The sequence below is a fragment of the Scomber japonicus genome, chromosome 12 (genome assembly GCF_027409825.1).
Source record: "Scomber japonicus isolate fScoJap1 chromosome 12, fScoJap1.pri, whole genome shotgun sequence".
NCBI lineage: Eukaryota > Metazoa > Chordata > Actinopteri > Scombriformes > Scombridae > Scomber > Scomber japonicus.
Window position 1 is genome coordinate 22,845,152 of NC_070589.1, and position 72,089 is coordinate 22,917,240.

The 72,089-nt window shown below is 38.2% G+C and overlaps 3 protein-coding genes across 5 annotated transcripts in view; 2 read left to right on the top strand and 1 right to left on the bottom strand.

Annotated features, from left to right (window-relative positions):
• The window catches only part of LOC128369161 (chemokine XC receptor 1-like), a 2,483-nt gene extending 2,223 nt beyond the window's left edge, over nt 1-260 (bottom strand). Inside the window, exon 1 of the mRNA XM_053330152.1 lies at nt 241-260. The gene's annotated coding sequence lies outside the window, so the exon portion shown is untranslated. The remainder of the gene's footprint in view (nt 1-240) is intronic.
• A 1,964-nt stretch (nt 261-2,224) lies between these two features.
• Nucleotides 2,225-19,166, top strand: LOC128369130 (FYVE and coiled-coil domain-containing protein 1-like). Of its 3 annotated transcripts, none has more exons than XM_053330101.1 (17): nt 2,225-2,302; nt 2,521-2,627; nt 4,615-4,740; nt 6,384-6,490; nt 7,933-8,076; nt 9,381-9,477; nt 9,575-12,022; nt 12,602-12,694; nt 13,071-13,189; nt 13,435-13,602; nt 13,836-13,976; nt 15,084-15,289; nt 15,439-15,580; nt 16,194-16,298; nt 17,016-17,226; nt 17,376-17,485; nt 17,637-19,166. In XM_053330101.1, the coding sequence occupies exons 1-17, from the start codon at nt 2,242-2,244 to the stop codon at nt 17,710-17,712; spliced, it is 4,461 nt and encodes a 1,486-aa protein (XP_053186076.1). In that variant the 5' UTR covers nt 2,225-2,241; the 3' UTR covers nt 17,713-19,166. The 3 variants fall into 3 exon arrangements, with proteins under 3 accessions (XP_053186076.1, XP_053186077.1, XP_053186078.1); XM_053330102.1 differs by having other exon boundaries at nt 15,445-15,580; XM_053330103.1 differs by having other exon boundaries at nt 15,120-15,289.
• Nucleotides 19,167-57,434: 38,268 nt separating this feature from the next.
• adcyap1r1a (adenylate cyclase activating polypeptide 1a (pituitary) receptor type I) overlaps nt 57,435-72,089 on the top strand; it is a 20,479-nt gene continuing 5,824 nt past the window's right edge. The window contains exons 1-10 of the mRNA XM_053329354.1: nt 57,435-57,530; nt 61,775-61,871; nt 64,928-65,038; nt 65,149-65,255; nt 65,348-65,445; nt 67,522-67,654; nt 69,377-69,530; nt 70,418-70,478; nt 71,100-71,169; nt 71,285-71,376. Coding sequence (XP_053185329.1) covers nt 57,489-57,530; nt 61,775-61,871; nt 64,928-65,038; nt 65,149-65,255; nt 65,348-65,445; nt 67,522-67,654; nt 69,377-69,530; nt 70,418-70,478; nt 71,100-71,169; nt 71,285-71,376 — 965 coding nt within the window. The 5' untranslated portion in view covers nt 57,435-57,488. The remainder of the gene's footprint in view (nt 57,531-61,774; nt 61,872-64,927; nt 65,039-65,148; nt 65,256-65,347; nt 65,446-67,521; nt 67,655-69,376; nt 69,531-70,417; nt 70,479-71,099; nt 71,170-71,284; nt 71,377-72,089) is intronic.

Below are 72,089 nucleotides of genomic sequence, written 5' to 3' on the forward strand. Positions count from 1 at the left end.
TACTCTGAATAATCCACAGGGATCACTGTGAAATGTTTATAGACTGTTTCTTTGGTAGAAAGTAATATTTCCCCCACTTTGTACTTTCATGACCAAATTTAATAAAATTTCAAATTTTCATGTTTAGAAAACATCTCTAAAATGTAATAAAAAATCAAGACAATACTAAATAATAAGTATATTTATAATGCAAGACCTCCACCATAATATATGACTTAGAAATATGGAAACATACTGTACCTGCACAAAGGTTGTGAACACACCAGTCCTTCCTGCAAATATTTGCAAAAACTCACTGGGAATACTTCCTTAAGTATTGACCACCAAGGTATACAGAAATGAAACATGATTTGGTTTCAACCATGCAGGTGACATGGAAATGAAATTTCTCACCTCAGTCTATATCACTTATTACTTTTATCTAACTGCACAGAAAATAACAATGAGCACACGACATCAGGGATACAACTAACAATCATTTTCATTAATATTGTATTATATTTTAATATTATAATTAGATATATAATATTATATATTATAATATTTATAAAATACAGATTATGATCCTAATACTAATCGATTAATTTTCTTCCAATAGAGTGATTAATTGGTGGAGAATCTTAAATATTCACTGACTCATAGCTTAATATAGACATATTTTAAAGAACTGACTTTGTTAAATTGTTCATGGTTGGTTTTTGTTTCTATCTTTTTCAATGAACTCATTTATCCATTTTCTTATCTGAATATTCACTGATTCTGTTGATGAAATTAATTTTTAAAAACTAAAACTAAATAGCCTAATAAATAAGATAAATATACAACAAAATAAAAATCAAAGATCAAATAAGGGGAACATTACATACATACATATATTCTTCTACAAAAAATAGTAAAATATGTTTTTATTTGTCGTGTATTGTTTTCTTGCATTTTGATGCTGTTGTAGCTATTCCTTTATTAGTCCCATGGTGGGGAAATGTACAGTATTAGCAAAGCAAAGTGGACAGTAAAGATAGAAGAGCATTAATAAAAAAGAGTAAAGAACAGCACTCGTAATAGTAACATTATGCACAAGAGTAATATTGATGTTGAGTGATAATATTCCTGGGTTTGACATTGTTACTGCACAGATTTAAAATGGGAAAAAAAATATAGTATATTGCGCAGTTGAACTGCTACAGTGTATAACCGCATCTAACATTGTACTCCTTTTTAAATTTGATTTAAAAGAAATATATCGTAAATAATAAATTTGTATACAATAAAATGTTAAAAATAATGAAAAATACATGTAGAATAATTCGTTTTTTATGCGTTTCACCTTTATTTATTTATTTAGTGTCTCTCAACCAAACTTGACTGTCCATTCGGCCTGTCAATCAACCTCTGCGTCCCACCCCTCAACAGTAGCACGTTTCTGCTGAATCGCCTCCAAACTGCACACTCTGGACAATTTTTACACATCAAGTACGTCTTTTATTTAACAAGTTCTATAATGTAGAGGTATTTCGCGTTATTTACGACCAGGCTGCTTTGTCTTGAAGCGTAAATTCACGTTTAATAGTGAAATAACACCAGGGAATAAGGAGCTGAGAGCAGGTGCATGTCCATGTTATTAATGTTATATCGGTGTTTATGCTGCGGTGTGTTGCTTGTTAAAGCTGTTTTTACGTGATGTAAGTCAACTTTGTCGGCTCTGTAATGCTGACAGCAGATAGATATGGTGTCCGTAAGGTTTGATAACGACACAGTGGCTCCTAACGCTGATATCTTTCCACCTGTCGTCGCCATGCAAATGTTGTAACCTCCTCTGTTTACAGGGGAGATTTTGCTAACTTTTCCTTTAGCTGCTGTGGTTTCGTCATCTTGTGTGTGTCATCTTAACTAAGTCATAAACACCTCTGTGTGGGATTATGTTTTAGTTGCCTCATCAGGGTTTTTAGGAAGCAGGATTTGGCGTTGTTTGTATTATTATTATTACAGTAATAGATAGATAAAAGAGATACATATAAGACCACATGATTTGTTTTTGTTTACTTCTCAGTTGCATCAGTTTAAGCATATTTTACAGTCATCTGTTAATTTTGGGGGGGTATTTTTCTTGGCAAGTCAGGGAATTTAGTAAGAGTGATCACATTTCTGAAATACCCCCAAATAATGTCAATCTCTGTATTTCTAATCCTTAATGCAGAATTTTGCTTCCTGACTACATTGCCCCCCTCCCCTCCCACACACACAATGGCCTCCTCCTCATCAGTTGGAGATAATCAACTGCAGAGGATAATCAGAGATCTGCATGGTAATTAAGCTGTCTACACAAACAGTGAACACCATCTCTTACTTACAGTCTCTTTGTAATGTGTGCACAAGTGGAGTAGAAAATATATCTCATCAAAACAACTCTCATGTGACTGTAAATGACTGCTATTACTATATATCCTTTGTCTTGTGTATGTGCACAAGAGCATATGTTTGGTATTTGTGTGTGTGTAAGTGTTAATTGCTGTCTTGTTTTAGATGCTGTGTTAGAGTTAAGTAAAGAACACAAGGAGTGTGGTGAACCCATAACTGATGACAGCGGCAACCTGCACAAGTTTTTCTATAAACTAGAATACCTGCTACAGGTATGGCACCTAAATCTACTTATTTACAATTTTGTAAGGAAAATTAAGTGGAGTTTTTGAAAAGACAACACTCAAATGTTTGCTTTTTTCTTGTGAAGTTGTGGCAAGTATTATGTTTTCAAGTGTCTTAATACCTCTAGTACAAGTACAACCCTAATATATGAAACCAGTAAAACATGCTTGTGAGTACACATTGCTCGGTTTCAAAAAGTCTCAAGCTGAAAAGCATTGGTTCCCCAGTGCTTTAGACAAGTGGTTCCCAGGATTACACTAATAGTAATAGGTTTACAGTAATATCAAGTCTGTTTAAAATCAGCTGTAAAGTGCCTGTATGAAAAGTGAAAAAAGTTTTCCTTGCTGTAATTATTCCTCCTCTTCATAATGGCTATTAACCTCAATTGTGGCAGGGTCTGGCGTTAGCCAGGCTAGGTGACAGTGTCATTTGTACATACATTTAAAAGTTCGTCTGAAGCTGAGATGAGGCTTCAGCAGTCTGAATTAGTAATATCAAGTAGTTATAGCATAAATCTCCCACTCACACTTTAAGTACATTATGAAGGGATGTTCTAATGGCCAGTATGAACAGGAGGAATGATTATGGCAAGAAAAACATATTTAAATGTTCATTTGAGCCGCAGACTAGGTTTTGGCTGGAGCATAATCCTGAATGTCTTTCATTAATGGACACACTCAGTGATGAAATTACACCATTGGTTGGCCAGCCCAATGTTGGACTTTCCATTGGCCATTGCTCTTTCAAAATGAATCCGTGTGAACAGTTTCTTTTACATCCTTAAGGGGTGTGTACAGCAAAGCCCCTGAGCACAGTCCTGAAATAAGATTTAAAAACACTGGTGACCGACTGAAGTGTCTCACACAGACGTTCCAACACTGACAGGAGCTCTAACCTGCAGATACAAAGAGACACAACAGATCCATTTTACCAGCCAAACAGCAGCTTGCAGCTAGTTAAAATGCCTAGCAGCATTAGCACAACTTTGACGTGCTGTGTGTTGCCCATTAACTGTATAATAATAAGGTATAGCCACAGTGTGTCCGGTTTAACAGCACCATACTGGGCAGGTGACAGGTGTGTTTACAGTGTGTGCTCTGAAAGACGTCACAGTACGGATACGTAGTCACACAGCTGATGGACTCTTAGCATAGCATGCTAATCCTACATAAACAATTGGATGAGGCCATATGTTTACAGACAACCACAGATAGAAACAGACAAAAGAGCAGGAGAAGTTAATAGATAATTAAATTCAAAATAGATTATCTTTCAAATCAAACATCCCAAGATATGATATGAAGATATGGTGAAGACGAGTGAAAAGTAGGCCATTGTTTTCTCAACTACATTCATAATATTTATTTTAAGAACAGTCATTACTAGGACTACTACAGACAATTGCAGATGAATATTTAATATCCAGGAATTCACAGTATAGACATTATACACTACCACTGACTGTCCCTGTAATAAATTGGACACAATTTTGCATATTGACTGTACACAATCCAGCCAGATATTAGGTTTTGACCTAGTCTTGTTCAAAACAGACTTGAAAAATGTTGAACCCGTCCTTTCAAGCACTTATGATCTCTCATCACAAGTTTCAGGTGTCTATGAGTTGTGAGCAATTCCACCAAAGAGGAATTTATTTTTCTCTAAACTTTTCTGATAGAAACGTAGCAAATTTCAATGGAAAAGTACCAAATACAAGAAAAAAATATGAATCTGAGTAGCTGAAGTACTTTTCTGTCTCTCCTGTCCAATTAAGCCTTTTGTGACCCTTGGAGGGGTTTCAACCTCCAGTTTAGGCACCACAGCTCTAGACAGCTGAGATTAAAGGGTGAGGGTTCACAGGAAGTAGATTAATTACAAACCAAATTCCTCAAACACAGCAGTTTCAGACAAAGAAACATTGTTGAGGAGGTTGTTCATTAATGCAATAATAAGATAATGTTTGTTTTTTTTTAGTTTGACCAGAAAGAAAAGACAACCTTTCTTGGCCAGAGGAAAGACTACTGGGATTATTTCTGCGAGTGCCTGATTAAGATCAAGGGAGCTAACGATGGCATCCGTTTTGTTAAATCCATCCCTGAGGTAATCCTCCTCTGTAACACACAAACACACAAACACACACACACACACACACACATAGCCCTCAGTGCATCAGTGTTGCCATGGCATTCAACACATATGCACACATGCACAAATACACAGCGACAGTATAACCACGTGACTAATCCTCTGGTCGGTCAGGTAAGACTCAGTTCTGCTAATTTACTTTCTATTTGTACCCACTGTGCTGTGTTTTCCTCATCTTCTGCCCTGGAAATCTACAGTGGTGAGCTCTGTAGAGGAATAACTGTAGTCACATTTATTAGACATTTATATTCCCTGTTTGTACAACATGTAATTTGTAGCTTGTTTACCTCGTCTGTGGGCTTGATGTTTATGTTTTTCATCTTTGAAAATATGAAACAAATACTCTGGACTTAAAAGTTGTTTACAAATGACATGATTTCTCTTGTTGGAATACATGCCGGTCTCAATAAGAAGTGCTAATAATCTGATCTATACAATAAATATGGGGTGTCTAGACTGTAATGAATTTCCTTTAGTGTCTGTTAGCCCATTGTTCGTTGTAGTTATTACATATTCTGTGAGTTTAATGGTACTATAAGCTTTTATGTATTACCAACATATTTTATACTCTTGTGTATGCCAAATTCTTCAGATTGCTTGTTTTGTCTGACAAATACTCCAAAATTAAAAGATATCCAGCTTAGTATCAAGTATGACAAAAAAAGCAGCAAACTTCACATTTGAGAAGCTGGAAACAACAAATGTTAATAGTTGCTGATAGTAGTTGATAGTTAATTCGACCCATCATCTCAACTGATGTTTGTATTTCTCTGTTCTTCAGGGATAAGCGTGTTTAATGGTTAGCTGTAGTCTAGCGTGAGAGCTAATTTAAGTCTTGCTTAACATGCATAATAAGACCCCATGTCTAATTTTATGCTAGGTTTATTTGTTAGCAAAACCTATCCGTCGTTTAAAGTTTCTTCAGGGATTTTCATAGGTCAGTATGTTTTTTTCTTTAGAAGTTGCATAGTTCAATCAATAACAGCTGATTGCTAATTATTTTTTGGAAACCTTTGGTGCTTTTTGTATAAAAATTTTACTTTAACTCCTGTCCTCTCTTGCTGGTCAGTCACAGACATGACAGGACTCCCCAGCTGGTGTCCTTATGGTAGATCTGTGAGTCTGTTGTCTTACCTAAATCCCTCCATCTGCTAATGTGTCAGATAATTTGGGCTTCCAGACAGATATAGTAGATGACCTGACATTACTCAGTGCTGGGACGGATTTTAACCAAACATAATTTGAATTTGGGGTCATTTAAAACCGGAACTGATTCGATTAGTTGATTTGGGTTTTGGGCAGTTTGTCAGACAAAACAAGCCAGTTGAAGATGTCATCTTGGACTATGTTTATTGGTTTTTTCTATTTTCTGGGTTTTTCTTTTTTTTTGGAAAATAATGGGCATATTACTCAAGAATAGCAATAATGTTTAGTTACAGCCCCATTTACATGTCCTGCAACTGTTGTTACATTTAAACAGTTCATTTAGAAAGTGGAAGCTACTCTGTATTAAACAGTCTCAGTCCACGTTGCAGTAAGGTAATGTGTGCTTATGAGTGTGAATGTACACTAAAGTCTATTTTTTTTTGTGTATTCAGCTAAAAACATCACTGGGGAAAGGAAGGGCTTTCATCCGCTACTCACTCGTCCACCAGCGTCTTGCTGACACACTGCAGCAGTGTCTTATAAATCAGAAGGTCACAAGGTCAGAGGACACAGACACACACATGCATGCATACATTTGTATGATTTTAAACATGTTATCTTGAGGTAAACTAGATGTGTCATGTGTTAGGCCTCTGTTACTAACATGCCTTTCTCAGGAAGTGTGACTTGCTGTTCCTGATTCTTGTATTATTTCCGTTTTCAGAGAACACAACCAGCCACATAGCTGACCATAGACACCTACACACACTTCTTACTTCCTCAGTCTTTCAGACCAAATGTCAATGTCATTTTATTTCACCTTTATTTAGCCAGGGCAGTATTTTATGATCTAAATGACTATTTTGATAGAGTTGACCAGTATGGTATAGTAGATAGAGTGGAAAGGGCTGTTTTTCATCTGTTTTTCAATAGAATAGTGTGTGAGTGTGTGGAGGTTTTTTTTTTTTGCGCTCACGCATTCTATATGTCAGATTTATAAAGCTATGCGTACGCATAGTTATGTTTTATAGTCACTGAGGAACTGGGAAAACAAACACACGCCTCATTTTCACTTCCACAATTAGCCATTATTGGAGGATGACACACCCTGAACCTGCCGTTCTCATATCAGTTCTCTTCCTGCTCCACCAGTCTGTGCACCTGTCAGTTAAACCGATGGGAAAGATGAAGTGCCATTTTATCAACTGTGTTGCACCAGCAAGCGTTTCCAACAGCAAGACCATTACAGTGTACAACTCTTTATACCATCTATGTCATGAATTCATCACATTGACCTGTAAAGCATTGTCGGTACTATATCTCAGAATTATAATCAATAAATAGTTTGTAGCACTCATATCTAAACCGACTTTACAGGGTTTGTCACAACTAAGCATAAAATAAAAAGAATATCAAGAGCAAAAAATAAAAGTCAGTGTAGCTGGTAATTAGCCTCAATCTCATCTCCACCTCATCACATGACCCTCTGTACGTGCAATAAAAGCTTTGCAAGTAAAAACCCAAGTAGAAGAATTTATCAATGTAATGAATGAGCGCAAAAGATGGACAGACTCCAAATGCCGAAAAAATATTACAGTGAAGAGTGTGATTTGCATCACAGCGAAATAAACTATAGAGCAAAATATGAAACCATAGGCATTTTTCTCTGTTCATGTGATGTTTAACATCATGTCACACAGCCCTTATTTTCACCACAGTCTGTGAGGGAAGTCATGTATGCATGCTTTTTTGTGCATACGCATTGTTTATGCATCCTGAATCTTCAACAGTCTCAACTGTGTGTTATTAGCAATTTTTCATGCTTACTTGCGTCTCATATTTAATTTTATTGTTGTGACATTTTAAATTCTTATATCTAAACTAAACATCAATAACACAATATAAAAATCGTATGAACAATATTTTGTGTCAAATACAAACTGTTTGTGTTTGTGTGATTAATGTGTTTATGTTTTTTCGTTTATATTCCTCCTTATTCAGTGACTGGTATTATGCCCGAAGCCCCTTCCTCAAGTCTCACCTCACTGCTGACATAATAAACCATCTTTATGAGCTCAACCAGATCCAATTTGATGTTGCAGCCAGAGGTTACGACCTTGATGCTGACTGGCCAAACTTTGCAAGGTAAAAAATGCTGACAATTCTCTTCACATTTTTCCAATCAGCAGTTGAAGATTTCCTTAATTTTGCTCAAGAAAACATAAACTTTAGTCTGGTGTTGCAATCATTGTTGGTGTCGAGTTGGTGAAAACAGACAATTAAATAAGAAATAAAATATTTAATTCTTCCACCTTGGGGTTGGAAATCATTTGTAAATTGATCGGAGACACCTAAACCAATTGGTATTAACACACAACTTTGGAGCAGCTAATATAAAATTGTGGTGAAGCAGTATTGGGTACTTCACAGCCTAAGTAACACTTAATTATCTGATCACTCTGAACATTCACAGCTCTTTTTTTTTCCTTGAGTGTGTGTGTCTGTGTGTCAAGTGTGTGAAGAGAGCACGTTATCCTCATGTCAGCACCTTTGTCAAACCCTTCACTTACTTGTCATCAATTTGCAGTCACTCTACAGGCAGTAGACAATTTAAGTATAATTTGTAGTGTTTCATTATAATGATTATTATGTCAATTTTACACTACAGTGCAGTGCAACAACACAAACTATGGCTTTAAAAGTTACTCAACATGTTTTCATAAACAAAAAATATATATTCTATATAATTCACAAGTGTAGTGCTTTTTGAAGGGCTGTTGTACGTTATATATGAGTGGTATAATCTTCTGATGTAATCTATGGTGACATGAGCTGAACATGTTGTGCAGTTGTAAAATCATGCAAGCATATTTAACAAATGTGAAGATTTGACAAAATGATATAGATAACTAACAAATGAATTACTATTTAGTGAAAAATAAGTTTTATTTCTAACAGTGTGTTTGAAATGGATTTGTCATTAAGTTAACAATTCCTCTCAACATGCACTTGGACCCCAGGAAGAGTAGCTGTTGCCTGGGTAACAGCTAATGTTGATCCAAATAAACGAAACTAAATTTGTAAATGTCACACAGTAACCTTACATACTTGCACAACATAACCAAAACATTACATACAGAGACATTACATCATGTCTTGGATATTTCTTAAAAGAAAAAACTGAGAGTTACATATTCCTTTCAAGTGAACTTAGGGGACCTTTAAACTAAAGTGTTGCCATAGAGCATATATATATATATATATATATATATATATGTATAATATGCTGTCTTCTGTAAATTCAAGTCCCTTTTTTGTATAATGATATATGTGAATTTTTTTCCCATCACTTAGATGACATGCAGCTGTCCCTGAATGCTTGTCCTACTTGGAGTGCTATTTTTCTTGGTTTATATGACAGTAACATTTTGTGTCTTATCATGTCAAAGGCGAACAATAGGTGGTGCCTCATCAGCTTTCCTGTGGAGGGCTCCCAGTCGCTGCTCCAGCATCAACAGCTTGGTTAGCAGCTATTCGCACTCACAGGTATACACTTGTACTAATATAAAGTAAAAGTATTTGCCTAAGTGCAACTAAAGTTTAAAGCACCTAACCAGAACTCTCTTTTCTGTCTATTGTCCAGGCACAGGAGTTTCTCCCAATCCCAGACTTGAGTCACAGTCTCCTCGGTGATCTGGGAGAACTGGGGGAGCCCTCTGCGTGCAGCATTGCAGACAATCTCCGTGTTGAGCTCGACCAGTCAGAACTGAGACAGCAAGAGCTTTTGGTACGAGTTGAGGAGTTAGGGAAGGAGTCTGCTCAGCTGAAAGATGTAGTGAAAGACCTTCAAGGCCAGCTATCAGCAGCTCAGAAGACCTCTGGCCAATCTCTATCTTCAGAGCCCAAAACTAACACAGATATAACTAACCAGGACGGAGCCAGTAATCATCAAACTTGTAGGGAAGCAATAAACAGTGAACTTAAAGACAGACTCACAGCCGCTGAGAACAAAAATATGGAACTTTTGTCTAAATTGGACGAGGCTCTAAAAGAAAAGGGCCAGCAAACAGCTAGCTACTGTGATTCAGCCTGGAAAATCCAGGATCTCCTGGATAAACTCAAGACTGCAGAGGAGGAGAGGTTGGAGGCCAAGAGAGAGGCTGAGGACAGGGCCAGGCATTCTGAGCGTCTGTCTCAGGAACTAAAACTCAGGGAACAAGAGCTGAGAAGCTGTGAGGAGAAGCTGGCTGAAGTAAAAGCCGGGGCCCATGATGAGCAGGAGGAGGCCCTCAAACGGTTGGAGGAGCTCCAAGGTGCAGTTGGTCGAATTCAGGGGGCACTGACATTGAAAGAGAAAGAGACAGGAAACTTGAGAGCCCAGCTTCAGGATCTGCAAGCCTCACTGGAGTGCAGAGAACGACAAGCAGATGATCTAAGGAAAAGACTGCAGGAAGAGAGGCAGGAGGTCGAGCAAAGGTGTAGCACAAGTAGCAGCCAGAGTGAAACGCTAGAGAGCCAGCTCCTGGATTTAAGAAAAACTCTCAAAAACAGAGAGAAAGAGCTCTCTGTTGGCTCAGAGAGAATCAAGCATTTAGAGGAGCAGTTGGAAAAGCTTAATGTTGAGAAGGAAAGTCTGATCTCAAGGCTTTCTGATAATGAAGTAAATTCCTGCGATCAAGCAGAGAACCTTGAGGACTACAAAACCCAATGCAGCAATCTCATGGAAATAAACACTAAGTTACTCCAAACAATTAAGAAGAGTGAGGAGAGCACTACAGAGCTGGCTGCGAACAGGGCAGCCTTGTTAGACCAGCTAGCTGCCTTGAGGGCCTCTGAGACCCACTTAAAGGGGAGGGTTGAAACTGCCAAGCTGTGTGTTGAAGACAGAGAGAAGAAGCTTTTAGATGAAAACCTGCAATTGGAGGAGATTGTGCAGAAGACACTCGTCCAGAAGGAAGCGTTAGATGCTCAGTTGAAGAGGTTTGAGCATGAAAATGAGGAGCTTCTTGAGGTTCAGTCCTCATTGAAAAAACAGTTAGCCAAAACTCAAGAGGAACTTGACTCGCTTACTGCCAAAGCTTCAAGGTTGGAGAAAAACCTCACAGCATCCCAAAGAAGCCAAGCAGACTTACTTGAAAAACTCCAGGAAACTGAGTCTAAACTCAGAGACCAGACTGTTAAATGTGGTCTTCTGCAGGTGAGAGCCGAGGAGCTGGAGAGCAGGAATGGGGAAGTGCACGATGAAAAAGGAGCTGCGGAGAGCAATGAAAAAATGCAGAAGCTTCACGATCAGCATCAGACATCCTCAGTGGAAACCAAAGAGGCCCCTTTTAGATTGGTGATAGCTGAAGCCCAACTGGAACTCAACCTGCGGGAGGTGCACCGGCTCCGGGAAGAGGTGGTGGAGCTCAGGGCTCAGCTGCTGGCAGGGACTGAGGAGAGGATGAAAGCTCAGGCCCTTCAGGAAGTGACAGACTCCTCCAGAGAAGACCTCCGTGTCTTAGCAGAACAACTTAAGGTCCAGGTAGAGGAGCTAAATCGCCGACATGTTGAGGAGATTCTACATTCCCGGGAGCGAGAGGAGGCTCTTGTTCGTGAGCGAGACGGTGAAGCTCAGGCTCGGGCAGGTCTGGCTACAGAGGTGACATCCACCAGAGAGGAGCTGAATAAGCTTAAGCTGCGTTATGAAGCCTTATGTATGGAGAACAGTGAATCCAGAGAAGCACTGCATAGAGCCAACACAGAAACAGCTGAACTTGGTGTGCATGTGTGTATGTTAACTGCTGAGAACGAAGAGGCTCGTCTTCGCTGGGAAGGCCTGTCAACAAAGCTGCATGAGCTGGAGAAGGAGGCAGCTCAGGAGTCAGAGAGATTGAATACCTGTGTGGTGGAGTTGCATCAAGAGAACCAGCAGCTCCTCAGTAAGCTCAATAAGGAAGAAGGTTTGTTTGCAACCAAGCAGGAGCTGCAGGAAGAGCTGAACAAGGCCCAGCAGGAGGCTGAAGCTGTGCAGGAGACGAGCCAGGAGGAGATTCATGCACTCCGGTTCCAAATCAGCAGCCAAGCCATGAGCCATGGCAGCCAACTTGAGGTCAGCCACAAACAGATTAGCTAAAGAACATGCAGTATGCTTCAAAGCGTTTACATGCACTCAAGGAACCGGGTTACTGTCGGCTTTCTGCTGTGAGCTGATGTCTTAAACATCACAAACAGTTTCTGTAACTGAGTTAGAGGATTAGAGAAGCCTAATTTCCCTAGCTAGATTTCTCCTGGAGAGTGCCAATTTCTCTGCCAGATATAGAAAGACATCACAGTGACAGGATGAAAGGGAAGATCTTAATATGTAGCAATACATTCTGGTATTTAATGCAATTATAAAACAGAAACTAACAGAAAGTAGCCTCTAGAAATCTAAATAAGTTGGTTTCCACCACTGAATATGTCACTGTTCAGACACATTTGCACTGTATACAGGGATTTATAACGATGTTACTACAGTGCATGTTAACACATTTTCCAATTACCTGCATGACCTGGTTACTTAAGTGCATGTAAATGTACTGCTGGATTGTTTTATGTTAGGTATTATCTGCTATGATACTGTAGATGTTCATTAACAAACTACTGTGATATCTGGATTTTAACCATGTGCTCACATTTTCTCATCCAGAGTGTGAATCGGGAGTTACAGGAGGTGAGATTACAGCTGGCGACTGAGCAGGAGAAGGTTGTCGACCTGGAGAACAAACTAAAACAGCTAGAGGTGAGATGATACTCTGCTACTTTAAGATTTGGGTATATTACGATTTCCAGGTGGCTACAATCTAATCACTCTAACACTCTGAGGTAGCTTTTTAAATTGTGGTTGAAACTTAAGTGTACTGTAAGTGGTTTCAAGCAAGGAAATGAAAATAAAACTGTAATATGGCCAACCCTGCAGACAACACTTTAATTTTCTGTGCATATACAGTATGTGAAACGGCGTGTGTGTGTATGTGTGTGTGTCTGGGATTGATCAATGAAAATACAAATTGCAGTTAGATTGTGTTTTGGCATGTGAAATAATCATGATGTTATGGTCACGAGCATATCTCACGTAGAAGCAGAAATAATGTCTCGCTTTGCTGTACTGATTGCAGGCTGAGAATCAAAGACATTGCCAACAGATTGAGGAGAAAAACATCCAGATGGCCCAGTGTGAAAATCTCATCCAGCAGAAAGAAGACGAGATAATCCATCTGAAAGGGAATTTATCAAGGTGAGATACTGTATTCATAATCACACATTCTGGACCAAATTAAAGCTGTTAAGAAAACGTTTCTAATCTTGTGTGTTTAGATTAGGATGTTTGTTTTTTCATAATGCCTAAAGGGTTTCGGCGTGCGTCTTGCTGCTGCTTTTACAATTTAAGCCTACAAATAATATCTACATGGAGAAAATCACATGAGAATCCCTGTGGTATTTGACCATACTATGAATCAACCTCTGTGTGTGTGTGTGCAGATCTCAGGAGGACCTAGCAAGAACTCAGCGGGCCTGTCAGGAGTTGACTGAAAATCTACGGAGAATCACACAGGACAAGCAGAACTTTGATTTTAAGACAGCTGCTGAACTTGATGATCTCTACCGCACCAAAATAAATTTGGAGGAAAGGCTTGTAGAACTCATCAGGTATAAACACCCCCCCCCCCCCCCCCCCTTCTTTCTCAGATTTACTTTGCACACTATGTTTTTGTGTTCCTTTCTTCTTGGTTGATTTTAAATATGCACAACAGAGACATGATGCCAAAATGCATTGCCCGTTGTCCTTTTAAAATTGCCATGGCATCCAAACCACCCATATTGTGTCATCTTTAATGATTTTTTATTGCACATACAAACGTGTTTGACGGCTCTCTCTGCAGGGAGAAAGATGCACTGTGGCAGAAGACGGATGCTCTGGAGTTTGAGCAGAAACTGCGGGATGAGGAGACAGAGAGGGACGTCAACTACTGTTTGGACTGTCACAGTCAGTTTAGCTGGTGGATCCGCAAGTATAACTGCAGGTCAGGTGGATTTTTACATATAATAATAATAATAGAAAAACCTACAGCACATATCACTACGTCAGCCATTAAAACTGGTGTCAGTACTGCTTGAATTTGTTGTGACATGAAAACAGTTTTTCTCAGTTCCTTAGCCACGGTTCTCAAAACACAGTAATAACCACAACATATACGGTGCAACACAACACGTAGTATGTTTTACCAAAGGAAGTCACTAATGCGTCAAATGCAAATAATTCCTCGGTTGGTACATCACTGCCAACATACTGACATTTCTATTAATCATTGCAAAATAAATGTAAAGAGGAACTGTGTCACTGAGATCCGGTGACATTGTTGTAACTTGTAACTTTATGAATGAAGTCTGCTGAAGTGTATACATCAACAATCAATACACATTTTGTTTGCAGCTCCATGTGCAGGAATGATCATACCTACAGTACATAAAACTCAGTGTTGATGTTTCTGAGTAATCATAGTACATACAGTAATAAGATGCACCTGTAAAGTAATGATAAATTAGACAAAATTGGATTAAAGCAACAAGAAGAGCATGTTCTATTGAAATAAAATGAACTGCAGATTTGAGAACTGCATGCAGTATTTTAAGAATCATGATTTTCAGTTGAAAATTGTGTCAAAGCAACAAAGAAAAGCTGTATTTAAAAAAGAAAAGGGGAAAAAAAAGAGATTCCACATCCGCACTGGGCTCTTATTGCATATACGATTTATCTCATAATTTTACTTTTGGCTTGAGGCCCATCTATGTTTACAGTAAGATATTTTTTGTCCCTCAGCACCATTGCAAGGACTCTCAGGTCATCAGATCAGAGACTGCAAGGCTGAAAACTAAAAATGACCTTTTTTTTGACCGATTAACTTTGGAGCAAAATCTCATACAAACCAAACCAAAAACACTTTACACTTATTATGAATTTATGTTCCTTTTATATGTCGTCTTTCTTAAAAGATGAAAAACTTGAATTGTGCTCTATTAAAAAAATAGACGTTTTCCTTGCATACTAATTATTCCTCTCGACACTATAATTATCTACATTTCAAAATAACAAGCCATTTTTACATCAATTATATTATGTCTATTCACAGACTGTGTGGGCGTCCCTTCTGCTACTACTGCTGCAGCAACACAGTGAGCACCCAGCAGGGCAGCCGAGAACGCTGCTGCAGGGACTGTTATAACCAGCACAGCGCAGTAGTCGAGCGCCACCCACAGGAGAACCTGACCGCCAACACGCTAGGCACACCTTTCAGCCATCTGCTGCAGGCTGGGAGAGCTGCGATGAGTGTTTCAGGTGACAGCACACACATACACATAGGACTGTAATCTGTCAGATAGTATGGTATTAGAACATAGTATGTGTGTATGTTATGATATTTACAGCACAGTAAAATCAGAATAGAGAATGTCACAGTGAACAAGTAGGTAATGTGTGTTTTCTAGGGGCAGATGAAGGTGACAAGCTGGAGGATGGTGTTTTTGACATTATCACAGAGGAGGAAGTGAGTGGGGTCTACGACAGCGACTCCCTCTCTTTTTCCACCGCCTGCTCTCCTGGACACGGACAGCAGGGGGCAGCACAACTGTAAGCATCTCATGCATTCACTTACAGGGAATTAAGATTACTGATAGCAGAGACACATTAATATCAACCACAGAAACAAATTAATATTTACAGCTGCCTCCTTTACAAAAGTGGCACTTCTGAAACACTCTGTTTAAATCGTGTCAGTTTAATTTTACAGACTTCCAAACTTCAAGTGTGTCAGCAGTGGGGAAAAAAGTCAAGAGCATGATATTTAAAGATGAATGAGAACTGCAGCATTGTAACTCTAAGTTTGAATATATTTTCAAGCTTTCTCAGTTTTCTACTTGGTGTGTATTAAAAAAGTATTGAACTCCACTCAGACTTGAAGTTACAGTTACAGTGGATATAATTAGATTAGACACTGATCATCAGAAACCACTTTTAATGACATGTATGAATATTAAAATTAGATTAGACTAAATGTTATTTTCATCGTGTATAGTTCAAGTACAGTGCAGTTTTACATCCAACCAGGAATTGCAAATAGTAGAATATGGTGTTGTAGAAAACACAGACCAAACATACTTTTACAGTTATGTTAGTGTTAACCCTGAAAATGTTTGTTTTTCCCTTTTCCCTTTTGAGTTTTGTTTTATTTGTCTCTCTCCAGAAAAAGCAGTGCCAGTGCAGGAGACATTGCATCAGAAGACACTGAGGACCTCAGTGCTGCAGTACAGGATGCAGAGATCTGCCTGCTAAAGTCTGGAGAACTTACGTGAGTTTCACATGAAAGTTACTCCAGCAAAACACGAGTTAACGTGTGTTTACCGTAGTTGCGGTCACAAGCTTGGGCTTTGGATTTCCACAGAAAGTTTCTAATGTACTTCTACTCAAAACTAGAAGCTAAATCCCACAGCGAGAAGTGAGACTTGAAACAAATCCACATGTGGCGTGGACAGCTTCCTTAAATTTGTTCCTCTGCTATAGTGACTGTGAATATATATTTTGTTTAATATATTTAGTTTAATATATTAACAAAGGCATCTGTTTTAGTGAAGAGCCAATGAGTAGAGCGCTGACCCCTGGCTCAAAACAAAATATACCATGAATTTTTAATTTGATACAGTGCTTCAATCAGACTGTGTTTTCTTCCTTTGTTATTGCTATTGCTATATTGCTATTTGTTTAAAAATGAAGCTTCAGCGTTTTCATAATTGATGTTTTTGCACATTTCTTTAAAAGCAAAATCCTACATTAGAGAAGCTGAATGCATCACATTTGCTATTTCTGCTTGAAAAATTACATAGCATAAAATATTTACCGATTAATATTGCAATGATTGACTAATTAATTCATTAACTAATGGTTGCAGCTATCTTGGGAGATGAAATTGGATACAAAATTTGCAACTTTTTTGCAGCTGTTCCTTTTCTTGCTGCCCTGAATCTTCTGAACAATATTCTTGTATCCTGTTTCATGTTCTGTGCTGTAGGCTCAGAACAGGCTTCACAGTGGATGACATCTCCGGGTTTGGGGACAGCTCTCGAGAGCTTTTCATTAAGTCCAGCTGTTACAGCACCATCCCCATCACCATGAGCAGTCCTGGCTCCACCGTCACCTGGACATTTACCTCTGAACCTAAGAGCATCTCCTTCAGTGTGGTCTACAGGGAGAGCACAGAGACTCCATTGGAGCAGGCTAAGGTGAAACACTGGTATATGGATAAAGGGATCATGTTGACACAATACCTTTCACCCTTTCAGATCTGTCCCTAATGTATACAGAAATATGAAGTATGTCTTTGCTGTAATTATAAATGTCAGCCAAGACTCCTGCACTTTGTTCTCCTCAGGTCTTGATCCCACTGACCCGCTGCAACTCCCACAAGGAGACAATCCAAGGGGAAATGAAAGTCAGAAACCCTGGAGAATACACACTCATCTTTGACAACTCCTTTTCCAGGTCAGTCATCTTGTGCTTTAATAACACATCTCATCTTTTAAGGGCTGTTTTGTTGTTTTTATCGTTAAAAAGGCCATTATTACTGCATAGGCCTCAAAACTAAACAGGAAGCACTAATAGCAAATGCTCTTCTGTCTTTCCTGCTAATCAGGTTCATCTCAAAGAAAGTGCTGTACCATCTGAGTCTAGACAAGCCTGTGGTCTATGATGGAAGCGACCTCCTGTGAGCGTGACAGGACACAGGACAAAGCAGGTGTAAAACTGACTCTTGACACATTATTCAAGGTGTTCAAGCTCATACACATGATTGTGCCCAAGTCTGCTGATGTGCAGCAACCTCAGTGAAAGGTTATGGCATATTAAAAACGTCTCTGACAGTTAGCTCCTGCTTATGAGGTGTTCAGATCATGGCAAGGCTGAACAAAAGCTGAAAGAAATGAAGTAAATCAGTGTTACTCTACTGAATGTGAGCATGCACTACCTTTTGTAACAGCGTGAAGTTTAAATGTAGGATGAAGCATATCGAACTACACTGGAACTGACTGGAGGTTTGTTACTCATTTGAATGTGAGGGACTTGTGTGTGCACACATACAGGTTTGCTGGCACCTACAGATGTAAAATCTGTAGGCAACTTTTGTTTTTACTGCATTACTGCAGAAATTAAGCTGCTTTTGTGCTTTATCTTGCGGTGGAATTCTTTGATAAATTAAGTTTTGTTCCTATTCCCTATTATACTGGTCTCATGAAATAAAACTGCTGGTATTAAAATGGGAACGCGTGCTCTCTGCATAGCAACTAAAACATTTCCTCCTTGTAGCGGACGATCTATCACAGTAAATGCAAATTTATTTTGTGGTATTGATATATATTAATATATGAATGTCAGTTGCTTTTAGTGAATCCAGAACATTAAATACCTGTCAAATTTTGTGGTTTGGAGATGAAATCCTACACCACACACAGCTTTGTTTAAACCAGGCAAATTTGCCTAAACTTTTGCAAGTAGAAAAGCTTAACCCTTATTTAACTTGGACTTTAACGGAATTTGCTTTACTAAGTTATAGTAACCATTAACTAACCATTTCAAGTAAGTGAGTCTTAAAACTGGTGTGTGGATGTGATGACGGTGTAGAATAAGCCTTTAGTGATGGAGAAACTGTTCTCGCACTATGTGTGTCCATATGATGACCCATAATCTGTTTTAAAGTTCACACTCATGACTCATATTTTTAAGATTGTTGCCTTTTCAGTTGTCAGAGATGATAAGATATCGGTTTGTTGTGATGCAATCATGATGAAGCATAACTGGAAGAAGCAGGACTTCTGCAAAAGCTACAGTATTACCACTTTATGCGGTTATATTTGTCTCTTTAGAAAAGTGGCTTTAATAAGTGCAGGGTTTCTGATAATAGCAGTTGAACAAAGAGGAAATTGCGGATACTGTTTGCTGTTCCTCTACAATTTCTATGCATGCAAACACTAAGAATGTGTAAATGTTTCCCCAACTTAACCCTTGAAGGGTAAACCGAGGGAGCACATATCAAGATGTTAAATATCAAAGTTACAGTGCTTTAAATATTTAGTTATCACTTTGAGCTTAACTTGAAATATAACAGGGAGGATTTTTCATTCATTTTAACGAGTATATGATCTTATCTCATGACGTACGTAAAGCCTTTAGATGATGAAACAATGTTTGTTTTAGAAAAAAAAAAACTTTCTAGTGTTTTTCTAGTTAGAAGATGTTTTTCATGCTATTTATTGTTGCTGTGTAATGTTATTTTGGGGTGGTAGCATCATTCTGTCACCTGAAATGTGCAAACCTGCAGTGTGTCAAACAGAAAAAGTATACATTTAACCTTCAAATAAGTCAAACAAATCACTTTTATACATGAAGTTGTCCTTTATTTGAAGGGTCTAATGTTGAAATTGATCTTTTTTTTCAAATCATAATAGTGTCTTCATTTAATTATACTGACTTGAATATACTGAAATACTGCTTTGCTGTTCACAAAATTTACAAAATGTCTTCCAACATTTGAAAATCATTTTGTGACTTATTTATATTTTGAACATTACTGACATATGGAAAATCATTAGAAAAATTACAAATAACACTTTTTATACATATCTAAATAAAAAGAGTAATATATTGCCAAATATATTAGGAAACACACATTTGTTAATTCTACTGTTGTCATGTAATGCAGATGTGAATTTCCAGTGAAAGGCATTGGGACAACACTGTTGTATGATGCACTTTTGAAAGGGCTTTTTGTCAGTCTCTAGCTCATGAGCCTCTGTGCCAGATGATGAACGGTTTTTCTTTCTATCACTTTTCTAGTGAACGTGTGATTGTAGACTCTTACAGCTGGATTTGCCAGAGGGACATTTTAACTCTATGACTTCAGCTGTAAATGATTGTTGACATTGTTGTTTTATTGAAATATTGTTTACATACTAAAGATTTATATTAGAATGGATTTATGGATAAATAAATTAAAAATTGTGTGATAACTCTTGTGATTGTTGGTCTGTTTAATATAATTGCTTTTTTTACACATCCAGCAGTTACAGAGCAACATTATCATTATTTTGGAGTTGTGTTTCTGTCCACCTGGTGAATGTAAGTCCAGTACTCTTATTTCTTCTCTGACATTATACATTGTCAATATTAAAAATATAAATGATTGCAGCTTTAACCACTTAACACACGCCCCTGTTTTTTATGTTGTTAGCCTAAACGACATGCCCAAGTTGTGAGCAGCACAGATCCCACATAGTTTGAGACTCAGAGATGTGTCTGGTATCATTGGAAAGGAAACACTCTCAGGATTCTTGTAAAAGTGTCTGTGTGATTCTGTGACTCACTGACAAAGAGTGGCAGAGGTTACAATGATGGGGTTTGTTTACTTGCCCATAGGTTTGCCTTTACAATGACATGTGTACAGACATTCAGGGACCTCTCAGCAGGATATAGACACAATGAGGCCACAGCCACATGTCTTGGCTTCATGCAGTCCAAATTTGGAGTCAAAAGACCAAAAGATGAATTTTTCAGAATTATTTTTCAACAGGTATGTCCATGCGTTTTCCTCAGGTCCTTTTTGGAGACTCCAAATGGACACTTGGTTACCAAAGCTGTATAACCGCAATCAAACACCTATAACTTCACAACCCCTTTGCCTACAATCAAAATCTTGGTCTCTAATGAAAGCTGACGCCATATTATTATTATTATTAATATTATTATTATTATTATTATTATTATTACATATAACCATATTTTTTTTGTTTGGCCATATCTATCTATCTATCTATCTGTTTATTTTGGTATAAGTCATATGTCAAGTCGAAGAAGAACCAACCGTGTACCAAAATGCCGTGTGCGTAATGATATATGGTTCAACTCTTTTATGCACAGGGCTCACGCCGGTTACGCTTGGAGTTTGTTTATGGACAGCCAAACCTAATAGCTTAGTGTCATACACCGTTGGAAACCTCTGACTATTGGCTAAAAGGTTATCATTCACTTCATTTCACCGAATATTTCCATAGGCTAGAACAGCAGTCAATCAAAGCCATGTCGTCATTGTTGTCGGTCACATGTCCTCATTGGCTTTGGAGACATGTACTGCCTAATCCTAAACACCGATTGGCTTGTGTGTGGTGTCGTCAGAAGCAGAAGAGGCACGGTCGTAAACATCTAGTCACGTGTACTCTGAGATGTACGCGCAGGTCAGGAAATGACGTAAACGGACCGTATATGGTTTGTTATTTGTGTTATTACGTTACGTGTTGGACTAAATACATGGACATATTGAGGAAAGTATTTCGGTTTTATGGAAACGGATTTCATATTTCACAAGAATGGATACTTGGCGAGCTGTACAGAAAGTGCTGAGTCATAAGATGATTGTTGTGGATAAAGGGAAGACTTTGAAGGTATGTAGGCATTATAGCTTTTCTTACTTAGCTCAGGGGCTAGCCGAGCTAATCGCTAATACTATTACGGCTGTGAGCAACCATATAAGTCGTGAGTGGTCTTGAATGAATCAGGACAATCTAAGCTTTCCAACGATGTACGGCATGAATATATATGTTTAAGGGTTGGTGTTTAAAACATTCAGAAGAACTTGTGGCTACCTCCTAACATCCGTCCCGTTCCGTAGACGGAACAGCGTGCGTTAAGTGGTTAAATGTTGAATTCTAACAGAAAATTACACAATACGTCCACTAAAGTAAGACCATACTGGGTATGCATCTGCTAGCCAGCCAGGACCTTTCTGTGAGTTTCCTCCCGTTGATATGCTTTCCTCCCACTCTCTGCCAACATGTACTTGAAGTTAATTGGTAAGTAAATTAATTTCTAAATGTATTTTATGTACTATATGGACTGCCAACCTTTCCAAACCAACCCTGCCTCTCGCCCAGCGTAAGCAGGTATAGCTATGGATGGATGGGTATGGTTAAATGGCACTACTTAATGCAAAATGTACATTTTCCATTGGATTGTCATCCAGCTGCCAGAAAGTTACTGTAAAATTCCCAGCATGCTTTTTATAGTGTATGTTGTATGAATTTGGGACACGGCTAACATCCTGTTATTTTAAAGCTAAAATGAGCTGTGAACATTGTGAGTTTGGGTAGGTGTCTGTCTGAGAGATAGTGTTTATGTCGCACAGGCCATTCTGTTCCTCAAGGTTAATGATCTCATTGTAAATCATGTCACATCCTCTCTCTCCTTCCCTCCTCTTCCTCCAAGACTCCCCTGTCTCCCCCTGCCACCTTCACAGAAGCTGTGCCTGTGTATGCACATATATGAAGCTGTGTGTGTGCATTGGCATTCAGCACACACACACACACATTCTTCATTCACAGATGGGGACATTCAAACACGCAAGTATGCAGATATAAATGCCTTCACGCGCACGCAGGCACATAATATTTTTATATTCTAACAGACGCACCACTCTCCACCTCAAGCAATATTAATATATCCCACTTGCATGATGCTCTTCATATTGGAAAAAATCCGTTGCATGTACACAAACGCGAGGATAATAAGATGAAAAACATGCCTTATCCTCTCTCCCCTCCTCAGTTCTGGATATCGTGTATCTGACAGCTAAATGGGAACTTGCAGCACTTCTGAAAGTGTGTGATACAACTTGGTTACGCTCTACTTCCTTTTTTCAATAAAGAATAGGGAAACACTAATTATCTGTGTCTTGCAGCTTGTCAAAGTCCTCTGCTGTTCAAACAAAGGATGTAAGACATTTCGCAATGTATTTCCACAGAGAATCGGGGACCGCAAAGTGCCAGCCACACTACGTTTGCCTGCGAATGTGACATAAATCATTTGTCTAAAGTGCTCTCATGTGAAATGATGCGCTCTTCACAGTTTAACCCCTCTAGCAGGTAAAAATGTCTGGCAGTCGAGTTGAATAGGACCAAATGAAATAATTAGACACCCAGAGAAGGACAAGTTAACAAGGAAAACACATCAATCAGACAAATTAGTGCTTTGTTTGCGTATGAAGTGTCATAAACAGAAAAGCAGACTTGTTAAAGACAATTCTACTATGATTTCATATGAACAAAAGATGCTTTTGTAGACTTGTGTTTGGGAAGGTGTTGAGCTGTTTTATGCACTAAAAGTAAGCTTCTTTATCATCAGTTTTCAAACTCCTGGAAAATAGTGGGTGACCTGAAAGATCATAAAAGTTCATTCAGCTTTATTTATTCAGGAAGTCCAAAAGGATTAAACATCACATTCAGACAATTCAGTTTTACAAAGCAGTCATCACACCCTCTGACACACTGAAACAATTGCAAATGAACATAATCCATATCTTCTCTAAGGATGTTAAATATCTTGACAATGTGAATAGCAATACTTTGTAAATTATACCAACGTTTCTTGGGTTTGTTTTTTTTTTACAACCAACTTTTTCTTACAAGTCAAAGTGGTGAGTGTGATGGCTGTCCTGAGTAATGAATCAAATAGCATGGTAGGAAATGACATCTAGTGGCAGCAGCACGAGCATGCAGGCTCCATAATCCAGTGAAGATACTTATAGATTATTGAATGGGTTATTTTCTGTTTTGAAGGGAAACACAAGTCCTGTTTGGTTGGGAAGGAACTTATTTACTGATTCTTTTTGTGTTCTAGTTTTGTTACTGCAGTAAACAGTGTAGCTACAGGTTGTCTTATTTATGATTATTAGTAACCCTACAGTATACCACCTGATTCCAGTGGATTACAGGTGAAGCTGCTGAGAACTAGAAAAATCTTCAACTAGTAGCAACTGTTTTATATCTATTTGGTAAAACTTACCCTTATTACAAGCAGAAGAAAAGTGTTGCTGTTTCCTTTAACTTATAGTACTGTACTGTGAGATTGAAGTATCTCCAAATCAGAGCAGCTTTAGTCTCACTCTTCACAGTAACTCTCCCAGTTTGAGAGCTCTCATCCACTGTTTAAACTTTCCCCTCAGACACCTTAACATAATCCGTACCTGCGTGACACTGCATTATCATAACTGAATAAAGATGGGTCAGAGTGAGTTGGCAGACTCTCTGTGTGCAGAGGGCGCAGCACTGAGAAGAACTTGCCTCTGTGTCCCTGCAGTGAATGCATGTCAGTGTGTGTGAAGGCGAGTTTATACACACAGACACACTGATGTGCATTTGTGAGCATGAGGGTACCTCCATCTGTCTGCTCACTGTGTGTGTGTGTGTGTATTTCATCTCTCACCAATGTCTCTCCTCAGGCTTAGCAGTCCCCCCGTAGCAGTAATGGCAGGTCGTGTTGGCCCCTCTCAGACAGTTTGCTCTTGTCAAACATAGTTTCATCTGACGGTTTCAACTCCTGCTGCACTGGGACCTTCCATCACAAGCAGCAGGCCTTTTCAGAGACTTTCCCCACTCAGTAGCAGGTCTTGTGTCCTACACTGGACTCCCTATTGTTTATTTTTCTTTTCCTTTTGTCCATTTTCCTCTGATTCCTAAGTTCTTGTCTTCATTGCCTCATGCTTTTTACAATACATAATATTACAATATACTTACATTCTCCTTTTTCTTGAAGTCATTTAAATAATCCAAACCTTAATTTTGGTGACAATGTTAAAAGAAATACAAAGATATACACCAGTCAGCTATAACATTAAAACCATCTTGTGTATTTTCCCCTCGCCCCCTTTTGTGCCACCAAAACAGCTTTGATCGATCAGTACATGGACTCAAAAGACCGGAAGGAGTCCTCTGGTATCTGGCACCAAGACATTAGAAGGAAGTCGTAAAAGTTGCGAGGTGAGACATATTGTTCCACACATCCCACAGATGCTCAATGGGATTGATATCTGGGGAATCTGGAGGCCAAGGCAACACCTTGCACTCTTTGAAAACCATTCCCGAACAATTTTTGTGGTGTGGCAGGGTGCATTACCTGCTGTAAGAGGCCACTGCCATCGGGAATACTATTGCCATGAAGGGGTGTTCTTGGTCTGCAACAACATTTAGGTACTGTAGGTGGTAACTGTCAAAGTAACATATACAGTACATGAATGCCAGGACCCAACGTTTCCCAGCAGAGCATTGTTGAGAACATCACAATGCCTCTGCTGGCTTCCTTTCTTTCCTAGTGCATCCTAGTCCATCTCTTCCCCAGGTAAATGATACACAAGCACCCGAAAATGTGATTCACTAGACCAGGCCACCGTCTTCCACTGCTCCTTAGATCAGTTTTAACATTCATGTGCCCACTGTATATGCATTTCAGCGGTGAACAATGGCACTCTGACCCATCTTTGGCTACACAGCCCCATAGGCAGCAGCTTGAGATGCACTGTGTTCTGACATGTCTTAATTTCTTTCAGCAGTTTGTGCTACAGTAGCTTTTCTGGGGGATCAGACCAGACAGGTTAGCCTTCGCTTCTCACGTGCATCAATGAGCCTTGGGTGGCCATGACCCTGTCGCAGGTTCATCGGTTGTCATTCCTTGGACCACTTTTGGTGGGTAATGACCACTGCATACTGGGAAGACCCCACAAGACCTGCCAGTTTAGAGATACTCTAACCCAGTCATCTAGCCATCACAATATGGCCCTTGTCAAAGTCACTCTTTTCTCAAAATTATGTTTTTCTTCTTGTTCCTACACTTGAATGTTTGAGCTTCATGGTGGAGAATGATGTATGTACAGAGTTTGACATGAAAGGGCTGTTTTCACATTCATCTGCTGAAAATTGAAGGTTTCTCTGAGTTGATTAAAAAAAACAAATTTTAAGGCTCTACAAGAATGATTTATGACATCACAGTTTGGATCCGTGTCCAATATTCAACTTACAAAACTGTGATGTGGAAACTTGAACCTCCAGTGCACAAACACTTTACAGTGAAGTAAGAGATATCTTGTGTCCAGCTGTTAAACTTCTGAAATGAAATATATTTGCATATTCATGCATTCTAGTTTTAATGCGAGAGAAGGAGAAGATGTCATTCCAAGGTTTTTAAGATAATTCAACATTTTTGTGGGAAAAAAAAGATCATACACAAATTACTATTCAAAGAGTATTTTATATATATCTTAAAACATATCTGGAGGCGATCTAACTAACATGAAACTTAAAAAGGGAAGGGAAAAACTAGACAAGTTTTTTATAAGCTCATTATGTGTTTTTTAATGTGAAATCTTAACATGCAAAGTAACTACTAACTAAACTACTACTACTACTACTGCTACTACTCTAAAATGTAGAGAAACAGAGATATAAAGTAGTATAAAATGGAAATACTAAAGTACCCGTAAGAAAAATTGCAGTACTTGAGTAAATATACTTGATTACTTTTCATCGCTGATGACGGATATGAGTCAGAGAATAATGGACCCGAGTATACACACTGAGCATGAAAGTGACCTCATCACTCTGCATTTATCCCGCAGTTGTCTCCGATGAAAGCATCATTACTGCAGGGTTTTTTTTTTCTGAAAGCAGTGGGATTTGCTTCTCCCACATCTGAATCTGTATTTATTAGCCACATGTATCAGCTGAAGTAGTGATGTTTTTATACCTCCTGCTCTTTATGATCCATAGTGTCTGGAGTTTTGTTTCTCTAGTTACAACCCTGCAGCATCTCAGCCAGCCTTGTCAGAGCTGTTATGATGAATGTGCAAGAATTACACACAATGCCAGGGATATAGATCCAGCTGGGTGATCATTAAGTGAAACAGATTCATGAAGAGAAGCTGGAGTGAGACAGAAAAAGGCCAGTACTGTGTATTTGCATGTACTGTATACAGTATCTGTCCTTATGCGCAATATGTGTATGAGTGTATCCTCCTGGCTTATGCATATATATAGCTGAGCCATATTTATTCCTTTTTTTCCAATCATACATTGATCCACCCACAAATCCCCACTGTCTTAAATCACATAGAAAGGGAAGGAGGGAGAGTGGGGTGGTAGTTGTTCATTACATCCTTTCTTCTATCTAGAGGTAGATAGTGAAATGCTTGATGGCCACTGTTTCCATGGCAACTCTGTTCGAGCAACCTCTGCCCACAACATTTCAAAAGATCAGAGATGTTATTTTTAAAGTAACATAAGAAGAAACCATGTCTAAAGCTTGACAGGGGAAAGAAATTGTGAATTCTCATACAACACTGCCACGCAGGCACAAACTGACACATACAGCTGGTGAACACATTTACACAATTACAAGATGAAGTGCAATGTGGAGGCTGCAGCATCTGTGCTTTTGTGTTGGACTTTAATAGAGGTAGTGTACCTGCACAACAGGCAGTGGGAGAGCTGAAAACCATTTGTATTCATGATCTGTAATGGCATTACTCTGAGAGACTGACAGAGCAAGAAATGTTCATTTTCTAATGTGAATATTTTAACTGCTTTAGTTAAAAAGACACAATCTAACTTCGCATCCTTCTTCTTGCTGTCTTTGCATGTTTTTGAGATTTCTTTATTGGCATAAAATTAAAGACGATGGGATGACTTTATACTTGGTGGTCTCAAGTGGCACAAAATGATAACTATTTTTTGAAAGTTCAACCCACGTTTTCCCTTCTTCAGTGGCTTCTTAAGCAGCTTCCTCTTAAGTGGGAAGATAGCTGGGCAGCAGGTTGGGATATGAGTGGTCACTCCATTGTTTTGTCTGAATGACGAAGCTGCTTCCTGTTGGTTCTGTATTTCACCTGCTGCAGGCACTGATTACATGTTGTTTTCACAAGCAGAGGAAATCAATGTGGTCTCAGTCACTCTTTACTGTTCCTGTTGAATTACCAGAAAAAAACTATTCAAATGAAAACAAACCTTTTTATGAAGATGTGTTGATGAGTTACAACCCTTTTGAATATTAGACAAGCTGTGCCTTTTCAGATCCTCCAGTCATGTTTAAATACATTTTAAACAGTAATGTGTGCCTGATATCATTTTCCACAAATAATTCCTCCTCTCCTGTGTCCCAGATCAATGAATGTGAAAATATGTGTCATTTCAACACTTGAACTGTTTGACACCAGATGTCTTTTAAAAATCTGTCCTGAGTATATGTGTGTAAGATATTAAACCACAGTCTACTGTACTCCAAACCAGTTGTGATGTCAGAAATAATTCTTGTTAAACTTGGAGAAACTTTTTCCTTTTAAGCAGACAAATCATTTCTGCACAGTGATGCTCAAACATCCAAATGAAATAACAAGAACAAAAACACATTTTTGAGTGGAGAGAGACTTTTTAAATGATTCGTGTATGTCTACTGAGAGTTCATCTGTCTTGCAGTTACTAACATTAACAAAACGTGTCACTTTTTGTCAGTTTTGCCTCCTTTGATGTGCATCATGGATCTAACCCACATTTGGTGTTTGACTCCATGTCCAGAAGGGATACCTTGATGTCCTCCACCACATACAGTACAATGAGGTATAATGCATTGTTGAGGAGCTTCAGATGGGTGTATACAGCAATTCCAATGTAGCGCTGCAGGCTCCTCAGTGGACACACTTGACAGCATGTGTTTCCATGGTGACGCAATTTGTTCACGCGCCCCTGCAGCGTGTGTCATTGACTTCAATTAGTGCAGAAGGCCGTCTTGCCTAAGCACATACTTACACAGAGAGCAGCCTCAAAGGGTTGGAGAAAATTGGCAGAGGAGATCTGAGAGAGCAGGAAACGTTACAGAGGACCTTTGGGCGACAGAAAGGCTTTATGGTGTAATGGCATTCATTTAAATACTGGGAGATTGTCAAAACAAAGAGAAGGACATTTCAATTTATACTGACACCCCCTTTGTTGCATCAATAAGACAGACTGCAAAGCTACACTAATAAACCGAAACTGTCCAAGAAAGAGATCACAAATTATAACACTGCAGCTGATAATCTGCTAAATCCCTTGTGATGGAGCCTTTCTCTGACAGACATGAAGAAATTATGCCTTTTTTAGGATAGAATTACACAAATTAGAATTGATATTGTAAAAATTGTGCCAACTATGTTATTCCTTTTTCCCTTCCCCTTATTTTATTTTACTTGTTGGTTTTCCTCCATTTGCCATTATAGATCTTGTGACTTTTAAATTCATATATTTATGCTGTTGTCTGATTTAGTAGTGGTTTGGTGTTTTTGTAACATTTCTTAGACTTGCTGTTATCAAATGAAATATGTGTAGTCTGCATTAGTTAGGGTTAAGACCTAAATGTGATTGTCATAAGGTCAAAAGCAGAAAGTGGAAACTGTGAAAAAATGTTCCGAAATTGGAAAAATGGTCCAACTTAAATGCCTATACCTACACAAAGCAGTGTTTGGGAAATACTGCTTTGATGAGACCAGTACTGTACCTTATCAAAATGGCTAGAAAAATCCTCTAATCAATAATTATTAATTAATAAAGTATTAAGGGATTACCAATATTTAAAACTGCTTTGTCCTAAGGGATTTTTTGCAACCTGACAACCACAAATATGTTGTAATTAATGGCTTATAACTGTTCTACAAAAACAATTTTAATAATTAATTAGGCCATTAGTTACAGCATATAATGTAACCCCTTATAAAGGGTGTCTTTATTAGAAAATGGTATTGTACACCCTACAGTAGTCTACTTAACCATCCTCTTTCTTCTGTTTGTCTTTTTAAGCATACCAGCTCAAATAATTATTTCCAATGTTGTAAGCGGGGTGCTTCTTATATTCTTTATTTTGATGAATTCATCAAACATATAACAATTAGAAAATATTAACTTAACTTTTGCTGTGGAATTTGGATCATAATATATCCAAAGTCATCCCATTTCTGGCTTTAATACTAAAGTCGACCATGCTTCTCAATGCTTTGAGCTAGATGCTAATGTTGGCATGCCAACATGCTCTGGTTAAGCAGGTAAAATGTTTACTCATGGATGTATTATGAGGGCTGTATACCAGACCAATAGTGGCACCCGTTCAGTCCTGTAAGAACTGCTGGGCTGGCACATGCTTCCAAACAAGTTTCTAGCTTCTGGGTTTGTTTCCATGTTTTGTGGCCCAGTGAATATGCACAGTAGTGTTTCTTCCAGTGGCCTTTCCCTTGACTTCCCTCTCAGCCCATAGACTTTACATTGTCACAGATTTTTCAATCGCTTTTCTCAGCTCAATGAAAGTTTTACAAATATAAAACCTCCATGGATCCAAAATTTATAATCGAAACAGTCATACGTTAGCACCGCCCTATCCAGCTCTTGTTATACATCCTATGTTCACCATCTTAAATTAGCAGGTTATCATGCTAGTATAGCTAATTAGAACACTACTAAGTACTTCAGTGGATGATGGAAATGCCATTAGTTTTGCAAGTATTTAGTGGTAAACGAAATTGGACAATAGTAAAGGGGTTACCAAAACAATTGTAATTTATCCTAATAGGGGTATGAAAAGTGTATTATATTTCATTTCACTGAACACCTGTGCCGACCTCATGGTGGCACTACAGGAAGGTTCAGGATATCACCAAAGCCATTAGGAACCACGAATGTCTGTACCAAATTTGGTAGCAACCATTTTAGGAGTAGTGTTTCAGTCTGGATGGTGCCAACAACATGGCTAAAAACATCATCCTGCTCCTTTACAATGATTGTGGTCATTAGTCTAGTTTTTCAGAAAAATTAAGAGAAACCAGTGGGTCAGATCCAGGCTTCATTTCCCAGTAGGTGAAGTCAATTTCCATGTAGACAGGAAAAAAACATTACTGGCAAAGTGGTGGGATGTGCCTTTAAAGTGATTCAACCTTGACTATCCCAACTCATTACAAGCACACTCCCAGGCTGCATCTGTAATTACTGTGAACAGGTGCATCACTCAGCCGCATCGTCATGGAGTTAGAGATTTAATTTAGAGATGCTGCCCGGGATATTAACCCCGCTAATTACAACAGCGAGCTCCACGTTGAACCGCGGGGATGAAACGTTGTGGACCTCAGGGCGAGGAAAAGCACACAATTACTTTCGCTTTTATTCTGAGGGGAGTACAGGTGGGGAGGATGTGGTGTTTACACAGCAGAGGCTTCCAAATTGAGCTCCTGTGTACAAATTGTGTGATCACCAGGGAAGAGGTTTTTTCCTCTTTTTTGTGAGTATGGAAACATTAACAGAAGGTTTTAGACTTGAAGCGGGAAATTCTAACATAGAAAGCCAAGGATTAGTTTTGCAAGGTCGCTCTTGCAACTGTCTTTTTCTGTTCATGAACTCAGATGTGTCCACTAGACCAAATGCTCTATAATAGCAAACAAATTATTTGGTTGTGTGCCACAGGTTACAGGTTTTTCCAAAGTTAAGGTCAAGAAGTACTTCTGCAGTTACCAAGGGGCTGATTGTTAAGCTAATTTGTGATTTTGATCTTTAGATTTATTAGTGCACAGGGCACACCTGCAGTCAACCTGAGTCAGTTTATTGGAGAGTTTACTCAGAATGTACTTTTTCTCAAATGTCTTTTACTTCCTTGATCTTCTAATACATTACTTGTTTTCCAGTCAAATATTGTAATGTGCTGAGTGGTGTAAAGCAATTTGTGACATGGGTTTTGAAATGATGCTATATAAAAAATTATTATGATGACCCACAACTGAGAGCTAACTTGTAAAAACATGTTTGCACAAAATGAGGATTGAAGATTTTAACCTTTCATCACTGACATTGATTATGAAGGAATATTATGTTGGTCGGTATAAACAGGAGGACTTATTACAGCAACAAAACATTATTTCAATGTTCTGACTGTTGATTGAAGACAAACTTGTGAACCTATCATTTAAGCACATTTGATGGGCATGTGGCGTACATTGGAGAAAAAAAATTGGAAACTACTGACCTGTAGTGTCATGCTGATCTGGTTCTACACAGAACATTTGTTTTAGGTGGAACCAGAATTTATAAAACTAGTCCAAACAAGCAGTACAAAAGGAGTTAAGAATGATTAATTCATTAGCAGCTCATTAAACTTTTGTTTGTTCCCTTGATGCACAGTTTTAAGCTTCTTTCAATATGTGTCTGTTGGGAATAAAAGAAGTGATTAGCTTGAAAATTAGCCTGTCAAATACAGTTTTTTAGTTATTTATTTAAGTCATTTCTTTGACTGAGCTGAATGAGAAAAGAGCAGTATGTATTCATTTTGAAACTCAAACAGAAAGTCCAAGTGAAAAGCTGTCACAGAGCCCACAGTGACTGCTTGCCAAGTGATTTTTGGACAATGACCACTGAGCATTATATAGGCCTATGTCAAAACTCAAGAAAAGAAGTCATCACAGTTTTTATGCATCCCTGTCCAAAAGTATCTTTGAAGTATCTTTTGAAGTATTTTTATGTATTTTTGAAACTGCATATAGTCTATTTCTTGCTGTCTTTTCCTGTCTGTCTTTCTCTCTCACACCCACACAGTCTCAGAACATTGTGGCATTTTCCATTTCATGTGCATCTGCGTCAGATTTTTTTCTTATGATTGGGATACAGAATAGGGTGATAGCGAGCCTGTGATCTTTTATTCATCCATTCGTCCTCTTCTCCTCACTCCTCGCCTCCGCACCAGGGAGCTCAGCATCTGACAGCCCTTACCGAAAACCACCAGCTGGAGTGACAACAAGAGGAGAGGAGGAAGGGAGGAGGTAAGAGTGCCGAAGAAGGGAGTGAAGACTGTGTGTGTGTGTGTGTGTGTGTGTGTGTGTGTGTGTGTGTGTGTGTGTGTGTCAGACAGGGACAGGAGGGCAGTCAGGGGCACAATGTGCTGACAGCAGCGCAGCTTTCGGAGTAGAGCAGATGGTTAGGACAGGACTGGCTGCAGCTCCAGATCAAAACCTGACCACTTAAGAGTCACAAGCTTTGAATAAAACGAACTTTCAGATTTCAATTAACTTTCATTTCTCATAAAGTTAAACACATCATCATTTTTTAATCAACAAAACAGATATTTATTTAATAAACCAAAGGATTGCAGCTCTGTCTGTCTGTATTCAGGTTTTGAGCTACATGCTGCAACATTTCACCTATTTTTTCAGTTTCAAGACCACCCACTGGAAAAACTCTGTGCACCTGTGATGAGTATCAGTACCAAGAAAGTTGTTTTGACATGATTCTGATTGGTTGAAATTTACTTACAGCACACTCCAGGCAAGCAAAAAAAATTGTTTGCATTATTTCTTGAATTTCCAATATGTACACTCAAGTTTTTTTTATGTTCATATTGAAAATGCATATAAAAGCATGTGGCTGGATATACTTCTCACAGTCTGGATTGTTTTCTGGACTGTATTTAAGTATTTAAGACTGTTAGACGACTACATAAAAATACTTAATTTCAACCTGAAGCTCTCATCACATATAAGGATCAGTTAGAAGTGAAATAGCATCAACCTCCACAACCAGTAATGACACGGTACAGCAGGTAGGAAGACACCTTTTTAAATGTAACTGGTGACTGTTAAAAAGTCAGGTAATACTAATTATAGTAGCGTCTGGTGCCTGGTGTGTTGATGCATATAAAACAAATAATAGAAATCTGTGTTTGAGTGAAAAAACACATAACATAACATTTCTCATTTAGAATCAGATAATTATCTAAGGCACCCAGCCAAACATCCACCAACTTCCCTGTTTTTTATACGGTGAGATTATTTTTATACAGCAAAACAAATCTCAGAAAGTCAGATTCTGGCTGTAACTTTTTTGTGTTTCTGTGTTTGGGCTTTGTATGATAGACATTATATGTTGTTGTGCAAGTGTCAAGACACATTAACATGCTGTCAGCAACTTCACAAAATGGAGTTACTAAAAGTCCTTTTTGTTGTGATTTATGGACACTGTACTGTATCTCATAACTGATTACTAAGGGTGTGACGATATACTCAGCTCACGAGACGAGACGAGATATTGGGTTCACGAGATCGAGACAAGACGAGATTTTAACAAGAAAACTTCAATGTGTTGAAGTTTGTGTTGTTTTAATAAATATTCCACAATTAGTCCTGTTAGTACAACAATTTGTCAAGCTTCCTGCCTTTGTCTTTATTTTCTTTCCTTTGCCTATTCTGCCTTTGTTACTGCCCTCAGACCGTCTCTTTCCTTTCTCTTGATTTTGACATTTTCTGCCTATCCACCTGATGCTCCTCTTTGCTCCATCCTCACCTGCTTCTCATTACCACATCAGCCCCAGATGCTCATATATACATCAGTCCTCTGCCATCCGTTCTCTGCCAGTTTGTCAATTTTATATCATGCCTTTGTGGTCTAGCCTGAACATGTTTGCCTGTTTTGGAATGCCTTTTCATTGCTGACCTTTAGGCCTGATCTTTAGATTATTAAACTGCTCAGCCTTGGTCTGCATTTGGGTCCTCCTTTTTTTTTGCATGTGTGTGACACAACTTAAAATATTCCATTACAAGTGTGAATCTTGCATTGAAAAGGCTTCTTGAGTAAAAGTAAACATTGTGTTTTAAAGTATTAAAAGTAAAAGTGCTAAGTGCCTGTTTAGGAGGCAATTATACATTATATATTTAAATATTATTGCTCATGCAATAATGTAGAGGTAGCGTTTTGTTGTTGCAGTTGTTTGAGGTCCATTTAATTTTAACTATCTGCTGTTGGGTGGTGTAATCTACAGCATTGCACAATCACTACCAACTAGAAATTTTATAAGATTTTCATGTTTTCTATTTAAAATCTTAATGCATGAAGTAAAAAATACACATAATGCAATAAAAAAAACAGTAATTGTAATGGAGTCAGAAGTATAAAGTTGCATACAATGGAAAATCTTACAACTAACCCTAACCCTACCTCAAAAGTATAGCACTTGACTTAAATGGACTTACATTACACCACTGCTGTTATGTTTATAGGCTGAACTCCTGTCAAAACAACACACATGATACCACTGTTACAGTCCAGCAGTATGATCTGAAATAAGGGTAGAAAGCTGAAAAAGCAGCACTCCGAGTTGAAGAACTGACATACATGTCAATTTACCGGCTAACTCATCTCAACTTCTCACAAAGCTGAAACTACCTGTCAGACTTATTTTTTTACTGTCTTTTCCTGTTCATCCTGTGTCCGTCTGTTTTTGTTTCTCTGACTTTGACGTATACATGTTTCTTCTCCTCTTCTTTTCATTCATCCCACAGCCTCCACATCCGTTGTTCCTTCCCTGGATGTCACAGCTGACCTATCCCAATCTGACAGGTGAGAGCTTTGCTACTTTCTTCAGATACTCTGTATGTGTCATTGCAATGATGAAGACCAGTCACGTCAGATATTTATGGCCTTATTTTATGTTCTTCAAAGTACACACACACACACACACACACACACACACACACTTACACTTACTGCTACAAGTTGTCATGGCAATCTGATGATAAGGAGTTATGATTGAATGGCTGAGGTTGATTGCCATAGTTGTGCTGTATAGCCATGATTTTGAATATCACATCACAGACCTGCTCATGTTATTACTTTTGGTGAATACTGAGCCAAAGTCTTTTCCAGCCAATTAAAATTTGCAGGGAAAATTGGCGTCATTCAGGATGCTGTGCTGATTTTGTAACATCAATCAAAGGTGGTGGAGGCGTTTGTCTTTGAATCTTTTTCAGTAACGTAACATTTGGAAGTCATTTGCAAATCCTGCTTTACATAATCTGTCACTTGCAATTGCTATTATTCCTTTTGTTGAGGTAGTCATGCATATTTCTGCCTGTGCAAAAAGTAACAAAGAAAACAGGGTATTATGTCATTATTAATTTAAAATGGAATGAATAAAAAACATTACCAATATGGATTGATTGAAAATCAGAAAATGTATGTTCACTCAGGACAATACAATAAATATAAAATAAAAATGTTTGCTTTCCTTTTCACTTCTGCCTATTTCAACATTTTGCATTTTACTCTCAGTGTGATTATATAGTCTTGCTGTATCACTATGTGTATTATAATATGTGTGAATGCATCTTGTGTATTTAGTTCAGACCTTTCTCCAGCAGATATTTTGACTTTTCCAACACACATTAATTATGATAACATTACATTAAGATGTTCCAGAGCCAGGCTCAGTGTGCACAAACTCTCTGGTTTACCCATGCTGCTGATGGAACAGAGCCATTGTTAATTGTTTTAATCTAATCATTTAAATCTGGGCTGTTTGTGCCACGCTCTGTGTAGCATACATACTGATTCTGAACTGTGACAAAATAAAGTCCCCTCAAAAGAATCTGTATACAATACTTTTCTTTCTCCTCTTTATTTTTATTGCTTCCCCTTTTAATTTCCTTTTGAATTGCTGACAATTAAATTCTAGGTGGTGTCAAGACATAAAAATATGTTTCTCCCATATAGGTCCACTTCAAAAAATAGGAATATCCTTTTAATTTTTGTTTCTGTTTGTCATTCTAAAGTCTGTTGGTCTACATATCCCATTTTCTATTGTAAGTGGTTGAAATGGTTAAGTTGTACCAACTGCTAAAAATAGTAGAAGCAGTGAGGAATGGAGACAGGAAAACTGTCTGTATCTACATCTATTTAAGACAGTTTTCAAAGGTAATGTGGTAAAACTGAGAAAAAATAGAAAGTAAAGAGGGGAGCAATAGAAATATATAAACTGAATAAAAGCAAAGGAAAACATAAAGCTTTCAAATTATTGTAAAACATTTCTTTAAATTACTTAACTCACTTTCCAGTTTCTGTATTATATTAAATTCAAGGAGAAAGCCCCTGAGAAGTAGACTGTATATCTGTCCATAACATTTGTCCCTAACTCTTAATCTACAGCTACAGTCTTACAACAAACCATGTCAGTCTTTATTTACCAAGTCCTTTACACACATGAACAAGCAACACTACTGCAAAAAGCCCACATTTACAGTGTTGAGACCAAAATACTGACACATTTCTTAAAAGATCAGACCACAATAGATAATATTTAGGGTTGACACAGTGTCATGTCACAGAACATCAATGATACCAAATCTTTTGATGTCTGTCATGCATAAAACAATAAACTGTAAAAAAAAAAAAAAAAATGACCATGACATCATCCATTGGTTTGTGCACTGTTGTATAAAGGGAACAAGATACAGCATGGGAGGCAGGGCCCTATTCATTACTATTAAAGTTGCTCAGTGGAGCATTAAGCCAAAAAAGCCACTTCCAGTTGGAAACAAATTACCCAGATTTATGCATACTCCACACACTCTATAGCCCCCATGCACCATTGTACATGTACACAAGAGAATCCCGCCTACCGAGCCTTTTTAGCCCTCTGGCTAATTTGAATTGGGTTAAAAAATAGTTTGCCGGCTTTAAAACAAAATGTACTTATTAGACAAAATGAACAGCTTGCTTCATAAAGGATCTTTTCGTACATCAAAAACTAAACAAAGACTTTTGAGATGACCAAAATGTTACAATATATATATAACGTATTTAATCAAAATTTTGCCATGGTAGCAACTTGTCAATCACAAGGTAGCCACGCGCTAAAGCATACTCTGCTTTATCGTCTATTAGACTTTACCATAACTTTTCTCCCCCTAATTGAATAATGGGGATGCATTTGCTCCACTTGCTCCATTGCTCAGACACCAATGTTCACACCTACTTACTGCCAGGAGTGAACCAACTTGGTCGACATATCTGATCTGACATGTTACATTGAATTACTAAAGATTAGATTAAAGATTAGACTAAATTACCAAATAACAGCTTGTGATGTTAACAGTGACTTTCTGTTTACATAGCTGTTTTTTATTGGACAACGGTACAGATGTTTTCTTTCAACTAAAGTCTTTACTAACTAAGAGATTTTGTAAGGTTTAATGGTGCAACCTAATTGAGTAAATCACTACTTTGAAGCTAGTAGTTACTAAGAGCTTACAGACACACACATCTAGTGATTGTTGGTGCAATCCAGTCCAGGTCTCTGTACTTTGGATTATTTCTATTACTATGAAATATCTAGAAAATCTTGTGTAATAATGATCCACAAAATCAAACTACACTGAGCACAAAAGCACAAAAGTCTTACAGTATCGTACAGTATGAAAGAAATGCTGTCTTTTCAGTAGCATTTACTCAAGGATAAAAATTTCCACATTATTGAATGCCTACTTTTACTGCAAATTGAAGGAAATTTGTGTCAAAAGTACAAACTCAGACTTAAGAGTGTTTTGCATATTTTATTTTCTCCATCATATGCACTTAGTTTGAGTCACTGCAAAGAGATATTGTGACCCAAGTTGATTGAATCACATTTTCCCAAGTGCCCTGTCTTGGTACTGAAATAGAAGCAGCACAGTGTGAGCACGGCATGGGTTCATTAGGCCCCAGTTTAAGATTTAATGATGTACACGTATGCTGTGGCAATACATGTAAAGTAAACTGGCAGCCACAGAGAGAGAGGTTTATAAGGTCAGAGACACATACGCCACCTCACCTCTTCAAATGTGTGTTTATATCTATGATGTATCAGGGACAGTGTTTGAATATTTGTCAGCAGTCAAAATGTACATGCAGCAAGCAGAGTAGCCCATCTCATCTGTGTTAATAATTAGAGATATTCACACTCACACTTATGTGCATAAGTAATGCTAAGAGACTGACTACATGGGTTAATGTGCTCCCAAAGGAAAGACATTCTCTGATAATAAATGCATACACAGATATTAGAGTGCTGTGACAATGACTGTATCCCCAGGAGCTGCTCAAATATGCATTTCCAGGTGAAAGCACAGTCACTGATTTCATTAGCTGCTGCCAAGAGATCTAACCCAAAGTCAAGTACTTGATGTAGACGAAAACCTGTCTGCATTGTCATGTTGTACAAACAGCAGGGAAGGATGCTAAAACAACTCTCACTGTCGGTCATGCTTTGCCTGAGGTGGAAGGAAAGAAAAAAAACAAACCAGATGCTATAGCAGGTAAAGACAAACAGTTCAACACCTGTAAAGATCCAGGTGAAACTCATAAACAAGACAAAGCATAGGTCTATACTGCTAGAAAGTAAATGTGCCTGGGCTAAGTGATGTAATATACCTGTGTTTGTGTATGTGAGTGTCTATTATAATATTGTTTCTTTGTCTCATATATTTGTAACTGTTTAACCTAATTTCTATTGTCCATGCATGCCTTAAGATTACAACACATCTGGCTTTGTGGTCCTGTGTCAGGGCTACACAGGTGTTTTGTATTGACGTTAATCACTAAAGGGTCCATATAAAAACTGAGTATTCTTTCTCTCTGTTTGCCTTGTGCAAACTTGTATCAAAAATCTTGTATCAAATTAACTAGAGAATGTGGATTTTAGTGTGTGAACTTATTTCTTGTAATAACAGACAACTGTCCTTCTAGCACTTAAGATAGTCTTTTAGGCATCTGAGCAGTGGACACTTTAGCTCATAGCATAAACATCTATCTTATTTTCTATTTTAGAGTCAAAGAAGTATGTCTACATGAGAGGAGAAAGTGTGTCTTTAGCAGAGGATGGTGACAATTTCAGTGTCACTCCCTCTATATTCTCAATCTGCTTGTGATCACATATAGTGTCATCTCATGAAAAGGTGCTTCACTGAACCAAATTTTTGAATGGTATTGTAAATACGCATTTTGAAATTGCATATTAAGAAATGGAAATGTTGAAAATAAAAAATAAAAAAATCTCAAAATATTGAATTTGCATGCTTAGTTGAGGTTTAAAAGTTGTTATATTGAGTTCAGTTGAAACAAACTTACTGTAAATCATGACTTAAATGAAGCATGTGACCTAAACATCCACTGAAGCTTCTGCTGCACTGAAGAAATGAACTAGTATTTGATGAAACAAACATACATTTAGCTGACACTCTTTTAATTACTCCATCTTGTTGCACCCTCTTCTTTTATAATGGTTTTATGGCACCAACTGGAAAATTAGCACCACCAGCTGTTTTTCTCAATGAACCAAATACATATTTGCATAACTTTTAGGATTGAAATGCATGATTTTGCATTTTCTTTTGCTGGTTTTACTGGAAAATCTGTATATTTGGTTAAACTGTGTGCCATATTTGGATGGAAACTGGATGTATGTGAGTATGTGTAAACATAGTATGAGTTATTACAAAAACTACTGATATTCTGGCTACTTTTTAGTTTTAGTTTAGTTTATTTGGATCCCCATTAGCTGTTACCCAGGCAACAGCTACTCATCCTGGGGTCCATGTTACTTTCCCTTTATTTTAATGCTAAATACAGTCTTGTCTAGTTATGGCTTACAGTAATCTGGCTGATTCACAACAGAGGAGGCCAAGATTCTCTCCCCACTCTTTTAAACCTCTTGAGACCTGCACTTTCACTACGCACTGATTTACCTCAGAAATATACTGCACTCACTACTGCATATGCTCTTAAGAGGACCCACACACATTATTGATTCTTTACACAGCAAGTGTTTGCTTTCTGCTGTTGAACTTAACACTGCACATTCTTCATACATAATTTTACTCTCTAAGCCACAACCCCTTCAATTGATTTGCTTGTTCTGTGCTCTGTCTCAACTCAACATTTCATGTAGTGTTTGCATCACTAAGCTTTGGAGTCGCACGGCATGTTTTTTTCTTAAGCAATCCAAACCAAACATCTGCGTATGTTTGTGTGTGTGTGTGGGAAGGAATTTCTCTTCTGCTGTGTGCTGTGTGCTCTTTGGAGTCTGAGCGCTTCAGTGATATGTTCATTGTTGGAAACAGTCTTGGCATGCCTAAGTCTTTTCACATGAAGGGTAATATCACATGTGTAGGCTTAGATCCTGTCACACGAGCAACAATGAGAAATGATGCCTTTTTGTGATACTATGTGCCAAATAAACCTGCTGATACAGATGTTTGTTCAGTAACACCCACAGAGAAGATTAACTCGGTTAGGCTGGTAAAACATTGTGTGTGTGTGTGTGTGTGTGTGTGTATGTGTGTGTATGTGTGTGTGTGTGTGTGTGTTTATGCAACCTTGCCAAAATTGTGTTTGAAGGCATGGCTTTATATCCATTGTGTTTGGTGAATTACAAAAATAACAAAGCAAACATTTTTATACGCACTTGCACATGATTGATACTTTAAAGTCTCCATCCATTTTTATCTCAATATAAAACTAAACAAAAATTAATCTGCCTGTTGAAGGAAGCTTACTGCCTTCAACTATATTCCCCTTTTCTTTGCCAGTGTCAATCTAAGAGCTTTAATGATGAACAATCCTGAGGCTGCTCATACTTGTTGGGTTTCAGTTGTTCTGTCCTCTTTTTTTTTTTTTTTTTTTTTTTACAAATGCAGCCTGTGACTGAAAGCTGCTGCATGAATGAACATCAGTGTAGTCTCATCAGATCTCAACTGAGCTGAAAATGAGATATGGTAACACTTATAACAGCACACAATTAATGTCTGCTTCTCCTGTGTTCCCCACTTTCTGTGCATTTAACATTAAGCCCAATTAGTTTAAATTACATGATTAAATAATAGCATGATACAAGCAATGGTTCACAGTAACCACAGAAGCCACCACAAAACATGTTATAGTGACATAGAATAAGAAAATAAGAGATGGAGGGATTTTGTTTTTCATGTTGTTTCAAGCCAAAAGCGATTTTGCTGTCATCAAGTCATTCAGCATGTGTAGAATTAAAGAAATCAGACTAATAATAATAATAATATAATAATACTTTTAGATGTATGAGCAATTCAGGTCTGCTAATTAGATTATGTTTGCTCTGATTTTTGCCTTAATTCAACTAATTTAATCCAGTTAAGGTATATGTGCAGCAGTTGCAATGATTTCAGTACTGCCTTAATCTGGTTTTAATCATGTTATAAGCACGCTTACAGGCACTGGGTGAGCAAGGTTCACTTGAGACACTGCACTGATTTTACATATCAGGTTCAGTTAACCTACGCAGCACATGAAACAGTTCTGAAGGGAAATTTGCAAAGATTGAAAGAAAAAGAAAAAAAAGATCATCAATTTATCTGGCAGTAAGGTATCTAACTGTGTGTTCAAAATTTTCCCTCACCTCATTTGTGCATATTTGACCACTGGACCGTTTTTTTTTTTGTTTTTCTGCCCCAAATAGCCAAAATAACAACTGTGCATTAGCTGTACCTAGTGAGTAACAGACACACTGATTGTGTGTATTGCAGTGTGTCTGTGTCTTTGTGTTCATCTCAGCCTCTGACTCAACTCAGAACTCACCAGAGACTCCTGTTCTTTATTTTTTCCCCTCCCTCCAGTCGCTCTTCATTTTAATCTCCTCTCTGTACATTTATGGAGTATATTAATATATCTCCAGGATACACGCAAACTTTACCATCAAGTTGAAACATCGTCAACGTGCACAGACATTAATAGCCATTGTTACATCCAGTTCTTTTTTACTGATCTGTGACTGAATACTGTGGATCAAAACACTGATATAAGACCCTTTTAAAGGAAGTGGCTGCAGACAGGTCCCAAACAAATTCTGGAGTGGTTTGTTTGCAGTTGGCACATGATCCGACCATGATCCAACGTAAGGTGTACTAGGAAGCTAGGTGTGCTTCACATATTGGGATGTGGGTTAGCCGGTGAAAACACACCATGTTTATGAACTCATTCACTGATTCAGACCACAGCAAACCAAGTACTGTATAATTTTGAAAACACCCTATCAGGATATCTCGGCCTCTACTGCTTAGATTTTAAGACCATGGTGTAGAAGTGGGTGAAGATCAGTTACTTTTAGGCTCTACTCAAGGGAGGTAAGGTTGTCCAAATCCTCCTATATGTACATTATTAATAGTTCAGTTGGTCTGACGTATTTTTCTGTATGTATATATTCTGTAGGTTATCTGTGCAGCTCTCTCTATGTTTTAAGCATATGAACTAGATGTCACATGTACAAAGTCGTAGTGTCTTCTAATCTCATTGAGCTCACTGTTTGGTGACATCATCTTTTATTAGCACTATACTGGGACCTTGAAAGAAGTTAATCATCTTGGTAACCTGCCTTGCTTTGCGGCTGGAAGATGAAGGATCTCTAAGTATCTAAAATTGCAGTGAGACTCCACCAACATGATCTATGGCTTTTTTTTTCAACTACAGTCTGGAGGGCACTTCATGTGACCTTAATTCCCTCCTGTGCTTTCCACAGTAAAATACACTGGCTAATAGGATGTGAAATTCTGTGCAGCCACATATTGGTTTGTTTTTCTCTGCACGTAAATAGTCCTTTGTAATCATCATGCATCTCTCATGGGACCACTTCCTCATCAGTGTGGGAATGACTCTGACGTCATCTTGACCAGAGGTCTGTTTACCTCTGAAAACCAAAGCAATAGAGATTTATGGTCACTGATAGGTATAAAATTGCAGTTTTGTTCATAATTGAGAATATCGGGCTTCTTTTTGTCTCTTTCCTTATAGACTCAAAGGAGGTAACATTTTCAAAGTCTCAGTTCTGAACTTGTCAATCCACTTTATGTGCTATCTCCCCCTAAAACATTGTGTCTGGTTGTTGGAAGTGTCAGTGCAAGACAACATTCTGCTGTTTGTGCTTACAGAGCAGAGTTTGTACTGTATAGTATACGTTTTCTTTTCAGATGAAAATGGAGAAGACTGACATCTTACTTCTGCACAGTAAATACTAGACTGTATAAACCACATCATACCCTTTTGGTCTCCATGACAACTGAGACGTTGTGTTCCTTGTTCTATACTTTTTTATACGCCAAGGTGTGGGAGCCATATCCATACTGTATGTGACTGACAGGATGTGTGCAACTCAAAACTGCTTTTTGTTACAATGCATCTCATGATGAAGCGTTTTCTTCTTCTTTAAGATTTTAATTTGGACTACAAGTGTGCAGCTCACATATATTATAGATGCAACACTCAATAAATTAGTTTAAATTATAAACTCAATTAAAGCTGCAAGCAGTGATGACCAGGCCCAAGCTCCCCCGCCCCACCACGAATGAGCGAGACTTGCCGCAACGCGTCTTCTTAGTCAAATGGCAACAAACAGCGCCAAAATCGCAAATTCGATTCAAAATGGCCGACTTCCTGTTGGAGTGAAGGTATGGGTCCAAGAGACTTTTTAGTGTGTCTTTACACGATACATATGTGTACCGAATTTCGTTTGTCTATGTCAATCTGAGTCGAGGGGCTCAATTTTTTAAATTTTCTAGAGGGTGCTATTGAGCCATTTTACGACACCCATTACGCCCAAACCGGATCCCTAATTAGAACGTTTTTAACAACGTTTCATCTCCAATGTCTCAAGATGCTTCTGAGTGAATTTGAAGTCTGTCGGATTAAATCCCTAGGACAAGTTCGTTAAAGTACGAGGTGTGGAAATCGCCAAAATACACTCATAATACTCATTCATTGACATGTACATGTAAGCAGCATTTAGATGTCTGTCAGTTTAGATTTAACAATTGTGATCATTAATGCTGTTGTAGGGATTAGGGATCAGGAAGAGGTAAAATAGCCTTAAAACAAAAGCACTGAATTAAAAGCAGAGAGCAGCTGAGAGTGGAATCTGCAGCCTCTTTGATTAAGTGTCTTCTGACTCTATTAAATGCACAAGTGAGAGGATGGCCAAATTAATAGACACACTATAGAAATTAAAATCCCAGAGCCTATGTATAAAAAGAGAGAAAAGCTCACACAATTAATGAAAACATAATGATTAATAATTTCTGTATTACTGCAAATATTCAGTATGAAATTTAAAATAAAATAATCTGCACACAGCCATGAGCCACAATCAGAAAACTTTCAAATAATTGCAGATAAAAGATGTTAGAAAGAGGACTCGCATCCAGTAAAAGTCTACAACCATGATAACAGCTCTCTGAAGGGTGTATTTAGGCACATTTTTGCTTTGAGCTAAATGCTAATGCCAGCATGCTAATATGCTCACAGTTAGCTCTAAACACAAAGCACCGCTACAACTGATGGGGAAGTCATTAGATTTGCAGGTATTTGGTCTGAAACCAATGGAAGTTTAAATGATGATGTCATTATGAAAAGTTAAGGTTTTACCAAACGTATTACAATTCATCCTGAGTGGGATGTGAAAGTGTTAAATGCAATTTTCACGACAAGTCAATCCTTTAGTTTTTGATACAGTTCACTTGAAATCACAAAACACAACTTCATAATGGCGCTAAGCAGTGATGAGAATAACTCCGTTACTAACGGCGTTACTTTTTTCAGTAACAAGTAATCAAATTAATTGCTATTTCCCCCATTACAACGCTGTTATTGTTACTGCCAAGAAAAAGCAGCGTCACTTCTTCAGACCTCACTGAAGTGGTTTTCGCCCGAACAGGTGCTTCTCTCTCTCTCTCTCTCTCTCTCTCTGTCTCCCTGCCAAAGAGTGGCTGCACCTAGGGACATAACCAAAGACAGAGTAGGGCGTGTTCAGCACACACACGTGCACAGTGGCTATCACACATCCCCCCTCCGATTAACTTGGTTGTAATCATAACCCCCCTCACCAGACCTTTTTATTTATTCATTTCCAGTACAATTTCTCATTGTTATATTAAGAGTTCATATTGTTATTGCTTTTTGAGGAATAAAATTCAATTGCTGCACATCTGCTACATGTACAATTGTATTATTTACTTATTTTTAGTACATTTCTTAAGTATAATTTACTTTTGAACGTGTTTTAGGCCAGTTGTTGTTGATTGGGGCAGCCAAGTAATTTGACATATTTGAACAATTTTTTAAAAAAGTAACGTAATAGTTACTTTTCCTGGTAATTAATTACTTTGACATTGATGTAACTCAGTTACTAACTCAGTTACTTTTTGGGAGAAGTAATGAGTAACTATAGCCTAATTAATTACTTTTTCAAAGTAACGTGCCCAACACTGGTGCTGAGACGAGTCAGGGGATCTAGTTCAATAAGATACATAACCAAGTGAACATTTTGACCTGCTGGTGGGGTAGATGAAAAGTCAGGGAGTCACCATAGTCAAAGAGATATTGTGTATTGTGAATGTTTGTAATAAGAATCATAGTGATCCATTTGATAATTGTCCCTCCATAGAGCCACACTGCTAGCATGGCTAAGAACCTGTAAATAAAAAGACTGAGTTGTAGATCAATGAACAAACACACAAAAAATGTGGCAAAAGTTTCCCTAGACGAATAAGCCAGAGGCTACACAACCTGAAACCAATCCCATCATTACAAAATATCTCTTAGTATTAGTCCTACAATTAATATTCAGGGATCACCAACAAGTAGCATCCAGTAATAACACTGTAATCCGGCCTCAGGAGATTCATGAGATCTCAGCCATCAGAAAGGGTCATTGTAGCGTGTTGAAAAGCTCCAGCTGCTCGAACAAAGCCTGGGGGTCATGCAGCTGGCTTCCACTCGCCTTATAATTAGTTGTCTAAAGCAGAATGACAGTGATTACTATATTGCACATGGCAACCATTAATCAGCTGTGCAACTGTGTAGTGATCAATATGGCAGATCTTTGCTCATAGATAGACCTGTCTGACCAAGCTGTGGGAGATGTGTTTGGAATGACCAGTCGCAGTGAAGTAAATGTTGACAAAAACTAAAAACATTCTTCTTCCCACGTACATATGTAAGTGTTCCCAGTCTACATTCTGCAGCCTTACGAGAAAAAAAACACCCCTCCGAGCAGAGAAATGATTCAGATTTGCTCTCAGCAGCTGTCATCATCAAGGAGGAATGGCTTTTGGTTTTCCGCTCTCTATCCCAGATTCAGGTACATTTAGCATGATTATTCACTGACTGGGGGTGGGCATTATCCCTAATTGTCTCTCTCTCAACTTTAATATGTGCAGGAGATACATAATGTTCCAAACAAACCATTATGTTTAGACACAACCTGTAAAACGCCATTTGGAACAGTTTGTAGTGCTGTTGGCTGATATCATTAGCGAGGAAATAAAAGTCATAGCTGTTGAAACAAAGACATCAATGCCACACTTTTTAGAATAAGCAGAGTACAACATTAGAGCTACTTTTCTCTCCTGTTATGAGCTGATTTCCATATCAGTCTTGCTAATAATTGATTTCTTTTTGTCTGCAAAGATTACAATTTAGTCTCTTGTCTATCTTTAACACTCCTGACCCGTTGTAGTGCTTTTCCATTCCTGGCGTACATTACAAAACCCACAAAAGAGGAGGAAGAAACTTAACTTTGTGCAACTTGCATGTGCTCCCACTTCAGTATTTTGTTGAATATCAAAAACACAATCAACCATAACTCCACTCCTCTCTTTGATGATGATGTAGATAAGCAGACCCTTGAGCCAATTAGTACCTCATGTTCTAGTTTATGTATTTTGGCTTGCGAAAGCCACTGGACCAAGGTTTTATTCAACTTGAAAAAACAAAGACACATGCACGTTTGCATGTGATGGATGTGTAACGCAAAATAAATCAACAGTCTTGTAACAAAAATGTATTTGGTGAAATTTGAAGCTGATCATGAGTGTTTCCAAATGGAAGTTAAAGAGGTCTATAAAGAATTAATCCTCTTTTATGTGTCTTAACACACCAAATATGCTAACTTTTCTGAGGGTTTGAGAGTATTAAAGAACAGGGAAGCAGGACAAACATGTATTTCTGCAACACAAAACTATGTCCATTTTCTTTTAGGATTTTCCTCTAATCTTCTGCTTTTTCTTTTGAATTCCTGGATGATTTTATGCATTTCAGACCTTATAAGAATTATTCAAAGAGAACTTATAAAGTTAAAAATGATTCAGAGTGATCCAGGAAAAACAGCCTTTGGCCGAATTGGTCTCAGAACAGAAGACATGAGTAACATGTCATGGGGGAGTCTCAAGCAGATATTGCTTTAAGGTGTTAACCCTAGCTGTTCATTAGAGAGGATATATTCATATAGTACATCTCATGTAGTTTTACAGATAAAGTAGTCAAAGGTGCTCTCCCTATTTATTTAATTTGTAGGATTTGTGCAGAACTTTTATTTTTCTGCATTAAATGGTTATTTGTGTATCTTTTTATTCTAATGGCATAAATTATAACTGACAAGTAATTATTAGTTCTCCTTTTATCAGTCTTTTTTTTTAACCACCACTGTTGTGTAGAATGCCTGAACATGGTAACTAACAATAGATACAGTCGAAACAAACACTCTCACACACCCAGACGCACTGAAAATCTCCCCTGCTGAGACTTCTGCTGCGTGATTTGTCATCCTCTTCCCCCACACTAGCAAAAGGACCTCATGACGACATGTGTCATCCATTACAGAAAATTTCTTTGAGCTGCTTTTCTCTCTCTCTGACAACCTGCAATTACATCAATATGCTCAGAGAAGTCAATCCACGCTGCCAGCCTCACATTAAAGGCAATCAAAAGCTTTTGAACAGACTTGTCAGTAACAAAATGGAGGTCCAGGCCTTATACTGTTGCACTGACACTAACAGCTTCAGAGCAAGCCTCGTGAAAGACTGTTTAAACATTTGCTATGTCTCTTTGTGTTAAATATTCACCTCAATATACCATTCTCAAATGATTGTTAATAACTTGGAATTCAATATTGTATTTGCAAGAAGAAATGTACAATTCTGCTGTGTAGTCTTACCGTCTTCCTCTGGGTCAGTGCTATTTTAAAGTTTTTGTCCAATATTATAAGTGATAAAGTTAGTCCATGTTCAAAGCAGCTTGCATGCTTCTTACACTGTAGTTGTATACATACAGTTGGTTAGCAATCATGTCAGAAAATTAAGGACACATTCTCCACAAACCCCCCTCTGTTTCACTGGCATCTCTCCACATGATTTTGTTATTAAGAGCAAAAAAGAGGGTGCAAGCTCATAACTGAGAACTGAGAATTTTCCATCAGCCCTTTGCTCATATCGCCATCTGCCATTGTGAAAAAAGAAAAAGAAATTGCTCCTTCTACAGTAGAAGATACCCCTCCTTCTTGTTTTTTCTTCTTTTTGTGCCATAAAGCAACCTAACAGACTTCCTGTGAAGTCTTAACCTGGTAGCACACAAAATGTGGTCCAGCAGAGGCTGCCAATCATCTTGGCAGTGGTCTCTTTGCTTATGGTAATTACTGTATAACAATTTATCAAAATTAATAGTGTTGATGATATGTTAATGTTAAAATACTGCACACAGGACCTTAAATATTTAAAAAAACAAACATTTTAATGACACTCATGCTGAATATTTTGTTCAGTGACGATGGCAAAACAGGTCAGTGCTACAAAAGGCAAGTAAACACGTTCCTGCATACAAATATGTCTATATTAACTCGGAGCTGCAAGATAACTACTTATTATATTTCTGAAAGAACTCAGGGCTTTTTATTGGAAATTCGAAATTGCTTTTGTGTAATTTTGATGGCCCTAGTTTTATAACCATAACACACATAGCACACATTTAAACAACAAATACTGTAAAATAAATGTTCTCATTCTCCTTTAAATTAGTTTTTGTTGTGTTCAGGTTTCTTCACCCAACACAGTTTTAGTGGATAGTCCTGTTTGCCCCTTTCTCTGCTGTTTTTCATGTGCACGGCTGATTGATTAATCCCCTACAAGTGAGACACTCAGTGGGAGACCGATATGTGGGAGGAGAATGAAGAGGGAACGAAGGTGAGGATGAGGTCTCGCCTGGTTCCCCATGGTGTCCTCTTTGCGATGAGCTGGGTAGGTGGGCTCAGCACTCAACCACTTGATGCTTCCCTCCCACATTCTGTCGAAGACGAGTCACCATGGCAATCTGAGAGTCTGATTGGCGCTTGATGGCAGAAGAAAGCCAGATAGAGAGAGGGAGAGATGTCCTGTGGAGAGGCTCATTGAGTGGCGGTGCAACAGAGCATACACACCTTCAAGAGACTGTTATATCAATAAAGCAACTGAAGAAACAAACCCACTCTTCTCATGTCTTTGAGATCATGTTGACAAGGCAAGACTGGAAACTTAGGATGTTGTAAGCCTTTCCAGCATGGAAGTTTACCCTATACACCTTTTTAAAAGGTCTAAATCTTCATCGTTTTCATTCCTCTTTCTGCATCAGTCTCACTTTGTTTTACTGTTTACATTTGTACCTTATTATCAGCTTGTCAGTCATCCGTAAAGCACTTTGAATTCCACTAACTGGAACAAAATGTGCTTATCTCAGGGAGACAAAAGTCAAATAATTTGTAATGCTGAGGTTACAGTGCAAACCAAGTAAAATGAATCCATGTAGTTTGCCCATACAATACAAATAAAACTATCCCATTTCCTTATCTTCCTCTACCCTATTGTCAGCTCTGTTGAAGATTTTCTTTAAAGGACCTCACAATGTGTTTTCTCCTCCACTCTACAGAAATACACACATGTTCTGGAAAAGTTTGAAGAGTTGTGGTTGATGAACTTGAGAGATTTATGTGTTAGTGGTCTTTTCTAATGTTGTTCACACTGATTTACAGTGGGCGAGTCTGAGTTGGAAAAAAAATGAAATTTCCATGGACCCTACTGGGATTAGAAATATTTTAATCAAACATAACAAGAACTGTGGGGTTGGTTCCTTGTGTCATGCTCCACTCCACAGCTTAGGTCATGTTTTTGTCCTCCTTATCTTTTTAGTCTGTAGACGTCCGGATGACAGACTCCAGTCTCGGACCTTCTAGCTTCTATCCTTCCTTTCTCTCCTCTTAACCCCAACCGGATCAAGGCAGATGGCCACCCACTCTGAGTCTGGTTCTGCCTGAGGTTTCTTCCTGTTAAAAGGGAGTTTTTTCTTACCACTGCCTATAAAATCAGATCAAACTATACCCACACAGTCTTGATAAAACAGTTTTCAGGGGTTACTTTTGTTTCCTAACTTGAAATTTGATTGTTGCTGATCTAAACATGACTATTTATTATTTATTTAAGAATTCGAAACCAGAACCACTGGCTTCAAATATGTGGAATTACCTGTTGTAGCATTTGGTTGATATAAAAACCTCTATGTGTATGTGTGTGTGCGTGTGTGCGTGCGTGCGTGCGTGTATGTAGAGAGAAGTGGTGGGGGTGCAGGCCATTTAACAGCCAGAAGGGTGATGGTTTGACCTTTGACACCGACAGACATTTCAATTATGGTACCCACTATGAGTGTCACCACGTCCTTGAGGAAATGTCTGAAACCTTAAATCGATTATTATATTCTGGGGCTGCACTGGAGACTCACAGTGTGGTCGCAATCTTGCTGGATCTTCCTGTCTGTGTTCATTCTTGAACTTGAGCTTAGTTCTTGAACTAAAACTGCAATGGCACCTTTGAAGAGTTTCATTGCAGGATTGTTTTTCTCATCGTCATTCATTATCAGCCTTTTCCAAAACAACCATCAATCAGGAGTAACATCAGCACGTTTGTTTGTGAGCTGTGTTTAGCCTGGCTAGCCATGTTAGCCGAGGCTACACTGCAACTCTAAAGTGGTCTGCTGTTTGCGCAATGGTTAAGTCATGTTGTGAAGGTTTTGTTACCATATCAGTGGTATACAAATGACTTGAGCAACAGAAAACTTATTTCAAAGACTTACTTGAGCAGTAAGAAAGGAGTTTTTTTTTGTGGATACTGAAGACCTAAAAACCTGTCTGCTGTTTTCTCAGGTGGATCTGGATGACTTGAAAGCCAGAAAGCCATCAACATGAAAAGTAAAGTGGAAATCATCAATGTCTGGGAGCATAAGGTTACCGAAGCTCTATGAATGATTTTCTGAAAAACTAGAATACCTGGAAAACCAGTCCAGAAGAAGTAATGTGATTATTGATGACATACCTGAAGCTAAAACTGAATCATGATCTTACATCGAGATCAAGGCAAAAAAAAAAAAAAATGTTTACCAACCACCTCAAAATTGACCCAAAACTTAATTAAATTGAGAGAGCACATTGCGTAGGAAAATATATGATCCCACAGGACACCCAAGATCAATACTGCTGAAGCTACTGCTTAAAAGATAAGGAGGACATTCTGAAGTGAGTAAAGTATCTGAATGGTGCTATCGATGAAGACTTCTCCAAAAGTGAAAAAAGAAAGGATCTGCTGCTCCAGCTCAAAGCTGAATCAGGAACTGCAGTGTATTTTGGGCAGCTACATATCTATCATATCTTACCAAATTACATTTATTTCAGAAGAGATTTTTGAGAATGATTTCACATTTTGTCAAATAAGACCCATCTTATTGTTATACACGACACATCAATTTTTATCACATTGAAGGGTCCATTGAATCTGAGACTGAAGTCATTGTTGTCTTTGCCAGTTTTTAGGACAGTTGAAAAATGTCATCTTGAACCTCATAGTAAGATGTGTCTGTTGGCTGTACATATGTACTGATTCTACGCTGGTTTTTTGTCTGTCTTGCTTAATTTTTTTGACAAGTAACAATGTCATTTTTATTTGTTTGAATAAGGACTTTAGAAGAATAAGTCTTTTTGGCTTCCTTCCTCTCCTGCACTGTAATTACTGTCTTTTCTATTGAATATATTTGTATCCTCATTATTGTGCAAATAAACTAAACTAACTGTGTCTGTGTCTGAGAGATAGTCCTGAAAAGACATCTAAATAAAAGCACAGTAATTACAGTTGTTCTCTCCTTTCTCTCTACTTGTTCTGCTCACATGCAGCTGTAATTATCGCAGCAGTAAAAATACAGTCTTTGCCTCCGTCCGTGCTCGGTCTAAAGTTCACAGATGACTGAAAAGCCAAAACACTTGAAGCCACTGGAAGATGCAGCTGAGTGTTTGCCATGGAAACAAGACTCAAATCATTGTCTTGCCTGCTATTATGCGACAAAAATAGCCTGAAGATTGCTGACTGAGGGCCACACAGAGAATTTTTTGAATTTCTCTCAATAGGAGCATTTCCATGCATGTCCTTGAGGCAGGTCCAGTAACAGTGTTAAAATGTTCCGGGAACGATGGGAAACATGCGTCACTACCCTTCATCCAATCAGGCGTTTTCATTGATTTTTCTTTCTTTTTTTCATACATTTAATACATTGTGATAGGGTCAGTGTGTTATTGCGGCCTTTCCCATTTCCTGTTTTGTTCGTCCAGAATATCCACATCATGGATATGGGTTTAATACTTTTTATGCCTCATTGATTTATGGTCAACCCATCAAAAGGCCCCAGCTGGGTGATCAATCACTTCAGTGTTGTGCTGCACTCAAAACACTAGCCTGCATGCAGTTGCCACTAGAACCTGTCTAACCTGGATCACTACAGTCCTGATGAAATTTAAGTAAAGCAGCTCTTGGAAATGGCTGTTTATTTGCAGATCAAATGCTTGATTGAGTTTATTTGAGGCTCAGGGTTCATTAATGCCTGCAGGCGGTTGCATGATCGCTGTCTGTGGTGCTGAAAGTAAACAAGATTGCCAGCAGCCACCGTGGCCACTGCAGATCACTTCCACATGCAGGAATTCAGATTTTCAACTTTTGACTGAATGTCAGTCACAGACAGTCGACTCAATGCCTCACAAATTGCACTCAGCAAGGAACCGGACCTTGTGCCTTCTGGAGCTCCTGAGAGGCGCAGGCGCAAATGTCAGCAGCGGGAGTTTTATGAGTAGTTGTTTTTTGTTTTTTTTTGGAAGAAACTACCACGCTTACGACCCGGAGACGAATAAGAGGATTTTTTTCACTTTCAGTTCAGCGCTCTCTCTCTCTCTCTCTCTCTCTCTCTCTCTTACTCTCTCTCACTCTATCTCTCTCTCTCTCTCTCTGGACACCCCCCCCCCTCTTCTTTCTTCCTCCAGCTGCTTTCGGTACCTGCATTTATAGACTAAACTGTTGTCTCACTTTGTTGCACTCTCTGTCTGACGAGGTGCGAATCCCGAAGGAACTGACACCCAGCCCCCCCCCCCCCCCCCCCCCACCCCCCGTCAACCTCCTCCTCATCCTCCTCCTCTTCCTCCTCCACCTCGTCGTGGTGCAGCAGCAGCAGCAGCAGCCAACACGTTGAGTGAGTCCTGCAGCAGCAGCAGCAGCAACAGCAGCAGAAGCACTTACGGCACCTGTCGTTTTCAGGACGATAACCGTGGCACGTCTTAGGAGTAAAGACAGAGAGATATTAACCTGAGACATTCACAGCCTAACACCCCTGTTCGTCCGTGAATACCGATGGCTTCATGTGTTGAAATTTGCCCCTCTGAAAATTACATATCGGTAAGTTCCTTTTTGACTTGTTTTCGCTGACTGCTGCGCGCTTTTACTCATATCTTCATCTTTCGCTGCGGCTGATCAATTAAGAAGGCTTTCATTGAATCCTATATGTTTTTTTAAAAAATGGCATTAGACAAGCCAAGAATAAATTGCAAGTGAGAGTGGACATTGAATAAGGAGGAGGTAGGCGCTTTTCTTTGCTGATGTTTTCCATGTGCAAAGCGAAGGTCACCCACATGCATTGATGAATTAAACGTTTGCGAATGCGGAAAATAGGGGATAAGGCTGGGCTAAATTAGCTCATTGATTCTGCACCACCAAGGGAACAATCATTTGTCACTGATTGATTGTAACTAAGACTGTTTTGCGTTTTTCATTTCGCTTCGATTTGCCCACAAACCTCTTTAAATTCTGCGAGCTGTAATTTAAATAATAAGATGCTTTTTTTTTTTCTTTTTTTTTTTTTTTGCAGGAGAGACAAACTGTTGTTCCTATAATGTAAGCTATATACGGCCTGTATGATTATCACACGAGAACATTAACAAAGCTGGCAAGATCTAATCAATTTGAACGACTGCATTATTGCACAGTGACAGACGTGTACAGTATCCATTCACAGCATTAACAGACTTGCATTTGGGTTAATTGGAAGCGTGTTTTAACCACTAGGATCGTTTTAAACAGAAAATGAATAATGAATGTGCCCACGATGTTCAGAGGAATTCAACATACAGGAGGAGGATGTTGATGTGTTGAGACATTTGTTTGAATTCCCTTTTAACACAGATAAATCATTCAGGGTAGTACACAGACTTGAAGCTATCCTCAGTGTTTGTCTCTGTGTTGCATCTGAATACATTAATATAGTCACAGTCTTCAAGATGATTGACAACCTACTGTAGTGATCCCAATGCTGAATTCCCCAGTGTTCCTATCAAATGTTAGTTATTTTGTTTTTTGGGGCCAAGTCAGTAAACAGTCTTACGAAAACTGCTCTGTTGTGAATTTATTACAGTGATTGCATTCTGTAAACCCACACACTTATTGTTGAGCCTCCTCTGTTTTCTAGGAAATGTTTTTCCTTTTTGACTGAATAGAATTCTCCTAATTTGCATGACTGTAAGGCTTGACCAAATTTCCAGTAGCTCACATGTATCTGAGCAAAGCAAAAAGCTCTCTTGCCCTCAGGGCAGTTTGATGTTTATCCCTCTGTTGTTTCCTGCATGAGTCAGTGTTTCTTAATACCAAATAGCCATATGCATTTGTTCTAAATACCAAGGACTGCTTTTAACTTAATTTGGAGCCTCCAGCAACATGGCTGCGGTGACATTTTGGGTTAAAGAGAGGAAGACAAACTAATTGATTTCATGTCTGTGTCCATCTGCCAGATCTGTTCCTTTCCCTGTCTCTCCCTGTCTCTCGCTGTCTGTCTGTCTGTCTTCGGCTATCTGTTCTTCTGTCTGATTTTGTGTTTTTCTGTTTGCATCAAAGCAGTTTGGTTTGAAACCCTACTTGGCATGTGTTGTCCTCTTCTATATCTCCGGGTTTTTCCTCTGAGCACGGTCTGTCCTATTACTTGATAAAGCATCCGAGAGATGCTTTAGAGGTAATTGGATTCAGGACTAGAGGGAAGGGGCACAGCGGAATTTGTCTGTGTGTGTGTGCATGAATTAGCTGAGAGAGAGGACGTGTGCGCTCTGCTGTTTCAGTGATTTTATGTGTGTGTTTCTGCTGGTGCTGGTGCTTTGTGTTTGCAGTGAATCACTGTTTTCAGGAAGCTGTGAGGATGAGTAAGACATGAAGGGGGGCAAGGGGTGTCGTTGTTTTAAAGTCTAACCCGAGGCACATAAATATTATTGTCTTAAAGGAAAATTTATGTGATCTTTCCAAACTTCTTGCCTTTGGTAATCAACTTGTCCTTCATAAATCTGTGCTTTTTATTTCAACTTCCTGCTTTAATTTAGAGTGTAGGTGATGACATATCTTTTGGGATAGTATATAACCTCAGTAAAAAAATCAACAAATGTCGCCTCTGTGATTTGATCAAGGGGATTTTTATGAGTGTACAATTCTGTGAGGACAAGATATGAAGTCATACATACCTACTGAAGGAGTGTGTGTAGGTTGAAAGTTATGCTGTAACCTACACCACACATGTCAGTTTAAAATGAATCAAACTTGAACATTTTTGTACAAATAAATCTGTTATTGTAATGAAACTTGTATCTTTACTACAGATTGTAGTTGGAGACAATGCAATGAAATGTGTTTTTTGTAGGACTGTAGCAGTTATTTTCATGACTGATTAGTCTGCTGATTAATTCCTCAATCAATTGCTTGGTTTGTAAAATGTCTGAAAATAGTGAGTATTATTTAGCACTATTTCTATTTTGTCTGAACCTACCAGTTCACTATCATATGAGTAAAAGAAAACCCTCTGTTGTTTAAATGATTTATCTATGATCAAAATGGTTGCTGACTGTTATTGATTGATTAATCAATAATTCAATGAATCAAGCAATCATCTCAGATCAAGTTTTTAATTATTGTGGTTTCTTTTCCAATATCAAACACAATCGGTCTGTGTGGCACAATAAAATCAGATTCATTTCCATCATGTACAGATATAGCAAAGTATAATACATTAGAAATAATTTATTGAATTTTATATGGTAGATTATTGAGGAATGAATTATATCCAGAGAATCCTTTTTACCTCGTGGCAAAAAGCTCATGTGAAAAATGATGATGTTCATTCCAGAAGAAAATATAAATGTGATTTAGAAACACCTACAGTCCTCTTACATAAAAACATGGTTATGTAAAATGAAACACCCTTGACAAAAAGAGGTTATCCTTTAAAAATATGAATCCAATATATACATAAATGGATGTGCTCTGAATAGCTTTTCAGCCCTGTTTTGGTAAGATTTTACATTGTAGCGACTGTCGAGGATAGTACAAAAACTGAACATACAACAGAATATTTAGAGTATTTAGTCCTGCTTTCCATATGCAGTATAACAACATAACAAAGTGATCCAGTGGGTAACACATTCACACTCTTTTTCCTCTGTGTGTTGTATTACAGAGCCCTTGATGCTGAAGTGTGGTGAAGCTGAAGCTGAAGGGAGCAATTTCAGTGGATCCCAGTGAACACACACACATATAGACACACACACACCCAGTGCATCCCAGTGAACACACACACACACACACACACACACACACACACACACACACACACACACACACAACCAAAGCCTTTTGGATACAAGCGCTTTAGAGGAGACAATGAGAGGCTTCCTGCTGACTGCAATCTTTCTGCTGCCCTTGGTGAGTAGTTTGTGTGCATACATCTACATCTGTGTGTGTATATGTGGGTAGGGGTGTTCAGGAGCATACAGGAATGTGTAGACATATATCAATATATAACAGTGTCAGCTTCTTCTCCAGGGTTTTTTTTTTATATGTACATTTTGACAAATGCTGGAAGGACAGAAATCACTACATAAGGCATCAGCACATCAGCATATGTTACAGATCCTGGATCAGGTCTGTTTTTATGCAACTGGCCGCAGTTTAGAACAAAAACAGATGGCTTGGCTGACCAGAGAGCTGCGTATCCATCTGCTCTGACTCACTTTTATTAGTGATCTCATTGAAATAAAAAGCAGAATAGTTGTGGAAGATGTGTGGGAGGAATTGTATCCAGTGCTCTGATGCAGCACAGCAGCAGTTTCTATGGTTAAACTACTTGGATACAGAATTTTTTTTTAGAATAGTTATAGTTAGAATATATGTAACATTATGGGTTGTCATCTTTTAGTTGTTACCCTTTTGATATATCTCTTGTTCTTCCTCAAATGTTCTAATTGCTAGTAAAATAGTAATTCTAGCAGTTGATTAAGAGAGTTACAAGGGGGAGTGAAATGCATTCACAATGCGACTTTGCAGTCACAAACATCTTCTCTAACCTTTATGTTAACACTGCCCTCTAACAGCTAACATATGTGAGGTGTTTCTCCTGCTGACCTTCAGCAGCTGATGTGGCAGATACGTCGGTGATGTACTCATTGTGTGTCAAATGGATCTGGATAGTGTGCCAGTGGTGGGAGTTATCTGGCCCTCAAAAATAGCCTTGGGGAGGGAAAAGGGGTTCTGCAGCTTCAAAATGGGCAGCTTATCTGGACAGATATCTGCTTTTAGGAGAAGAGGAGAGAGATTTAGAAGCTACTGTAGAGGAGTCACAGGGAGCTCAAAACAAGATATACACTTTAAAAAATAGATAATTGATCTGTCCTCTGATGTGCAATGATTTCATTGTGTTTTTTCCCAGGTTAGAGTTTTCTGTCTACTGATATTTACAAAATTATGATTTACAAGTACAATTGCACCAATAAAATTTAAGACATTTTTCTGATCTAGTAAAGTACAGATTTGTTGCCAGGGCACATCTGTAGCACTGTTAATCAAAAGCAATCAACTATCTAAACAGAAAGTTACTGTAGCATAATAAGTTTCTGCATATTTGACAACAGCCATGCTAGCAGCCCTCTGAGGCTGTGCTAGTGGTGCCTAAGAGGCTAAGTGTTAAACAGACAGATCGATACTCTGCTAGAGCCATTTTGCTAATACGGCTAAAAATAATGTAATAATTAAAAAAAAGAACTTGACTGTCAATCCTTTGTAAATTATTGATTGATTACATGGATAAATAAAGTGTTTTAGTGTTAATAGTGTCCATGCAGTTTAGCATAACAAACAACAGCACATACACTCAAGCTTGCTCTTATTGTGGAAAAATAGCATTGATCACTCAAGAAAACACACAGACAAAAAGAGTATTGACAGCTGAGGTGGTGCAGTCAAAAATACAATCAAAAATATAATGTACTATATTCTGGACAGAAAAAATACCCAACACCACTTGCTCACTTGCTAAGATCACTATCACTCTCTGCCAAGTGAGTATTCAGCCAGATCTTAAATACCCTCAAACAAGGGCAAGACTATTGCAGTCAACCCCAAAGGCCTGTAAACAAGTTTGGAAATATAAAAAGAGTTCGATTAGCCATGGGGTAGAGTGTTTCTTTTGAGAGAAATAGACACAGAGTCATATTCAACAGTGCCCGCCTACATGTTCTCACACTATAATAATAGAAACCCAAAGGGGAAAAAATGATAAATCTTAATGATTCATGTTGCTTCTGATGGTTTTACTTTCACAATCTTTAGGAATGTGTGTGTGTGTGTGCATGTTTTTCTTCCAGTATAAACACTGACCTTGTCTGGACCAGTATACTGTTAAAGTTAGGGTTAGGCTGTCCACAATGAATGGAAGTCAATGCAATGTCCTAGAATGATAGCTGTGCAAACTTGTGTGTGTGTGTGTGTGTGTGTGTGTGTGTGTGTGTGTGTGTGTGTGTGTGTGTGTGGAGAAGGGTGAGGTGTGAAAGCAGGTATGGTAGCGTCTGTTTATGTGCCTGAACAGAAAGCACTTTAAATTAATTGCGACTTCTGTCCAGTATTCCATATAAATACATGACTGAAAAGCACATTTCATACTGCCATCTTACAGGCCTGTCTGCACTCATGCCAAACGGATATTAGTCATTTGCATCCAATTATTTCTCATTTCTGGGAAAGGCTTGTCTACAGTATGTGTTGGCTTCTAGCTAGTTACCTGCTGCTTAGCAACATGGGTGCCAACTACTTGTATAAAGGAAGGTCTTTCTAACAATGCCAGTGTCACTTTCATTATCAAAACACTATTATAGATCACACAAAATTTTTGTTTGCCCATCCAGGTGAGGTACAGTTTATTATTGTATTATCTTGAAATGCAGCTTAATAATGACATTTTTTAAAAAAAAGATACAAACCCAAACCAGAAAGCTTTTGATGCTGTTTCACATAATGCATGGAGTTGTTTCATATTCATCCCACATGCGGCAGTGCAATGAAGAAAGGGAGTGAATCAGGGGACATCTTCACAAGAAGATGAAGTGAATTCATATCGGAGGGCAAAGAGAGAGAGTGATGAGTCAGCCATGGCTGAGAGGGCTGGGACATATTACACCTATCATTTCATAGAGAGAGTTAAAGGTGGGGGTGCTAGAAGGGTGTAAAACAGAGATTGGCCTTAACAGAGTGAGATGGGAGGGGGCGTACTGAGAAGACATAGAGTATCTCCACTAACTCTGAGTAAACAGTTTCCCTGACTGCACCTCCAAGAAGGCGACACCTACCATCCACCTGCTCCAGTGACAGTTACAGATACTGGAGCATCTTCACTTTCCATAACGTGGTATATCTGCAGTTGAAGCAGAACATGGGGGGAAGGCTATATTTACTAGAGTTATTTGTTAAAACACACATCTCTGACTAATGAGCTCCTCTGCTAAAATAAAATGTCAAGAGCAGTTTGACATGACAGATGATGTTAATCAGGTGTGATTGTGTACGCCACTGAGTTCAACAGGAGTCATCAAAAATGATTAATGTTCACAAAAATCTAAATAGTCAAAAAGGCCATTTTGACTAATTGAACGTATACCAAGAGGAAACACTACCTGTAACCTTTTTTATTTCTGTGTGCTTTAATTGCATTTTAGGGCAACACAACAATCTGCAAACACAATACTGACATATTATCACCTTACAGAGTAAGCAAACAGTTGCTTATTCAGCAGACACAAAGCAGCATTATTATAGCATTCACTTGGAACCTTGCTTCTATTCACAAGGTAAATGTAAGTAAAATTTTTTTAGCCCTGCTTCTGTCTCTGCCAACTCCTGAGAGAAATATCTGGCTCTGTATGTGTTAAATGCTTGACTATGTTCAACTGGCCAATCACTTAATTTGGCTGCAGTTTGGTGCTGAGTAGGTTTATCAGTGCCGTGGGTTGATAACTGCTGTTTCACTGAAAAGATCTGTGACAAAATGAGCAACAATAAAAATGAATGTTTCAAGGAATCATACTTAGGAATCCATGAGAGATTTGTACCAAAAAGTCACTTTGGCTGAGTCCAAAAATAAATAAAAATGGTATTGTCTGAACACTGAGTGCAAATGGTATGATCTACAGGCCACAACACCCTCTCGAAAATGATATTGTGCAGCAATAATCCTGACAGTAATGACATGGTGATTGTCCAAAATTTCAATTTACAAGCGTTAACTGATTGAAGGTCTAACATATATTATAGGGAGTGATTTTGGAGACAACCAGTGTCTGCAAGTGGTTTGATGAGTTTGACTGATAGCACGTCTCCCTAGCAACAGAGGCTTTCTGACTCTTCTGGTTGGTCCATGTAAATACCTGGCATCAACTATTTCTAACAAAGCTCTGCTCACTTAAAAGTGGTGAGAAGAGCACAAGCAAAAACACAGAAACAAAAACAGAAAACATATCATATCACAGTAAATGTTATTTTAACTTTGGCAGCTGATACTGTATTCATGTCAGACCCCTCAACTATAACAAGAAGCTGATTAAAAACACAAATGATTGACGGTGCAGTGTTCCAATCAATATTTAGTGGGACTTTGTGTGTGTTTGTTGTGTTTCCCCCAGGTGGCCTCGGAGTCCGAGCACTGTATAATGAAGCGTGAACATGAGAAATGCTTGGAGAATATGGCGCTGCACAACCCCGCTGACGACCTTGATATAAGTAAGTGAGGATGTGTCCAAGAGTATGACCGTGCATGTGTGCTTGTTTGTGTTCTTACATTCCTTTTGTGCCCATAATTTGGCATGAAGTCTGTTTTTATGGCTCTGTCTGTGATTAAACTGTTGACATCTTTGGTGACTCAGAAAGTACAAGACCATTGGTAAATAAAAGCCATGCACGTCTTAAAAATGATTTAAAAAATAACCTTTTGTTTATGCTTGATGATCGGACATTTTTCAGTTTATCCAATCAGTTTTGAAAAGGTCATAGAAGGCCATGTAAGGATGAAAGATGAGCCTTATATCATTTTCATATCACCCCGAAAGGGCACTATACAGCACAAACAACTATCCGCTGATATACAGTTCTCAAACCAAATGCCTTGTGCAATGTCACGCTGAGCTGCTTGCACATTTTCCCCACATGTCCCTTTTCCCACAAACACAGGAAACTTGGTATGTCAAGCCTGGAAGCAATTATTTTCTTGGCTATGAAGTGAACTATTTTCATTAGCAACTGCTGCAGGCTTCTCTGTTTGAAACTTACCAAACAGACTGCAACTCCCAGACTGCACTGTGACTCATGGCTTCGCTGACGGCCACTGACACCTTGAAAATAACATGAAACATAAAAGATTTAAGAGTGTAAGATAACAAGTTTAAAGAGAGAGAGGCGCCGTGAGTTCAGCTCGTTTTTCATCTGTATATTTTAAAGGTCAGTCCTGCAGTCCTCCTGAGAGCTGCACAGCAACCTGCTGTCTTTTAATGTGTTTTTATCTACCTTTCTTTTGCATTTTTATATCTTTTTGGATAAAAGTCTGATGCCCTGAGGTGGGTTAGAGTGGAGGTATAAATAACTCACATGCATAATTTGTTCTCACTTCACACTTGCATTTATAGTTAACAGTAGGCATCTGTTTTATTCCCTTATTCCTCTGCAACATGGGCATTTTTTATTTTTGTGTTCAATTTCAGACCTGATAATTGCACGTGTTGGCTTGCCTTGACCTTATAACTGAACTTGTCTCCTCCTGTCCCTTTAAAAGGAACTATGTTGTGTTTCTGCTGACAGCAAATCGTTGGTGAGGAAATAAAAACGCCCAGTTTGCAGAAATCCGACTTGGTGGCAGAGAAAAAGCAAGAAAAGGGGAAAAAGACAAATGAGAAAAGGGAAACAATTTGTATGAGAAAGGAAAAGTGTTTATATATAGGGGGGTCTGTTTTCTTTATCTCTTTCCCTTTTTAGATGTACCCAAATCTATTCTTAAAAGCAAATTTCATAATCTATTTGTCATAATATTTTTAATTGGGATACTCTGACCTGAGATTAGTCTGCAGGCTGTGTGAAATTGCAATTTGTTTTCTGGTGCTGTAATCACTATCCTGCTGAATTTAGCCAGCATGATATGAATAGCAGCTCTAGAATGGCCTGGAAAGTGGTTATTATTTCAGAACTAAAACATCCAATCCATTTTGGTACCTTTGTAGTGTCACATTATAGGAAAGGACACTTAATTACCCTTCAGAGTCAAATTTAGAGCGTAATCAATGACAATAATGATTACAATTTATTATTTTGATTGTATGTGATTTTTCAAGCAAAGAAACACAAATTATTCCCAACTCAAGCTTCTCAAATATGACATTTTTCTGCTTTTCTGTTTTATATCATCGTCAGCTAGGCAAAACCTGCAATTTGACATCGCCTTGGCCTTTCTGACTTTTTTGTGCAACAAATTTCAACAATTAAGTGGGAAACTAATCTTCAGATTAATCATTAAGAAAAAAAATCATTAATATCATCACATAGGAAGAAGATCTTTTTAGGTGCATTATAAAATGTTTTTCCTCTCTGACCAATGTTTATAGTTTAACAAAAAATTATGAGTAAATGCTGAATCTGAACTTTTGATCTGCATTCTGTGACAGTTGCACACAATGACTCAGACATTTAAAAGTCCTTCAATCAAATCGGCTTTAATGAGTATTTGTGCATACATCTATTGTCTACTGTGAATGTGTGATATGTATGTAGAGCTTATGCTGTGCAGCCCGCTGAAGATTCAGCACACTATGGGATCTTGTGTGAGATAGCCAGTGATGCAGACAGAGTGCTTTATTAAGCCAGTTACCTCCGTAGCTCAGTGCGGCTCATTTGGCTCAGATTTGCCCTTTAAAAGGTAATTGGCTTCGTGTCCAGCTCACCAGACAGAACCAAAACAGATTAGAGAGCCGAGCAGAATAGAGAAAGGTCTGCAAACACACAGACACACACATGCATGTCTAGGAACACATACACAGATGAACCCATAAGCAAAATACACACTCAAAATGCATGCGAGTGAATACACATACAATCAGACTTGCACCTGCCTGCCTGCCTCTGCAGCACTATAAAATCACCTGAGCATAAACAACGCAGTAAACCTAGAGAGATGGAAGGAGAAAAAAGGAGAGACGGGGAAGTGCTGGAGACAAAGAACATGGAAGCAGAAAGAAATGGAGACAAATAGAGAAAAATCAAAGCTGTGATAGCTGTGCAGAAAATAAATGGTGTGAGATTTATTCTAAGAGTCCGATGAATAGAGGGAAATCATAACCAAACAAAAACAATAGATTGAACTGGGTTAAGTAAAATTTTGTTTCAACCTATTTGGGGATATCAAATGGTTTGTTTTAAGCAGTAAAAAGGACATGTCCACCATATGTCCGAGGATATTACACCTTCTGAGGAGAACACAGGTGCATTTCATTTTAAGAGATGTTAAAAAGAAATACTTTGGCTGTCACGGTTGTAAATTATCAACACATACTACCTAAAATAAAATGGTAAATGGATCTGAATGAGATAGGTCAACAAAGTGAGTTAGCAATAGTTTTGTCCCTGTCAGTGTCGTGAAAATGCCAGATATCTTTTCAAACTCTATTATCTCCAATTTAATTACCATAAATTCATGTCAGATTCATTTACTCAGAGACATAACAGTAGAAATGCTGAATGGTAACTTAACTCTGACCAACATGGGTTTTTGTTTCTTCTTCTTCTCTGCTGTTCAGTGTGTCCATGGATGTGGGACAATCTGACCTGCTGGCATGCGGCCAGTATCAATGAGGTCGTGGTGGTCAATTGTCCAGAGCTCTTTCATGACTTCATGGGCCCTGATGATGGTCAGTGGAATCAAGAGACTAAATGTGTTTTTAACGTATTTGTATTCCAAAATAATTTCTATTCAGTTCAACTTTGCCCACTGTAGTTCAAGTACATTTGTTACTTTCAGAAATGGGGAGGGTGAGTCGCAACTGTACGGAGGATGGCTGGTCTGAACCTTTCCCTCACTATGTGGACATCTGCTTCCCCTATGAAAACACTACAGCAAGCAAACCTGTACGGCTTCTCTCACCTCATCTTAAGTTTCACATGTTTGCATCTATCATAGACATGCATGCTGTTAATACATTCTCTGTTCCCAACATCAGGACCCGTACTATCCATCGGTCAAGGCCCTGTACACAGTTGGCTACAGCACATCTCTGGTGTCTCTCACTACAGCCATGGTCATCCTCTGCAGATTTAGGTGAGTGTCATAATGAAGACCTCAAAAGGCAGGTTTCTCAAAAGTGGGATTTTGTATGTAAAAAGGTGTCTTATAGCTTGTTCTGAGAAATGTCTTTAACCTTTTGAGTCTTGTTGGCAAAAACTCAAAATCATATTCAGCCGATGGAAATAAGAATGAAAAACAATAGTGTCAAAACCCACAAAATGGCTTTGCTTGTTTTACCTTATTGATACATTTTTCAGTTAATTTAAAATTGCAAAAAACTTTTTTCTTTTTAAAAAAAATATTGTCACAGACATGCCAAATTATTGCATTGCTGAGTAGCCTAACTTAATCTATTATAGCAATGTACTCTATGGTATGTCTCGTCTTTAATGGTCCCAGACAAAAGCAATTGAGAAGTTATTTTTTTGTGTTTCCACATGGCATGGTAATCTTTAGTTTGGTTAAAAACTATTTGCAAGTCAAATAAGGTCAAGCAGACTAGAGTGTAGATCTACAGTGTCTTCGTGAAAACCTGCAAAGGAAAACCAGACAGAATCATCACAGCTGCATATTTTGTACAAAATGCAACACAATGTGCTTTATGTAAAATGGCAATGTAATCACAACACAACCATAAAAATGCAGATTCAGCAGGTCAAAATGCATCAACAGGTTTTAGTACAGTTATACAGGAGTCACAAATGTCAAATACAAAACACATAAACACACACAGGCACACCCATGGGCATTCCAGACGCCCTCTCCTGCTGTAGAGTTAGTATGAGGGATGGTTAAAAGACCACTGCCTGTGAACCTGAGATTTCTTGCTGGTTTGTATCTAATTAGCATGTCTTTTATTCACTATGGTGCAAGACCATTTAAAATCAATTCTAGCTATGATGGGGAGCCAATGCAGAGATTTAAGAACAGGTGTAATGTGTTAAGACTTTTTAGTTCTGGTGAGAACATGAGCAGCTGCATCTTGAATCAATTCCGTTTGCTGCACTGCTGCCCTGTGAATAGACCATCACAGTAGTCTAGTATACTTATACTTATAACGGCATGGATTAGGTTCTCAGAGTCTGATTATGATATAGAAAGCCCCTTAGTTTTGAAATGTTTTAGATGGCAGAGGGCCATCTTGTGATATGATGGATATGGCTCTTAACGTTTAGATCACTATCTCGGATTACACCCAGATTTCAAACTTTCCAGTGACGGAACTGAGAGGAGCGGCAATTTTTTGCCTCTGATCTTTTTCACCAAGTATTTCTGTTTTGTCTTTGTTCAGTGTTAAGAAGTTCTCTGACATCCATACATTAATATCATCAGTACACTGAGCCAGGGAATAAAGGATCTATGATATCAACAAATTGGGATATGTACAGTTGTGAATCATCTGCATAAGTGTGATAGTTTGTTTTGTGTTGTTGTATAACATGTGCGGGTGGAAGTAGATAGAAATGAAAAAGTAGTGGTCCAAGAATTAAACCTTGGGGTACTCCACACATAAGTAGGAGAGGTTTATAATTAGCAGTAACTATTGCATCAAGGTTGCTCAAGTGGTTTTGTGACAGCTGTTTACGTGCTGTGGGAAGTATTCCTGACTGAAGAGAGCAGGTAATAATTTCTAGTACTTTAGGTGCTGAGCACTTAAAAACATTTTTTTTTTGGGAAAAATGTGATAGAGAGAGGGTCCAAGCAGGAGGCGGAGGACCTTGTCATTAAGCCCACAGAACTTAAACTAAATTGAAAAAAATGAATTATCTATAAAAACTTCACCATGAACAGGTTATTTTATTTTAAACATTGAAGGCTATTTTCTGTTCCTGGAAGGAAGCTGTCTGAAAAGTCTGAGAAAACTGCTCTGCATCCAACTGAGTGCTATAGATGGTGCAATCAAACTGACTTAAGTACAGCAAATGTTTAAAGATATCTACAACGTGTAGTGACTATGCCTGAGAATAAAGGGAGTGAAAATCAAGGGGAAAGAGCCAGGTGTTCAGAAGGGTAAACACAAGAAAATTTTAACATTAACATTTAAAAAAACAAAACAAGATAAAAACAAACAATTTAGGATTGGTAAACATTTCTCTCTTTTCTATCCAGGAAGCTCCACTGTACCAGGAACTTCATTCACATGAACTTGTTTGTGTCCTTCATCCTGAGAGCCATCTCAGTCTTCATCAAGGATGGCGTGCTGTACTCTCAGGAGGACAGCGACCACTGCTTCACACACACAGTCAGTAACTTACTACTACACATTATCTATGGCTGATAAACTACTTCCTCATATGGTTTTCATCAACAAGATCGAAAACAGTCATGACTCTATGTTTATTATAAATAAAAAATGAAGAGGTCATTTACAATTCACGATACTAATTGTTTAATTAATTTAAATTTGAAGCACTTAATTGCAAAATGAGGCTTTTACTATTCTAAATGGTCCAAAATAATTCTTGGCATGTTTTTAGTTGCTTTAAGAGGTTTGCAGAGTATTACCACAGTGTTTTCAACAATCTTGGTTAATCGCTTCCATATAGCATTATTGAAGACTTCAGTCAAAGGGCAGCCACTCATTTTATAAAAGGAAGCATGTCTGTAAAATATGATCATGTCTGTTCTGAATGAGATATAAAGAGAGCTTCAAGCACTTCTCCTTCAGCCTTTTCTGTGTGATATGCACCTTTGAAGGAACTTCAATAAAGCAAACATGCTTTTAAATGACTAATACTCTGATTACAAATGCAGAACAAGCTCTTAGGCTTTGTCTGGTAACAGCACATTGCTCACTGTTGTTAAGCAGGCATGATAAATAAACCTAATTAGGTACGCTAATGGCTTCAGCAAGGCCAGTGGAAATCTTCTAGTCCATTAACATATCAATGGTTACTTTGCCCTTTTTTCAAAACCCTCTGCTTTCCCGTTGTTGCCATGGCAATCACAGGTCAACATCGTGACACCATGATACAGGGAATCAGATCAGTGATGTAATTGGTTAACCCCACCCAGAATATGGACTCTTTCATTAACATGATGTCACTAGATTACAGCCCACCTGACATGTAGGTGACATGTTCCTGCTGACTGATGCACAGTTTGCATTTTCATTCATTGTCTCATAAGTTTTTTGAGTAATTGCAGTATGGTGCATTGATTTGCAACCCCGTCACCATAGTGACATCAATCTCTGTTTACACTGTGATTTAGAGGAATAAGGACATTTGTCAGTCTGACATTTATTGTCTTGAGCTTTTAAAAAAGGACTGAACATTATGCATGGATTTTCCATTTGGAAGCTGCAACAAAATGCTGGTGTATATTATTGTGTAAAAGAAACAAGAAAGCTTATGAACAACCTGCAAGTCTTTTTTAGTCTTAATTTATTTAAGGTACTTACATATTCATACCTGGAAGGTGGCCAGTACAATCACAGTCTGTTCTGCTGCCCACTGAGCAGCTCTAGTGGAGCCGTTGGGGTTAAGGGCCTTGCTCCTAAGGGCACCTCAGTGGTGATAATGAAGGAGGGGCAAATCCTGCTTCTTCACTTTCCCACCCAGATTTATTCTGCTGGTCTGGGGGATTGAACTGACGATCATCTGGTCACAAAATTCTGCCCTCGAAATTTACTAAAAAAGTTCTAATAAATCACTGATGGTGTCTATTTTTTTGGCAGTTTTTGATGATGATATTGTTGCAGAACTGACACTGGCTTCGAAGTGAAATAATTAAAAAAACATCTTTAAATACCCTTAAAGGATTGTCCAATGTCCTGGTGTGGCTCTGTCTATTTCTTGAAAAAGCCCACTTAAGCTATATTAATACATTTTAATTAATAACTACTGTGCTCTCCAGGCTTCATATCTTCAACTAACAAGCACAGGCAACTTGTTTTTAACATTTGAACCATCATTTACCTTTTTCTGCACTAATGCAACTTGCCGTGTGTCTCCCTGTGCAGGTGGCGTGTAAAGCAGTGATGGTTTTCCTCCATTACTGTGTCATGTCCAACTATTTCTGGCTGTTCATTGAAGGTCTGTATCTCTTCACTCTACTGGTGGAGACTTTCTTTCCTGAAAGACGCTACTTCTACTGGTACACCATCGTAGGATGGGGTAAGTGTCTGTTCCCAACTAGTTATCATTAATGAATGAAGGCAGCAACTTCTTTACTGTTCATTCTGTACATTTTCAGATTTGTGGCATATTTGTAAATTCAAAAATAATTCATGTGTAATGTAATTTAGAAGTCAGTTTTCTTGCACCTTTCCTTGAGTAAAGGCAAATTTAGACTCATTTTGAGATTTTTGTCAAAATACAGAGCAATGGGGTGATTTATTAAAATAAACTGATATTCTGGATTACTGTCCCCTAAATATATGATATATATGATATATGATTTTTCCAATACATTAGGACCCCCACCAGACATTTAAAAATATTCTGCTATGTTCTCCCTCTTTGAAAAACTTTAGAATCCATGAATATATAAATATTTTTCCATTTTAGAGGTTAAGCTGCTGCCTCCTATTTCACACATTATACCTTTATAAACTGCACACTGGACCACGATTGGTTTCCCAGCTAGTTGTGATTTCACAAATTGCACAATATGTACACCTCTTAAACTCTTGTTTTTGGTAAGCACAGGAATACTTGATGCAGATTGATGTGAAAATCACTTGCTAATGTTAAACTCTTCACGTACATCATTCTGCACAGTGAAGCTCAAACATCCAAGTAAACAACAATAAGAAAAACACATTTTGAGGTGTAAGGAGACTGTAATAAAATACAGCTGAAATAACAATGCAATCTTGAGACAAACCCTATGGTCTTTCTGTACATGAATACTGTACAGTGCCATTGGGTTACAACCAATCAAATATGAATCTGTTGTTTCAGTATATTGCAATTTTTAAAAAAGCATGATTGCTGCAGGTGCATACAGATGAACATGGCAATCACCTACAATTTGTATTAATGCTCACTGTTTTTTACAGGGACTCCCACCATCTGTGTCACTGTTTGGGCAGTTCTGAGGCTCCACTTTGATGACACTGGGTATGTCCCAATATCTCTTCTTACTTCAGCCAAGGCACTGTATATCACACTGAAGTCTAAATGTTGCATTAAGATAATTTATTGCTAAATATCATACCTGCATCTTATATAGTTGATAAAAATGGAAGGGAAAGCGTAAATCAATAAACAAAATAACTGGCTTCTCTGTTGGCATCACAAAATACACTTATCTTGATCATGTCTTTAGAATAATTGAATTAATGCAATCAGGCCAAAATTTAGAAAAATGGAGATGTGCTGCATGTGATAAGATTCATAATTGTTCCTTCATCTTTTGCAAGTTTTTCAATTTTTCCTCAGCACAATACAGGATGCAGAAAACAAACACTAATTAGACGTTTTACACTCATACATTGTACTAATTTTACTAAATTAGTTGTAATGAAAAAATATCATTCTCAAATATTACAGCCTGCTTCCATTGTAAATCCTCCTATCCCTTCTGACTTTGCCTTTTCACTCTGCAAATATCCACATTATTGACACACTGTATGTGCCACATGTTAAAAAGTGTGCAGCGAAAGCAAAGGAGAGCATGTTGAACAATTATTAAAATGCACTGTTCTCCTCCTCCACCTCCTCCTCCTCCTCCTCCTCCAGATGTTGGGATACAACTGAGAACACTGCCCTCTGGTGGGTGATCAAAGGACCAGTTGTAGCCTCCATAATGGTATGACAGCTGCTGTGGATTCATTTTGACACATGCTAGGCCTTTGTTTGCCTGACCTGAGTGTGATTTATGACAAGGCTTTGAGATTTTGAATATTTTTTCTTTTCTTCCACAGATCAATTTTATTCTGTTCGTTGGGATTATCATTATCCTGGTCCAGAAGTTGCAGTCACCTGATATTGGAGGGAATGAATCAAGCATTTACCTGTAAGTTACAATTATTAAATTGACTGAAACACCAGTCTGAAGTGTGTGTGGAGAATTTAATACTTTGATTTTGAGATTTTTCATAGACTGTATACAGCCCTGCAGCTTAAAGAAATGTTATGCACCTTTGCTGAAAGGATAAGGCTGCTGATGTTATGTATTTGTCTTACTGTCAAAAAATTCCATTAGAAGACCAAAACCAACAATGAATTGATCCTACTAACAAGGATTATCTTAAAGCCTGATATAGCTTATTCATTTGTGTCATAAACTATTAAAAACACATGGTTGACATTTTACAATTATTACTAAACATTTCAGTTTAGTTTAGTTTTTTTTTAGCAACAAATGCAAAATATGACAATTTAATGATTTTCTTTGTCATACATGAAACTGAAGTAAATATTTTAGATTTTCAACTGTTTGACAAAATGAGACATCTTAAGACATAACCTTTGACTCAGTAGCATTTTTTATTTTTACTAATTCCTACCATTATATGGACAAAATAATTAAGTAATATTTGCTAAAGAATACAGTGCCCTGCTGTTTTAAAAAGAAAAAGACAAAAAAAGAAAATATGTATTTGTGACTTGTTTTCAAAGATCTGCATTTACAGAAGGAATGAATTAGCTTCAGGCTGAAAGCTGCAGGCATGATCAGGAAGTTGTTGTTTCGTCTTTTTCTTGGGATTTGACGACAATAAGAAAAAT

What these genes read in the sequence shown, in the direction of transcription:
- LOC128369130 (XM_053330101.1), top strand. Translation starts at nt 2,242, where the DNA reads ATGGCCTCCTCCTCATCAGTTGGAGATAATCAACTGCAGAGGATAATC. An exon ending in ATAAATCAGAAGGTCACAAG is followed by an intron (nt 6,491 to 7,932) that starts GTCAGAGGACAC and finishes CTCCTTATTCAG; the next exon opens with TGACTGGTATTATGCCCGAA. An exon ending in CAGCAGGGGGCAGCACAACT is followed by an intron (nt 15,581 to 16,193) that starts GTAAGCATCTCA and finishes GTCTCTCTCCAG; the next exon opens with AAAAAGCAGTGCCAGTGCAG.